At 41.3% G+C, this 72,089-nt stretch overlaps 1 protein-coding gene and 1 pseudogene across 1 annotated transcript; both read left to right on the top strand.

Annotated features, from left to right (window-relative positions):
* The first annotated feature begins 23,003 nt into the window (after positions 1-23,003).
* NPBWR1 (neuropeptides B and W receptor 1) lies at positions 23,004-23,999 on the top strand. The gene has a single exon (XM_072851271.1). The coding sequence runs from the start codon at positions 23,004-23,006 to the stop codon at positions 23,997-23,999; it is 996 nt and encodes a 331-aa protein (XP_072707372.1).
* Positions 24,000-26,311: 2,312 nt separating this feature from the next.
* On the top strand, positions 26,312-43,863 carry LOC140646892 (uncharacterized; annotated as a pseudogene).
* The last annotated feature ends 28,226 nt before the right edge of the window (positions 43,864-72,089 follow it).

The raw sequence follows: 72,089 nt of genomic DNA, 5'->3' as shown, positions 1-72,089 counted from the left end.
AGACCCATAAGGTTTTTTCTGAAAACTCCTTCTAAAGCTCCACCATAAAATCCTCATGGACTGAGGATCAGAAAGGGCAGTAGCTGGGCAAGCAGGAAGAACGCATGAAGCTGTCAGCGTGCCCTAAGCTTGAGAGCACAGCTGCCCATTTGCCCCTTCCTACCTTAGACAAGGTCACCTGCATCTGGTGCTGAGTCAGCACCTCTCCCACCAGCTGCAGTTTCCTCCACAGCATCACTGCTGCTACTGTCCAGCTCCTTACAGGGAGCAAAACCTTTTGTATGGGGCATAGTTCTACCTTAAAGTCAGGGTAAAGTTCACTTAAGGTACATACCCTTGGCTGAAACCAGCAAAACACAATATGGTTTCAAGCGTTTCTTTCTTGACAGGATCTGAGGCTCAGTCCTTTCCTTCTGTGGAGTGAGAGTTGCTGAAAAGAAACAGTCCACTGAAGAGCAGCGGTTCAGAGCAACCAGCAGGTAGTTTTAGGTGAAAGGTGGGTTACCCTGAAGATATCAAGGAGTGGAAAAACAAAATAAAAACCTTAAAAAAGAAAAAAGTCACAGCATACCTGAGTACTCACAATGAGGCAGAAAAGGCTGGATGCTTGGTTCTGTTGCAAGTCAGTACAGTTAATTACATACCCATTTTTCAAAATCTTGGCCAGAAGCCCGACTTTTTGCCTCTTTATACTGCCTGGCAGCATTACAGGTCCCGAGAAAAGATTTAAATCAATTCTTTGCTTGTTAGCAGTGAACTATTCTTTCCAGGAGAATTCCTGGCTGCCTGGTGCTATCCAGATTGAGTTGAAGATGTCATTAATTCCTCAGTTTTTTTCTGAGAAAGAAAAAAAACCCCCTCTTTTGGGAAGCTCCATCTGTGTTAGTGCTACTGTGATTAGAGATGGAAGTGCTTGAACTTCCTCATCCTCTAAAAAGGGCTATCAGCACAAATGACAACATACAGGTTGTCAGACTCCTGTTTCTGTATCACCCAGGTTGACTGATTTTTTCCTGGGGCACTTAGGCATGTTCTCTTGAACAAGCTGCCTATGAGACAGCACTAATGATCCAAATCTACTCTGCTGCCTCTCTAATATTATTTTAGTTTTCACAACTAATTGCAAGCCTCTCCCCTCTACCTTGAGAATTGTTAAGTTTCATTTAAACGTTAAAACAAACAACACAAGAAGAAACACGTGGAAAAATGAAAGGATAGGTTATGTCACAGGACACAGGACATAGAAGTATTCCTAGGCTGAGGTAGTCCAGCCTGCAATTTAAGCATATTAGTCCATTGGCAAGCATATTGCTCTGTGTTTACATATGGTGGGAACAACGGCATGTTGGAATAATGTATACTATGTAAACTGCAGTTTACCTAAAGACAGTGCCATGCACATAAGGCTGCATTGGTCTAGCCTCCAGTAGCTGAGAATGTAAGTGTTCTTGAATATATAGTAAACTGAAGAGGAACAGTCAACTTCTAGCTTTGGCATAGACCTGGAACTGGTCAAAAAGGTGAAAACTAACCTGGACCTAGCTACAGAGTGGCCTGAGGCCGCAAATGTATGAGTCATTTATTATAGCAATCAAACTTACGACTGCCTGGCTGGAACCACAGACAGACAACAGAAGCAACTGGAGTCAGGAAGCAATGAAAAATTTTCAGTCAACAGCGTTCATCACAAAATAGGTAGTAGTATCCCAAAACTTCAGAAACAGTCTTGGAAACATAGGTCATAGACAGCACATGCAGAAACAAAGCATGAAACACCAAGTATTGTGCTTGCTATTTGGGTTGCACAAAGCTGAAAGTTAACATGAAGTGTTTAGAAGAAAGGATTTTTGCTTTCTGTGTAAAGTGCCAGTAACTCTTTGTATTCCAGCTCACATACAGAAATCTTTCAGTAGCCAGCATCTAAGCAGTAAGCTAGGGAGGAAATAAGGACTATATCTCTATATAAGTCCCCCTATATGTGTACAAAAGCAGCATGGTTTTCTTCCTTGTTTATGCTCCCATTTTATGTTTGTGGAAGTTATAGCTGTTCCTTCTTCATTTATTTCACTCTTTAAAAGACTTTTTAGTAGATGTCCCTTACAAGACCTACCTTGTCCCTTTCCCATCCCACAAAAATCAGACTGTGTGTGATAATTTATCTTCATAGTCCTCTTTGCTCCTAGCCTTTTCCATTCCTCTCTGCCTATGCATTGCTTTTTTCACAGAATAAATCCCTGGACTGTTTTCAAGCATCTCTGAGGTTGGGTTTCTTGATAAAAGAAGGAGGGGAGGGGGAAAAGCTTTTTCTCCTCTGTCCATACATAGCCAGTATATTGCCTTAGAAGTACATGAGCATGTTCTTCATGCTTCATGATGATTTGAACAGCATGTGCTTGCTGACAACATTCCTCACTCTAGGGATGCTTTTAGTAGCCTGAACGTGGTGATAAATACATCATGGCTATGGGAGATGAAGGCTAAGCAGCAGCCCCAAGACTAGAGTTGGCTACACCCCAGCACAGATGACTGGCTTTGCCTCTGGAAAAGGAACAAAACAATTCACAAAGTGCCAGATGTTGGTGGTTCACAGACTAAAAAAGCTTGGAAGTATTTTATTTGAACACTTCACTGAAGGGAAAGCAATGGGAAAGCAGTGGGGTGGAAAAGGCATGAAGGCCTCAGCAGGAAAACCTGACTCTCCAAGACTGATAACTTGAGCCCAACAAATACTGTAAAGAAAAAAAAAAACACACCATGTGGTTTCATCATTGTATCCAGTAAGCAATATTTGCTACTCTGCCCAGCTCCCTGATTTTGATTTCAATAAGCTTTTCTGCAGCAGGAAGCTTTTCTTCATCTTCAGCTCCAAACAGTGCCATTGACTTTTTCTGTTTAAATCTCTTTGGTACCTGTATACTTAAAAGTTATTCATAATTTGCACTATTTCTTAAAGAAATATGTCCAAGAATAAAGTTATTTTCCTGCAAAAGTACTTCAGATACGAAGTATTAGCGTCTTCCTACTCCTAAGCCATCTTTAATGCTTGTCAATGGTGAAGAATAAAGGCTCACCAGTAGTTCTGCTTAGGGTGTAGTTGCACACCACAGTTGCCAAAGGCCAAAGTTAGCTGTGTTGCCTTTAAAGAAGATGTAGCTCAGCAGTGGGAACCTGTGGGGCCACACTGTACACTCATTTGAAAACCGAAAGATAACCAACAGCCATGGCTGTAGAACTGGACAGGGACAAAAGAGAGAAGCTGCAAACCTCCCAAGCTGGCTTTCCTCCTGAAGGCAATGTCACCACACTGTGAACCTTGAGATAACACATTACCTCATCAGGTTATATGAGCTTCGATACAATCTTTCCTATATAAAGAGGAACACATTATTTAGGACACTTATGGATAGTTTCTAGTTAGTTTCAATGAAGGGCAGATGGCTTTCCTTATAGCCAGCTGTGTACCTGTGCCACAGGGAACAGAGAGTTAAATGCCCTGCTTAGAACAGGGAATAGTCAAACCCAGAGACAGGGTGTAAGCTAGTACCTACTGGACTACTTGTGGAGTCATCAAGAATAATGTAGGTACAGTGTATGTACAAATTAGGAGACTATAGGAAGCAACAACTAGCAACCAGCAAGTCTTAGCTGGCTCCTGCCAGACCTTTAAACTCATGGTGAAGGAAGTTAAAGACTAGAAAATCTGAGATACAGGCAGAGTAAGGAGATTTTATCCATGCAGGGTGTACCTGACTTTGACCATTCACGTGCAAATGTATTTTGCAGTGTTTTGTTTAGAACAGCAAAGGATAGTCAGGCATGCCCAGAAGCCACATCCTACTGCACTAGGAAATATGGATTTCTTTGAAGTGAGTTTCCTGCACCACTGATAAATGGACGCTATAAGAGCATATGTTTGCTCTATTGAAATAACCTTGGTAAAATCATTTAGGTTGTAAAGTACATTCAACAACACAGGTTCAGTTCTTATGTTTAGGAACTGAGCATTTGCAATAGCTCTCTACTATGACCTCTGAAGTGTGTTTAAATTTTAATTGGATTCAGGATATCTCCATTTGATCCTCCTAGAGAAATAGTGTGGAGATTTCCAATTCTCTTCTATCCTAGATAAAAAGGGGTGGGTGAGCAGTGTGTGTGTGTACTCCTTTCTATCCTTAAGCATGCAGTATATCATGACCTGCAAGTACACGCCAGCTCCACAGACCCTTTGCCTAGTCTATTCTGAATACTTTTTTAAACTTTCTTTAAAAAAGAAGTGCCTGAAGAAGTACCTCAGACTGAGATTTAGTTAGTTTAATTTGAAATTCTCCAGATATCACAGCACTTAGCCATTTAACTTTTAATAGTAGGTAAGTCTACATTTCTTAGGTCTTATCTCCAGTCCTAAGACTGCACAAACTGGGATCATATTACATCATCAATGCTTTAATGTCCTAGGGCAGGGCACGGACCTCAATCTCAATTTTTATTATGAATCTCATAGAGATTATGAGAGCTATAACAGATAAACTATTTCTGTCTGCAAAGGAATTAACTCAGAGTCCTCAAGAATTGATGCACCCTCCTCCCCTTTAGAGGCAGACAGTTCTCTGGCCTATGCAGAATATTTTCATTTTGTCTCCATCCATTTCATTTTGTCTCCATCTTTCCTTCCCCCAAGCATCCAATTTCTAAATTGTGCCAAAGTTGAGGAAAAGCTGTGTAGAGCAAAACAAACTGTTCATGCAAAGACACATTATATATTTCAAGCATATTTGTCCTTCTCTCAAGACAGCTGAGCTCTGTAGAGTGGGCATTACTCAAGTGCTCATATAATTTAATTTTTCAGGCCAGGAATATCAAGTCTGATCTGCTCTTGTCAAGGTTAATCCTTCTGTAAGTAGCATATAGACTTCATGCAATTGAAGTGTCAATTGCTTTCAAGAAACACCCTATAAAAAACGCATTTAAGTGTATTTCAAAGTCAATTCCAAGCACAAACTACACTCCAAAGTCTGTGTGTGGACAACTAAAAACCGAAATGTTTCCTGAAATGCCAAGTATAAGAGAACAACTGCTGATACGGCACAGTGTTCTGGTGAAAAAAGCAGTTTACACTAAAATGAGCTACTGCCAAAAAGTCGGGGGAAGGATGACACAAAGAGGAGAGCATCAGACTGTATACAGCTCCAAGAAAAAGAAATAGGAAAAAAAAAATCTAAAAGTGCATTAAATTCAAAATATCTTCACATTTATTTATTATTAACACAGTGTTTTCCTCCACTACAGGATTGCATTTGAACAAGAAGAGATGAAGATTGTTACAGATACATTTCATTTAAAGTTACAAATTGACTGAGATCTCAAATTTGTGTAAACTGATTAAACTCCATTGGATATTGATCCTTCTACAATAGCTGAGGCTCTGGAACTAGAAATTGGCCTTCCAGAGCTACTTTCTTCAATTCGTTATGATAAATATCCATTATAAAGAAGGGGGGGATGAGCACAGAAGGCAGTACTAAGGCTCAAATGTAGTAGGTGGAGCAACTTTCTGCCTGCACCCAACTACAACAGAAACTCGCAGCCTCCACTGTGCCTCCTTCTTCATTTCAAACAGTAGAGATGATGCCTGGCAGCAAGATGGTTTGTTGCGGTGCAGCAGCAGAACAGCCCAAACAGCCCTTTGAACTGTCACTTAGAGTAAATCTCACCACTTCATCTCTTTGCCTTAGTGTTTCCAGTGTCCCCTTCACTAAATGTAGTTTTGTGTACTTAGAGACATGTCACACAGAAAACAGGCATTAAATGCAGCAAATACAGAAAAGCAGGCTTTACACAGGTGATAAACCTAATATCAGAACTGTTTCCAAAATTCATGGACAAACTTAATAACAGTCAAATCAGTTCTTCTCTCCATAACAGACAGTACTGTAGATTCAAAAAAATAAAAACCAACCCGTAAAACCCCAACAATACTTGAAATTAGGCAACAAAGGGTTTTTTTGGTTTTTTTGTGTTTATAATTATTCATTTATCCCTTGCCTAAATAAGGCCCCAACAGATCATAGAATCATAGAATTGTTTGGGTTGGAAGGGACCTTGAAAGGTCATCTAGTCCAACCCCCCCTGCAATAAGCAGGGACATCTTCAACTAGATCAGGTGGCTCAGAGCCCCATCCAACCTGACCTTGAATGTTTCCAGGGATGGGGCATCTACCACCTCTCTGGGCAACCTGTTCCAGTGTTTCACCACCCTCATTGTAAAAAAATTTCTTCCTTATATCTAGCCTAAATCTACCCTCTTTTTTAGGACATTTTAGGACATTACCCCTTGTCCTATCGCAATAGGCCCTACTATAAGGTTTGTCTCCATCTTTGTTATAAGCTCCCTTTAAGGACTGAAAGGCTGCAATAAAGTCTCCCCGGAGCCTTCTCTTCTCCAGGCTGAACAACCCCAACTCTCTCAGCCTGTCCTCACAAGAGAAGGTGCTCCAGCCCCCTGATCATTTTCATGGCCCTCCTCTGGACCCACTCCAGCAGGCCCATGTCTTTCCAGTGCTGAGGACTCCAGAGCTGGATGCAGTACTGCAGGTGGGGTCTCACCAGAGTGGAGTACAGGGGCAAAATCACCTCCCTCAACCTGCTGGCCACGCTTCTTTTGATGCAGCTCAGGATATGGTTGGCTTCCTGCAAGCCCACATTGCCAGCTCATGTCTAGCTTTTCATCCACCAGTACCCCCAAGTCCTTCTCCACAGGACTGCTCTCAATCCCTTTCATCCCTCAGCCTGTATTGATACCAGGGGTTGCCCTGGCCCAGGTGCAGGCCCTTGCACTTGGCCTTGTTGAACCTCATGAGGTTCACATGGCCCCACTTCTCAAGCTTGTCCAGGTCCCTCTGAATGGCATCCCATCCCTCAGGTGTGTCAACCACACCACTCAGCTTGATGTCAAGTAACTGGTTCTTTCAGTGGCTAAGTAGAAGAGATCAGAGGCTGTTGCGTCTGCACTAAAAATATCACCAGAAAAGGAGGCACTCATTTTCACAATAAAGCTCTCTGAAACACAGCCACATGCTCTATAAAGTGAGGTGTATAAATTGCTCTGCTTCAGAGTATCCAGCGTACAACCCCAGAAACACATCATCTTGCTTCCAGCAAGGTAAAACTGCAACAGTTTACAAGACTGGCAGGGTAGATTTATTCATATTTGTACACTTTTCTTGTAAAGACCAATATTGCTGTCAGCATCAGTTTTATTTTCTCTTCGTTTTCATAGCAAGACAGACATGATACAGGAAGTTGTTTTACAAGGGCTGTACACTTAAGCTTGTGAAACCAGAAACAAGTTGGTTTTACATGCATAGTTTAAGTTCTGCATGGAGAAAAAAAGAGGTGAAGAAACAGGGGAAAAAAAAACAGAAGGAATGCACATTAAGTTAAAAATTAGAAGGGAAATTATCCAAGTTTCCTCAAGTATTTGGGGTCTTTCTAAAATAATCTCCCTTTGCAAATATTCATTTATCTTGTCTTGACCTGGCAAGGTACAGGCTTCAAAACTAGGCAGATGTAGAGCCCTGTTCTTCAACACAATTCCACTGAAACAAAGGGGTTCTACCCTTTTGTAGCTGAAGGGGAGTGCAAGGTGCTGTGTAGCAATGCCTGACCTCTGTGGACTGTCATTGGAAAGGGGACATTAGGACACTTTGATCCACTTCACATGACAAAGTTTGATCCACTGATGATCATGCTGTAATCTGGGCTTTAAAACAAAACTGAAACAAGTTAACAGGACCAAAACTTCAAAACTGATGAAGATGTGCAATTTAGCTATGAAACTGGGAAGTCCCAGCTTTAGTGAAAAATAATCACACATGATATGTGACAGTTGTCACTGTTTCCCTGTTGGCATACTGGCAGGCAAACCCTTCAGCACAGTATTTCAGCATCTTGGCTGCAAGATGGGCAATGGACACTGCAAAAGATAGTATGTCCATACCATCAGGGAGGAAAGTGATGTGGAGCAGCATCATGTAACATCTCCAAGCAGCTAATTAGTGGCCCTCAAGTTACCTCCCCTCTCCAGCAGGTTAGAGGAAAAACTATTTTTAGTTTGTCCTGGCTAGAAGGTTTGATTCAAAACATTTCCCTGAGGAGAAAAAGAAACATTTCTTCAAAGGGAAAAAAAGTCAAGCTGATTTCGATTTGCTGTCAAAAAAAGTTTTACACTGGTATTTTGAGTCCCAGCCATTAAAAATTCTTTAATGACGAGTCAGGTTTAGTTAAGAGACGGGTATTTTATTTTCAAGATTTACTTTTTAGGCACATTACTGAGCATAAACAGGTGCTCCCCTTCACTTTCCCCATTTAAATCACAGTAAAGTTATTTAATTGCTTCTGTCATCAAGTAGATATGAAGCATGAAAGTTTCCAAGTAAAAGCTGAGTACAAGTGTTAAATGGCCAGTGACTAAATTGCATTTGTGAATAAATTTTTCCAAATTAAGAAATATTGCTTATAAGTATGCTAAAATATAAACTCATCTTAGTGGGTTTAATAGTTATGAGCAATGTGCCAATAAACAGCTTTTTATAGTCTGTCTCAGTAGAAAGCTCCATTTGACACTGGCCAAGTAGCTGCTTATTCTCGAGCTTATAACACTGTCTCATCACCATGGCTACCATTTTAATCCTTTTTATTACTGTTTAGTATCCAAAAAAGGCTCTAAGGGAAAAATATTATGAGACTCTTCACTCTCAACTTCCAAATCACAAAGTACATGTGAAGGACCTTCACAACAGTGTCAATGAAGCACTTTGGTACACAGGAGGAGTTAAACACATGTGCTTATTAAGACTCCCTGAGATGTCAGAGCAAATAAGCATTTGTAGGGGGAGAGGCAGGTAACCAGATTTCCAGAAAAACTGTAATCAGAGCACCAAAGAGTTATAAAAGATTACGATTAACTTCTCACTTTCCCCATTGTAAGGGCTGACCTACGCAACTATGGTAGAGATGTGCGTCTATCTCCTCAGACAGAGAATAAGTTCACCTCTAGCAGGCTGCAGACATGAAGCAGAAGAGGCAATGGTGAAGCTGCTCTCCCTGCAGCTGTGGTGCAGCTGCCATCGCAGAGACCCACTGCCCAGCAGCTGCTCCAGGCAAAGATCTTCCAACGTCTCACACCGCTGTCCCCATTGTTGCAGAAGGAAACACCTGGAGCAGAAGTGCTGGATTCATTCAAATCCTGATGGGCTGAGAGTCACAAGGTAAGACTCCAAAATATCAGCTCCTAAATCTCCTAAATTTTCATAAGTGCTTTTGGGGTCACCATATAAAAAAGCCTCAGGCCATCAAGAGGGCTACATGCTGGCACATGCAATAGGCATATAGGTGCAGTTATTTATCATGCCAGTTTAGAAGCCATAAGGACACACAATTCACAAAGTGGGCCATATACTCTCTGTTTAAAAAAAACCCAAACAACCAAGCAAATAAAAGATCCCACTTAATCCGTTCCAGTAAGCATGATCCTAGGCACAGACTGAAAGACAAGCTGATTACCCACTTCTAGCTTCTACAAAGGTCACACAAACTGTTTGTGTTTATCTTCACAGACTTTCCACCTTTTTGATGGGAAGAGTGTTATAAAGGTTATTCGGAAATCCCAGTGCCAGCTCAGAAAATGTTTCCTTCACACAATTGCCTTTTGAGAATATTTATAGGGAACACGCTAGGAATACCAAGGGCAAACAAACTCTGAGCATGACCTTAAATGCTCATATACAGAGTACTTGTCTCGAATAAGAAGGTGTCAGTAACAGCATCTACTGGATGAGCCTATTCTAGTTGACCATCACTGTCTATGCATCCAGCTACCCAAGACTAAGTGTTCCTCCACCCTGAGTTGGCACAGGACGTTGGTAAAGCTCGCAGCTGCCTGGGATGGAAAATTACAGAAAGTGACAAAATAGCTTCATTAAGCTCCTGGTTGTTTTGTCTATATTGCCCTTGGACATAGGGTAGGAAAGCAAGGAGGAATCTAGCCAGCCATAAGCAACTTTTCCACATGGGCAGTGGGGAGAGAAGTGGGTCTTCAGGAAGTCTTTAGTACCAGCTGAGACCAGTACTCACTGTAAAGGTTTCTGAGGTCCTGGATGGCTCATACAAGCTAGAACAGGATCCAGAAATGAGGTACAGCCCTTGCTATGTTAGATCTGGGGTTTCCTGCACAATTCATCCCTGCCTGACAGCCCCCTCTGCCCTCTCTGCAGCTGCTGGATTTCTGAGGTGCTCTCTTCAGGGACAGCCCTTTCCCTCTCCTCCAGCCCTGTCCTCCACCAGTGGGTATAGATACCCTCAAAATTGTTGCTACTGGCCAGAGCAGGGAATGACACAAAACCACACAAAAGGTATGTCCAAGATAGTACTGGATCTCAAGGGCAGATGGGAGAGAAGGGCAGAAAGGTATGATAGCACTGAGGTGGAAGACACACACATCCCCACAGTGCCGCTGGCTGCAGGGGGATGGAGGGGAGAGGCAGTTTACACACTCACCCCAAGGATTTCTCCCATCCCAGCATGATAGGTGTGGCTGCTGTGGTTCCCTGATCCTACATGCAGCTAGTAGCAAGGCATGTCCTCCCAACACTGCTGGTGGCTGGCCATGTCTGTGAAGAGTAGCACAAAAAGGAGAGCAGTGCCTCCACAGTCACTGCATGCACACAAACAGCACTCACATAAATACGAGCAAGAAAAATGGCCTGATTGGTTTTTTGTTCACCAGCTAATCAGGCTAAAAGCTTGCTGACAGTTCTCACATCCACACATACCCACAATGGTCCTGATCTACAGCCTCTCCAGCAGCCAGCTCTCAGATTCCGGGCTGTGCAGTATGGACCTGTGGTGTCTCCAGTAAGCTGGCTCCCAGACCTCTCGCCCTACTCACTTGCTAGTCCAGCTTGAAGTTCATTAGTGTCTCACACTGAGTCACACACAGTCATACACAGAACAGAAAGTATGCTAACACAGAAAATAATTAGGAATAGAGTTTAAAAAGAAAATAGAGTAGACTGTGATGATCAGGTTCAGGCTTTTAGCAGACAAGTGCAGTGACCAGAGGCTTGCTTACATGGGACTAGCCCATTCATCTCCCCTCCTCTCCATTTCCCCAGGCTTGTTCTTCCTTGATCCAGCTTGACTCCTCCTTTTCTCAGCCCTTCTTTCCTCACAGGCTAATTTCTTTTTCCTTTATCAGTCTCACTTTTGCTGTATCTGTAGCCAAATACATTATTTCTGATACTGTCACCTCGGTGTTAATCTCTGCCTTATACAGTATTACTGATAAGGTTATCTGGGCATTGTTTGTCTTGCAAGTTCTTCCTCCAAAAGGTCCCCAGTACTTCCCTTGATTTGCTGTGAAGCCTATCCATCTTTCACTTAACTCCCGCCTTAACCCCAGCCATTCCTCATGGTGTTAGCTGTAACTTCTGCCAGTTTATGACTGCTATTTGTCATGCCCAGCAATTTTTTGTGTCATATTCAACAGCTTCTCATGTTCTTCTCAGTTAGCTATACCTAGTCATCTGCCCCCATACCTTAATATAAACTGCTGAGAAACTTTGAGCATGTGGCATGCACAGAGGCTCTTTCTTGTTGTTATTGGATAAGGAGTTCTTTCATTTTGCTTATTCCATTTTGGACAAGCTCCAATAGAAGTATTTGCATTTGATGAACCAAACCAGACCATTCTACCTCAAATCAGTACATCCATCAGTGTATACATTTCTAAAAGTGCCTGAAGTTTCAGAAATCTACGAGAAAGAATAAAAAAAAATCCACATCTGATCCACCTCTCCAAATAACTGAGCTGGTTAGGCACATCTTAATATCTTTGCAGCTAGATGAAGTTCATTAGCGCTGTCAGCAGTCAGAGGATTGCAGAATCCTCTGAAAAGCATATAGTACTTTTCACACCTGGGTTTTGTGACATGAATTCATGTCATGTGGTGGTACAGAATGGCAGCTTTACACAATGTTAGAAAAATCTGCCTGCTTCTAAGTGCTCACAAGCTTTCAGCTGTAGCAGCAGCTTTAGTTTAAGCAATAGCACAGTGACAGAAGAATATCTACTGCTAACAGGAACTACAAAAAACAATATTTAACACATGCTTTCTAACAGAAACAGTGGCTCCCTGCTAGATCTCACAAGTAACTTTAATGTAAAAAAGATGAGGAGCCTTTTGCAGCTAACAGGAGAAAGGCAGAGAGGTTAAGTGTGTAGGCCTAAGGCTTTCAATGGTTGTTAGTCACTGAGCCTCAGGAAATTTATGGGGAGGAAAAAGAAAAAAACAAAGGTCATGAAACTTTGAAACCTGACTATTCTTAGACATTTGAGATAAATCAAAAGGACTTTCTTTGCAATCTCAAGAAAGAGAGAAGATACTGGCCTTTTCTTATTCTAGACTTAACAATAAGACAGTGAAAATAACATGAACTTCCTTGTGGGAAGGAAGAAAAGTCTGCCTACAGGTTCTCTCCAAGATCAGGAACAAAGTGATAATGTAAAAACTGCAAAACAGGGACTGCAGTTTTTCATACTTCATCCAAGATTCCAGTTATTTTACAGAAATAAGTATATGTTTCTTTCCAAATAATGAATTATATTTCTTGGCTGATGTGAAACTTCATGGCTTCTGTGACAGTGGAGCTTTTACACCAGCAGATGTTTTGTACCACAGAGTAATAGTCATTAATAGAGAAAACTGATAAAATAAAGAATAGTCAGTAATAGAGAAAACTGTTAATTTCATTTTCTGTTTGTTTGATTTTTAAAGTCAGTCAGCATTGTAAGTAATAAAATAAGTATTCTAAAATATTCAAAAACACCCTTTGGAAGATTAACCATCATCATCACATTGAATTCCTCCTTTAGAGGTCCTCCTAGTGTCTGATAAATCTTTCACCAGATCACTGGAATGAGTGCTAAGTATCTAAAATTTCTTTAACTGAAAGCATGTTAGCTAATCCAGCCCAGCAGACAACAAAGAAATACTCAAGTCAACTATTCTTCACCATCTTTACCAGCTCTGTGTACAATTTCTGTTAAAGCTGGTAAGAATTCCCGCTCAACATTTGCATTTGACACACTTGTATCCTTTTGACCTATCAAAATTTTATTTATCCTTTTTAGCAAGCTTCACATATTTCTATGGAATTTTTTTCTATCCTAGTACCAACAACTTTTGTTTCTCATTTGAGAAAATTTGTCATATTTTTATAAAGAAAATTGGCATCTAAATATTGTGAAAGTTACATTGAATACATTCTTCAATGCCTTGTCTTTGAAAGGGTGATTTTGAACATAAGGATTCTCTCGTGTTTTTTTACTCCTTTTTTGTCTTATTACCTTAGAACAATCTTTGTAGTAGTAACGCCCATGTACAGAAGGACACCACATCTTCTGCGTTTGATCATCATCCAAAAGTGAACATCTCCAGATTTTTTTGCCTTTCACCTTAACTTTTACAGCTTGCTTTTAAAAAGATTAATCCAAAACACGCCACACTGATTTAATTAATACAATATACTGGCTTTGTTTGTCCTTGTACCATATTATACACTCAGTTAATATAGACATACTTGGAATAAAAGCCAAAATAAAAATAAGGAAGATGTATGTGAAACCCTAAGCTGAAGACACTAGCTATGAATAACGTCAGACAAATCAGCACAAACAGCATGCTATGGAAATTTAAAAAGTATGTTGAAAAAGAACACCTGGTATGCTATCAATTAATGAAGTGCACTTCAGCAATTGCTGATGAATCTCCTCTTTAAGAAGCTTATAACCTTTTCGGTGTAATATTATCAGATAGCTTCCACATCTCAGTCATAAAATTCCTCTTAGGAGAATTACGAAGTTTAAGCGACAATTACACACTAATTCAGTCCTATAATCACATAACTGACAGCTTTAATAGTGACCTAACCAAACCAGCAGCAAATGAGAAACAGCTTAAGAGTGTGAGCTTGCATGCAATGACAAGTCTGACAGAAGGAAAAAGCAAAATAATTTGACTATGTTTCTGTCAGGTAGGAGGAGGGTTACGTCATGGTAGACAGAGGATATAAGAAGAGAAACCTCAAAGTGCCCAACAATGTTCTCTAAACTTCAGAGACCTTTCCCAGGGAGTCTTCATTGTGTTTTGAAAATACTAAGAGTTAGGACTATAACTTGACTATGAGGTCTCACCATGGCAAAGCTAAAAATTTGAACAAGTTTTTGGAGCTTGCACAGGAGTGCCTGTACTTGAAGGGTTTGTGGTTACTGCATGGAAGGAAGGTGAAATGCCTGCCTACACTGATGGAAGGGTTTCTGTTGCTGCAAAACCAGGCAGGGACAGCTGTCCTTATGGCACCCTTCATAAAAGCAAACTAGTGTAAAATTGCACGGTAAAAATAATGTACCAACATATATATTTAATATATAGAAGCACAAGTTCACTTGTAGGTTTTTCTAGAAAATATAAAGGATTAAGAGGCAGAGTGAGGCTTTCCAGTTCTAGTTAAGATTGAGATATCAAAATTTCTGTATCTATAGACTAGTCTCACGTTGATAATATTCAGAAACTGAACATAAGAAGCATATCCCTCCCTAACCCAGACATGCCAGGTTTGATAGCAAATGACCCACAGACACTATTCACAGAGCAGATGGGGAAAAGACACATACACGACTGATTTAGGCCCTAATTTGCTATAGTTTCCATAAGCCTTCAGCTGAGAAAACAGTGTCAAACTCTGCAAGGCTGGCACTCCAAGTGACATAGGGCAAGGTGAATTGCAGTCAGAAGTTATTGGACATGATGACTGAACTGACTGCAGGTGGTACTATTGTGTGATCTTGCAACAGGATAAGGTAGGAGCAGAGAAGTTTTGACAGTCCACCACCAGCAGCTTTATGCTACGATGAGAGTCATTCTACTATGTGCCATCTGCATTACAGGTCTCTGATATCTCATTCTTTTTTAAACTATTTCATAGGGTTTTGACATAATGGCCAAAACCCAAGTGCTTATTCCTAATACAAATTTCAGAATATAACTGCTACCTTCACCTACCTAAAACAGAGTCAGACTCTTCTGGGAGGTACACAATGAAAGGATATGAGGCAAAAAATTAACAGGAAACAAAATATTTCAATGAGAAATAAGGGAACAACTATGCACAGTGAGAGTGGCCAAGCACTGGAAGAGGTGTACAGTGAGGCTGTGGAATCTCCATCCCTGGAGGTATTAAAAACTCAACAGGACAAGGAGCTGAGATACCTAATCTAAATTTGAAGCTGGCTTTGCTTTGAGCAGGAGGTTGCAGAGATGAGCTCTGAAAGTCTCTTGCAGCCTAAATTCTATGGTTTTATGAAGGCTTATACATGGTAAGGGAGGTAAAAGTTCTATACTGCAATAGGAGGTTTTATTAGTACTGGAAAAGGGAAGGGAGGATTACTGTTCCCCCCAGTGTCCAGTTATCATGTTTTGGAGAAACAAACTAAGATCTCTTCTCACAGGAATGTAGACATTAAATAGATGCCATTTCATGTCACATCTGGTGCCATCAAATCCTTTCACCATAAGGGATGTTTTACAGAACAAGGTGAATTTCACAGTACATCCTCCTTTCCTGGCTTATTCCACATGCAGATTTGGATTAGCATTCAGTCAGGGGAAGTGAGGAGAAATACACAGGCTAATAAGAAGAAAAAAGTTCTAGAATCCCAGCACTGATTGAAATTTTTGTGATTTTTTTTCCCCTTCCTCCTTTCTCCCTTCTGCAGGGAAAGTTTCAAACTTTCAGTGCAGATGTTATAGCCATGGAAGGAAACCCCATAATCATGCAGTCACAGACACATATCTTGAAGTTAAGGATCAAGTTCTGATGTTCTGGTTGGTTACGTGTCAAGGGACCCAAGAGCCATTCTCAAATTCCATACACAAAACAGCCCCAGTCAGGAGCAGTCGTAATCCAGTCTGAGTCAGCAACTGATTCATTATATCCTTCGTAGTTTCCTTCACTAAACCCTGATGTAGTACTTGTTACAGACCAAACCTTCTAGGGAGAAGAAAAAATGTTATTCAGGATGTCTTAACTGTCTTACAATTTTGTTGGGTTTTTATTAATCCATCTTGGAGAAAAATAATTCCATAATTTAGCCACTGTAATAAGGAAAATAACAAAGCAGAGATATTTTTATTTCAGCTTTGGTAGGCTGGGGAGCACTCAAGTCTTTCAGAAGTTTTAATCAAGTTTGGACAGCTGCATTTTGTATTCCAGTTACTGCTGTTCTGTTGCCTATTTTTGGTCATGCAAGTGGATTCCTTTTCCCTAACAAGTTACTTAAATGCTCTTCAAAGTCTCATGTTAGAATAACAAAGCCACTGAGGGATTTATGGAACTAATCTCCTATACAGCAAGAATTACACAGTTTACTTTAAGTCCTTAAATAAGTTTGTAAAAACCTATTGAACTTAATGAATTTAAAAGCATTGCTAAGAGTTTGTCAGACTGATGAAGCAGGACATTCTCGTTCACAAATAGAATATTAAGACCAAGAAATGTGAGGAATACATTGAAGTTCAGTGAGTTTTCCATTACCAAAAAAATTCAAACCCAAACCGCAAAGACAACCAAAACACACACAGAAGATTTGTGGTGGATTTTCTTTTTCTTTTTATTCAGCAACTGCTTTTCCTTCTCTTCCATTACCCTTATTATACTTTTTTTCCTTTTTTTTTTTTTTATTCCTGTTCCTAACTCTAGCATCTATACAGCCCAAATCTTTGTGGATGTTCTGATCTTTATCATAGTTTGATGCCTGGTTCTGACAGAAAGACAAAATACTTATATACAGCCTTAGTTGTAGGGTGAGCCATTTGGTTTTATTGTGTTTTTAAAAAGCTCACTGATACCAATCATGTTTTGAACCAGCTTAGAAGTGATTTCTAAGGCCTGCATGGTTCAGCTGCTGACCGCCTGGATGCCTCTCCAGCACACCGAGATCTAGCACTTATTCACACTATTGCAGTGCCAGAACTCAGCTGCTCCCACAAACTGCAGCTGTGGGAAGCACAGGGCAGAGAGATTAGTTTGCTCTGTGGGACACAGGCTCATCTTACTGGGGTGATGTTGAATTGAAACCAATAAGATGTGATAGACACAGGCTGATTTCTTGTTGAGTAATACAGTGCAAAAGACACTGTGCACATGTCCTCCCATAACAGCTTCCCAACTCTCCAGCCCTACCTCGCAGGGCTCTATATTTCTCCAAATCCTGAGTATGTAGAAGCTTGCCAACCCTGGTCTAAATCACAACCTGAAGGTTTGCCACAGGCCTCATTTACTGATGTGCAACTTTGTTTTGATACTTTGACAAAGATATGGCACATAATAAATACAAAAAAAACTAATAAAAGACACCACACAAAAGCCACAGACTAAATGGAAATAACTGGTCTCCCCTGATCTAGAACAGCTGACCCAGAAGGAAAGACTATAAAAACCATGTTTGTCAGTCTAGAGAACAGACTAAGGGGAAGACACTACAGTGTTCAGACATGAAAGAGCTCATCACAGGGGGCAGGAAAAGTTCTGTTCTCATCTTCCATTTGAGACAGGAAAATAACCAAAGGATTCAAAATCATAGCAAAAAGTCAGGGTTTTAAGAATAGACTGCCTGGAGCAAATTATCTGGAGGGGCTGTGGCTTTGCCATCACTGGATGTTTTTTGAAATAATTTATGCAAATATTTGTGAAGATTGGTATAGGATAGGCTGATCTTGATGTCAGCTGGCATGCAGGCAAGTTTATTCCTTTGCACTTAATAAATAGATCTATCTATTTATTATCTAGATAATAAATAGATAAATAGATCTATCTATTAATCCAACATCTTTCCTCCCTAGAAGGCAGGAGTTACAAAAGGATCCTCTCACTTGAATATTTTTGCACTCCTCCACATCTGTACATTATATTGGCAAGTAAGGCAGTCCCAAAGGTAGAAAATGAGTGTGTTTTCTTAATTCAGAAGCTGCACCCTAGCTCCACTGCTGAGCTATCTTCTGTACTGATTGATGAGGCACTCTTGCAAAGAGAAGTTATGTGGCTTTTTTTCTCCCCACTTGAGATGATTGAAGTTCTTCAAGACTGACTCAGTTAAGCAGTGAGAGGGATCTCTCTCACATGGGTTTGGCCCACAGGAGGAAGGGATACATTCTAAAATAGAGACATGGATTAATTGAATGGAGAAGGTACAAGACTCGTAGGCTCATTATGAAGAAATCTTAGTTCTTAGTGGTAATTCATGAAGTCATTTATTCCTTTGTTACTCATCTAGGTCATCAGATAATGATACTGCAGATTAACAAAGAAGCAATCATGATTTACACTGCTTAAAGAAGAAGATGTCTGACTTTTCTTAACTTGGACAGCATGAACTACTTAACATATTCAGAAGAAAACACAGCCAGAGATATTCTGTATGCACAGATAATGATTACAAATTATTGTCTTCTCAGGGCATGAGCATATGGTGTTAGCATGCCTAACGACTGGCTGGTACAACTGTTTGTCAGCAGGCACAGCTCCACCAGCTGTAATGGGGACATACCTCATTGACCAAGAGCTGAATTTGGCCTACAGGTTTTAATGGCTCCTTGAGGAGCTGCTGTGGTTGTTAGTCCAGACTTCCAAATCCTGAAAGTCTTGCCTTATAGGGGTTATCAGGTTATTCCTAACATTTCTCATTTCGCTTTGCTTTCAGCTGAAAGGAAGATGCTCTGTGCACCTGCTGAAACACTGAGATGTGTGCTGTGACCTGGACGTATCAACACAGGAACCATAGTACAGAATTTCTAAGTTTATAGCAGTCAGCAATAAAGACTCAAAAATATCTATGCAGAAATTAAAGTCTCTGCATTATTTTTTATTTTCTTCACATTCCTGTCTCAGCCTCACATGAAACAGAAATGAAGACCTCTGTATCACAAGTATGAAAAGGAAAGAAACAACACAGGCTTTTTTTAATTTGGTTTTGAGTTTGGGTTTTTCTGGGGTTGGGGGGAGTTGCAAGGACCCTGGCAAACATTGAAATACTTAAAAATCCTATATTCCACATGTTATTTACTGTTCCGGTAACTAGAGTGCTCTCCTGGGGCAAGTCGCTGCATTTCTCTGGGCTTTCCCCCCACCTCCCTCCCCCACCCACCCTTCTTATCTTTGATTGCCTTTCTGAGAAACTGATGTTATAAAAGGGAAAAAAAATTGAGTTTGATGGCTGTCCATGAGACCTGATATCTTTTGATGCCTCCAACAATGAACACCTGATAGTAGAGGCAAGTTGTTTATCGATGTGCTATACAGACAGCTACAATTCCCTGAGTAATGACAGCAGTTCACATAAAAGCATCAGAGATTTATTAGGCTAAAAATCTATTTGTTCAACTGCCAGGAGAGAGGAAACAGGCAGATTCCTCCTGCTGGTCAGATTCCTATTATAATTGTATATTTGTCCCTGCACAGTCAAAAACCAAGACATACACTCCACAGAATAAAGTTATCGCTAGAGTTAGGGGATCTTTTCTGGGGAGAAGAAGGTTCACAATTCAGCCAGGCAATGATACAGTTGAAAGTAAGGGGGTGGGTATAGACACTACGGCACAGGCGTTATGACAAAACTTTTGCACACATTTAGGTGAGGTCACCTCCAGCACTTGCACATAAGCAAGGAAGAGCCTACAAGGCACCATTATGGAGAAATTCCCCGAGCCCTTTCTAGGAACTCAGTGTGCTGGGGTGCCTCTCTCATACTAATGCATGCAGTATAGGGAATAAACACATTGAGTTAGAGAGGTGTGTGCAACTTCAGGGCTACAATCTTGTTGGGATCACAGAGACGTGGTGGGATGGCACCCATGACTGAAGTGTTGCAATGGAGGGATACAGGCTCTTTAGGAAGGACGGGATGGGAAGGCAAGGAGGGTGAGTTGCCCTTTATGTGAAAGAGCAGCTGAAGTGCACGGAGCTTTTAAATAAATCACAACTGAAGACCACCAGTTTTTCCTCTCCATGGTGTAGGTTTGCAATGTATCAACCAAGGAATGAGCCACATTCTGTTTGTACGTCACATTTTGAGAGAGCAGGACTGCATTACCCAGCAACACAGGCACTTTCTCTTTGTGCTTACCTTTAACCATGCAGCACACCACAGAAGAAAATAATTAAGTGGACTGATCCAAGGGGTGTCTGCCACCTCTGAAATCAACTCAACAATCCCGGAGAAAAAACTACCTTATACTATTGTGTTTACACAACATTCCCTTATCTGTGAGCCACGTTAAACAGGAGACCTAGCTTATCTGAACCCATAAGTCCCTGTTCTGAGACTGCAACATGCTTCTTTATTTTAAAATGGAAAATACAAATAAATTACCTAAAACAGATATCAAGACATTTACAATCCCAGTCACTACCAGTTCCCTTCTCATCTGGATCTGAGAGAACTGCTTTAATCTGCTCTTTCTCAATCTTCTCAATCAGTTCTCCAGTACTAATTGGTACAATTAGCCCCTGTTTCCCTAGCCTAATCACTAAACCAGGAGCATAGTGCCTGTGTTCTCTTTTGTTTGAACTATGCCATGGCTGATCTTAAAACAAAGCTGAAATATTATGAAAGGTTTTGGTAGACTTCAGCAGAAATTCCTATTTCAGTAGGATTTCTGAGAGAACAAAACAATTCTAAAACAACAGAGGAAGGTCACAAAGCTTCTCCAGGGAAATATATGTGAAAACAATGAAAAACAGCTTAATCAGTTTTATCATGATTAAATTTGTATTTTCTAACTGGGATTACTTGGGTAGATAAAAAGAGGAAGAGGGGGCTCATGGTAGTCTCTGCACTAAATCACTGGGAAAAAAAGACCAAATGAAAAGATGGTCACCAGCAGTTTTGATTGCATCCAAAATTAAAAATGTAATTCTTAGAGAACGTTTGCAAAGCTGTATTCACTTTCGGGCAACTGTGCCTAAGTCTTTTGGTCAGAAAATCTGACTCAAATGCTAGCTTCTAATAAACTTCATAGTGACGGTGGTATTTTCATTCCTTGGCTTGTGAAAGTATAAAGTGCACAGAAAACAGATCAAAACTCCATGATGAGCCTGCAGCATAGTACTTATGTTATTCTCATGGGAGTACACAGGTATGTAAACACCTTTTCTTCTCAAATGTTTCCACAGAGAAAGTCAAGAACCACAGACCATACAGTATACTCTGTATGGTGAAGTGTTATTTGCTCTATCTTGTAGCTAGTAGTATATAATAAAATAAGACAGAGCACTAGAAAACATAATCACAATGAAGCAAAGCTACTTTGCTTGTGCTTTTTAATATATTTTATTTATTTATTTATTTATTTTCTATTATATCTATTTACTTATTAACTTATTTGCTTGGATTTTCATATTTGTGATATCCTGCTAATCTAGGTAATTACGCATCAGGATATGGGACAATCAGAGCCAAAGAACTGTGTTTATCTCTCACTCCATGGTCTTAGCTCAGAGATATTAAACAGTTTTGCCAAACTATTTGCTAAAAGGATGCATGTACTACGTTATTAGTATCGTAATGTATGTGGTCAGTACCTCTGGTAACATCACAAAGACCTTTTCACTTCTAATTTAAGCGATGCAAAATTTTACCAAATGTACTAAAGCTCATAGAATTCCATCTCATTTAAGAAGCAAAACAAAAAAACCTGAAGTGAAATAGATTTTACACCATGTGCTTTTTGAAAAAAAAACAGGATAATCAGGAACTCTGAATTACCCTCTAAAAAAGATTTCCTCCGCGGGGTTACGTTCAAGTCCATCATTATCACAGCGTGAAGGAGTGAAAGTGTCGGGCGGAGGTATAGGAACTCCTGTGCCTGCGTCCTGCTTCAGCTCGACACCCACACCCCGTGAAAAACGCCTTTTCGTGCAAGATGAAGAGCATTACCTGACAGCCAGGCGCTGCCCACGCCCTGCACGGCGGGCAGCCCCCGGGACGGGGCAGGCGGGGGATGCCGGGCTCTCAGCCCCAGCACGACAAGCAGATGCCGCCTGGAGACGGGATTTCTCTCCCCTGTGCTGCTCCGCGATACCGCGCCGCCGTCGGGAGGAGATGTGACTTCAGGTAATTGCACAAACCTCTTTCCAGTGGTCCAGCTCCCGACTTTTAAACCATCCTCTCTGCGGTTCGTGTTACCTATCTGTTGCTACCCAGATCGAGACGGGCACGCATTTAAGAATCAAGGATCAAGGATCCTCTCAGGATCAAGCCAAGAAGCGGCGCCGGCATCCCCCGCCTGCACGGACCCGGGACCTGCATCCCCCGCCCTGCTCCTGCGTCCCTCCGGGAGCCCCACTACCGCAGCCGGGCTGGCAGAGGTCAGTGCATCCTTCCTCCCCTTCCAAAGGGCTCGGCCCCGTCGGAAAGGGGGGCTGTTTTGCTTTTTGGGGAGCATCCCAAAGCACCGGCTTCCCCCGAGGGCAGGAGCCCCGCGGTCCGCCCCGGCCGCGGCCTCTCCGGGCGCCGGGGGGGGAAGAGGGGGCGGCGGCCGGATCGGACGGCTGGGTTCCCAGGTGAGCGTGTCACCTTGGGGTGGTCACTTTGGGAGAGTCCGAGGCTGGGTGCTGACCCACACGGCGCCCATTGGTGCAGGAGGAGGGAAGGGCCAGCCGATGGGGGACCATCCTCACTTTGGGGGGATGGTGGGACCCTCGGCAGCTGGCTGAGCCCTCGGTGATGTCCCCTTGCTCCCGGCAGAGCGGCGGCAGGCAGCATACGTGAGACCTCAGTGGCTGGATGTGCCAGAGGAGAGAGGCTTGAGAAGAGCAGGGGTCTCGCCTTTTTTCCCCCGCTTCCAAGTCGTCCCCATCACCAGTGGGCCTGGCCACCCTCTTCTGTGGCCATGGAGAACTCCTCCCTCCCTGAGACCAATTCCTCATGTGCAGGTGGGCCCATGGACTGCACCGGAAGAGGGGATGGGGGGCTGAATATGTCTACTCCCCCACTGAGCCCCAGCTTCTACGTCACAGTGCCTGTCATCTACTCAGTCATCTGTGCCGTGGGGCTGACAGGCAACACTGCTGTCATCTATGTAATCCTCAAAGCCCCAAAAATGAAAACAGTCACCAACATCTTCATCCTCAACCTGGCCATTGCTGATGAGCTCTTTACCTTGGTGCTACCCATCAATATTGCTGACTACCTGCTCCTGCAGTGGCCCTTCGGAGAGTTCATGTGCAAGCTCATCATCTCCATAGACCAGTATAACACCTTCTCCAGCATCTACTTCCTCACCGTCATGAGCATTGACCGCTACCTGGTTGTGGTGGCCACCACCAAGTCCAGGAAGATGTCCTACCGCACCTACCGAGCAGCCAAGATTGTGAGCCTGTGCGTCTGGTCCTTTGTCACAGTCATCATCCTGCCCTTCACTGTCTTTGCTAAGATACACAAGGAGCAGGGGCGCTCCCAGTGTGTCTTCGTGTTCCCCCACCCTGAGACCGTGTGGTGGAAAGGCTGCCGGATCTACACCCTTATTTTAGGCTTTGCCATCCCAGTGTCCACCATCTGCATCCTCTACACCACCATGCTGTGCAGACTGAGACGTGTGCACCTCCATAGCAATGCAAAAGCCCTGGACAGAGCCAAAAAAAAAGTTACACTGATGGTTGTTGTCATCTTGGCTGTATGCCTGTTCTGCTGGACACCCTATCACCTTAGCACGGTGGTGGCCCTCACCACGGACATCCCACAAACTCCACTGATCATTGGGATTTCCTACTTCATCACTAGCTTGAGTTATGCCAACAGCTGCTTCAACCCTTTCCTGTATGCCTTTCTGGATGACAGTTTCCGGAAGAGCTTTCGCAAACTGATAGACTGCAGAAACACCTCATAGAGCCAACCCTTTGTCCCCTCCTGTGTCCCTCTCACTGTCATCTGCTCTTCCTGGGTGACTCCAGCCCAGAGAGTGCTTTCTCTCTAGCCTCTTTGTGACGGCCCACAGGGCTTCAGATTGTCTCACTACCCAAGACGCAAACTGGGACAGGTGGAGCTTTCTCAGCTTTCCTGCACTCATTTCCTCAGCACTGCTCTCCATCCCTTGCTTGGATTTTTTTCTTTTTTTCTTTAATCCTTTCTCTCTAATGTGCTTTCTGTCCTAGGTTTGTAGCTCACAGAGCTGCAGCAGGTCCCTTTTCCCTTTTTAAAGATATCGCTTTGTGAACTCAAGCCACATGACTGTCTCTATCACTGGTGATTTGTAAAGCCCAATAAAGGTGTGTTATCGAGTGTCTTGCTTAACGATTCCTCAGCCTCTTTCATACCCACAGGACCTGCTTACCCAAAGTCTTATAAACTTAGCAATATTGAAAAAGGCACAGCTCCAAAGGATAAGGAATAAACTAAGGTATTGAGCTCATTTCATTTCACAGGGGCCTGAGATAAGGTAGTCAAAATCTGTGATAACAGGCGAGAGAGACCTCAGTCTGGCTTTAGGGAAGAAGGAGCAAGCCCTCACTAGTGAATAAAATACACAGACGTGGGTATGGAGCCACTTGCTGTGGAAAACAGCTTAACAGTGTACTTGGCAGCTGTAGTTAGTAAAATTTGCAGCTTTTGTTTGCATCAGAAGTAGTGTTTACTTTTTTATTTGTCATATGTTTATGGGCAATCTTCTTGCACATACAGGTGTTTTATATTTTTTGGTCCTAGAAAACAGAATCAGAAGGTATTTTCAGAACAATTTAGCCTTTAAGAGTTTGAAAAGGACTTGCTGAAATGCAGGGAATATTCTGACTTCTTCTGTATAAATCATAAATAACATATGCACTGCTTAGGTTACTTTAACAGTCTCTCACATACCTGTGCTCTGCTTGCTGGTAAGATTTATTAACACTTCTCTTAAGGAGGACAAAGGAAGTAAAAAAAAAAAAAAAAAGGCAAAAGATTAGCTTAATTTTATCTGGAGGATTGGGGAGAGGGTCAATAAAACTTTCACTAGAATTCATGTCCAAATATTGAATGAGGAGGTTTTTCCTCTTCTCTCCTCTTTTAGCCCTCTGTATGGGCCAAGTAGCAAAGTCTGTCTCCATTTAGGCTGCTGATCTGTGTACACACACCACCTCTCTTGTATCCTTAAGCCATCATGTTGACAGCAACATTACTCATATAAAGACTGCCTACAGTTTTAAAAGTAAACAACATTCTCAGAAAAGACATTTTCAAGATTGCCATGCTCTCATTGGTTGCTGATCCTTCCGTGAAGACTGAAGAATGACGGTGAAATACGGTTCTCTGTCAAACAGTCACCTCAGAGAGTATCACAGATCTGAGCATTGCTCCTGATAGCGACCATCCGATCATTTTGATCAAGCTGCTATGCAGTCACATTTGTCTCATCACCTGTCGGGGCTTCTATTTACCCCAGCAATGTTATTGACACCTAAGTAGCTTTATTGTGCTTTTGCAAAACCTAGCCTGTGCCTATACATCAAATGCATCTCTGAGATGCTTGATTGATATTAACAGCAGGTTATAAGAACACTCTGATTTGTATTTCATTTTTATCTAATTTTGAATACCAAAATTTTAACTGTTCTTGAAGAATATAATCTGGGTCAAGATTTTTTTTAAAAAAAACAACAAACAGACCAACAACTTTCTAATCTAGATCAATGTAAAGAGATTTCTTTAAAATCTTCCTATTTCTTAGGAAATAGGAAAGCATTTTAAAGTATGCCTTTCCTCACACTCAGTATCTCATCCTTTTGTCTTCCCCATTCTCAGTTCCTGTTATCCATAGGGGAAAATATGGGAAGTGCTATCCATTGACAAATTTCACTTCAAAGTATCTTATGCTGCTTGTCTTTTTTGTATCAGAAACATAAAAACTCAAACAGAACATCACCCATAGTAAACACAATCCTTCCCTAAATTCCTTCTCATTCTGAAGCCACATCTTACCTGTTCTTCATCTCATCAGGATGAATATCTGAGAAGAATTCAGTGTTTCCCAAAACACCTGGAGTTTCCCCATGGCTGTTAATCACAGAATAGGCTGAGACTTGAGCAACAGCCCCGGTCTGATGCAGGTGCTCAGCTCAAATTCATGCATTAGGCAGGGCTCCCCTTGCATGGCTGTGCTGTCTTCAGTGTCCATGACATGTCTGGGAGGTGGGACTGGAGCCTGTCCTGCTGCAGGTGTTGCAGATGGGCATCTACGTGGAGGAGGAAGCTGAGCGTGGACAGCCTGGGGAGGGTGTTGAATGGTAAGTAAGGCCCTCTCTGATCTTGCAGAGCTTCAGCATTACAACAGGCAGTACGTATTTTTTCTTCCATTGTATGCCTTTTGTTTGGGAAGCAGAACATTCTGGGGGAGCCCAAATGTGACCAAAACCAGCCCTCAGCAGGAGAGGGAGAGGTTAGATCTTCAACGCTGCTGGTCAGCAAGGACGGCCTGGTGCTCTATAGAAGCTAAACTTTGGCTCCCAGAGCAGCAATAGAGGATAATATCTCAAAAAATTTGCTCTCCTTAAACATTTCTACTTCTGTTCCAGAGGAGGGATTTATGCTCCTGTTCAGCCCATGCTTAACCAGCTATAATGAAATTTAAGTGTCACATCTTGAGACAGTATAGTTGCTGTGAAGAAGTATTTTAAACTGTATGAAATTGAGTAAAATAAAAATAAATCCATTTTCCCCACAGCACGACTGTAGCCTGCATCTGATATTGCAGATGTTAGATATAGACTTCCATGAGGAAAGCAGAGAAAATACAAAAAAACAGATTATATAATTAAATAGAATAGAATTAGAAATTTTTTAAAAGCTGGACTTTTTCATGGTATTGAAGTGAGAGTGAAAGAAGTTGCCATCAGGCCATCGCTATCCTGCCTGATGGAAACTGCTTTGGATGCAGAGTTAATCCTTTTTATAGGCAAAAGCAAAGTAACTGATCCCATTTGGTTAGTAACTTTTACTCTCAAGTGTGCCTGAGTTTCCAGATGGAAGCAAATCCAGGATGACCTGCAGATCCACATGGGTTGTGGCACTCTCAGTGTGGGCATGAGATTCCCAAGAAGAAAATATAGTTTATACTTCTGCAAAGAAAGCTATGCAGCAAGTAACAAGACCAGCCCTGCTACAGCCTACTACTTTACCTAATAGCAACTACTTTATAGGCTCCCTGGTAGGCCAGGAACAAAAGACTTAAACCTTCTCTGGATTGAGACATCCTGACCGCAAGTAACCAACCCCTGTGCTGAGGCTCACAGCCATGCACACAGCTGCGCAAGCCATTTTCCCCGCTGCCCTGTGTACAGGCAAGCATACCTGCAGCTCACAGGTTTAGTTTGCCTTCAGGTGCTGCAGAGCAGATCATCCTGCTCTGGTTCACTTTGCCATGCAGTTGGGGCACAGCTGCAGGTATCCGTGCATAAGTAGAGCCAGTCCCACAGAGGCATCCTCTGGCTACTTGTGCCTCACCCTCTGTTTATATCACCCTGACTGCTGTTAAACCCAGCATTTTAAATTGTTGGCCGCTGCCTAAAAGCACGCAGTGAATTTTTTGCGTGTGTGATTTTTTGAGGGAGCAAGATGGAGGGAGTAGACAGGGCTGTATCCTCAGGACTGTGGTGAGTTAGAGTATCAGGAGGATACACCTATATAACACCACGTGCCTTGCTCTGTGGAGAGCAGGCAAAGTTCTGGGACCCAGAAGGGGCTGAGCTTCTGATGCGGCAGGAGCGCAAAGGACGGCAAACAGGCAGCGATGGGTCTGGCATGCAGAGCTCCACCAACACCTCAAGCACGGAGTCCACGCACTCCGTTAATTGGCATCTACAGACACTTCAATAACTGTTAATAGTTAACTGATCAACGTTGTGTTGATCTTTTGAGTACTTGTTAGTTTAATGAATGATTAAACCAATTTTTTTAAAGGGTACTGCTGTCCATTGCCCATGTGAATATAAGGGAATAAAGAATTAAAGTGATGCAAAAAGGCTTTAGTAAAATATCAGAATCACAAATAAGTTTTGAAATCAAAGCACATGGGACTCCACAAAAGACCAGCTCACAAGCAGTGCATCTACATTAGTACTTCAGTTTGCTTCAGGAGGGCATTTTTAAGCCTGTCTTCCAGTCTTACTTACTTATCATTTGCTGCCTCAGACATAAGAAGATATATGCCAAGAACACACCCAAGCACTGCAAAGGCTAATAGGGACTCAGTTCTCAGGACCACCTAGTGTCAGTCGGAAGCAAAGAAATCACAAAATGTAAGTAAGTAGTGTGTACATAAGAACCTCAGGTGTTTTCTTCTACAGATCTCTTTCTATTATACCCTATGACCTGTAACATAGAGATAGTCGAAATATTATCACTCAACCTGGTAACAGGCAGCCCACGTGGAAATTGAGAAAAGAAGCTAACCAGTACAGGCCATAAAACTAATCAGGTACAACATCTAAAGCTGACCAACAGGAAAACATAACCCACTTTAAACTATGAAAAGTACAAAAAAGTCATAAGATTAATACAGCAGCGCACACAGCAAAGCATAACAAAGAAAGGAAGACGTGCAATCCAAGTGATTGCACGTGTGTGATCAGCACTTGGAAACACATGGCATCCATAAGTTCCTTTGCATCCTTTTTATCCAGGCATGGCAGCATGGGTGGGCAAAGGGAACCCTCAGTGTCCAGGGCCCTGTGAAACGCTGTCATCCAGCCCCGCGGGTCTCAGGCGAGATGCAATAGGTCACTTTGCATCCAGATGGTTTAGTCAGCAGTACGAGCTTGCCTTTCATCTGCGAGGTACATACCTCAGTGTAGTCTTGAGACCCACAGGCTTGATTTTGTATACTCTTTATCCAAAGCTCATGTGACTGCAGAAAGACCTCATAAGCCAAGGCAGGAGGGAGCAGTGTCATCCCTTCAGTATAAGTGGCTCTTTACCTTTCCCCAAAAAACCCCAATGCCTCTGGCTTGTCAACACCAAATCTCCTCAGTACCTTGGCTTCTGACACACGTGCGTTGCTTTTCATGAACATCTCCCTATAGTCTATATACAGCAAGCTATAGAGACCCAGAGAGTAACACTCCCTGAGGTCAGGAGCAGCATCTGCAGGAAGCAGGGAGAAGTACGAGGGAGTACTCAGTGTCAGAGGAGAATCCTATGATGTCAGGCTAAAGTGAACCCTGTGTTTGGGTTCAGGAGGGGAAGATCCTGGGCTCTGTTTATATTAAGTGCAATAAGAACAGATCTGTTCTTATAACTGGTGTTAAGATCCCAGAGTCAATGCTTTGTCTATTTCAGGAGTTTCTACCCTGGACTAAAGGGTGGTAAGGAGCAATGATGAGAAGATTTACTTCTGAACCACTTTCCTGGCTGAACTGAGGTGCTGGCATGCACACATCCTCCACAGCATCACAAAAGTTCACAATCCAGCTCCAAGAAGTTCTCACTCTGAGCAGTACTAGGAAATCCAGGATCTGCCCCCTAAACCCTAGTTCTGAATAGCTGATAACAGGCTGAGTATAAATGTTTAGAGTATGTATATTGATTATAATATGTAATTATATAATACCCAATGGGACATGAAAGGTCACGCAATTCTTTCCTGGCTTGCTGTTCAGGCTGCCTGTCACTGGCATGACAAGCTGAAGTCTTAGAAACACTCTCCATGCGCATGACTGTGACATGGGCATATTTCTGATCCCTGTAGTACATCTGGATGGTTCCTGCAGGTGTCGCTTGTCGGGCACATCTGGCAAGGAAAATTCCACCCTCAGAAAGGAGCATTTTATTTCATGAAATAATGTTTTGTTTAGATTACCTCTGCAAGCTGAAATAAACCTGTTTAAAATATTTTCCTAATTCTTGGAAGTCTCTAAGAATCAATTTCTTTTATTTCTCTCCTAAGAATGTTTCCAGTTTCTGCTCCTTTTAATCAACCAAATGATAATTTTTTTCTAATAAAACTTTGGAGAACAAGATCTACCACTGTTTTCTTGTGCTTAATTAAACTAGGTATTCCCATTTCTAAAGCAGATTAATACCTTATTTTTAGATCAAATATTTTTAGAAAGAATTTTTTCTGTAGAGACTTTCTCTTAAATGACAAATGCATTGAGTTTTGTCTAGTTATATTTGAGTAGATGGAATTTTCCTCAGTGAGTTCAGAAATTCTGGAATTTTCAGAGCCTGGAAATGCAGAAAAATGCCTTTTCCAGAGACCATTCCTATGGGGCCCCAGCAATTTCAACTATATATATAATTCAATGGAATAACATCCCACCTCTTAGAAATAAAACATACTTAAATTAATTGCTAATTTATCAAAGAGCAAAAAGGATCTGATATTCACCCAGTGCAGACAGAAGATAAAGCAGAAGTTTACAGACTTGAATTTAACAGACCAACATTTGGTCTAATATTGACATTGTTGTCTAACCTACATAGCACAACATCCAGTTGGCAAACCCCCTGTATGTTCACATGTGCAATGTAGACAAGTTTTCATTAAAAAATAAGCAGATTGTGATTCTTTTGCTCATTCTGCTAAGCAGCTGCTTACATGAGCAGCCCAGTCATGCCAAGGAATGATTCCTTAATTAACCCTGTCTGAGGGTTAATTGCTCGCTGGTATGAGTAAGGCTCTCGCAGACCAGCCCATTCCAGTTAGAGTGGTCCCCAGCCCCCTTGACTTGTCTGGCCTCTTTCTTTTTCAAAGTAGTTCCATTGCGGACAATAGAGAAAGTTTTATAATTGTGCTGCTTCACCAACGTAAAGCATGATTACAACTGAAGGTAATTCTACGCATTTTGTGTCTCGAGTGAGAGAAACCACCAACTTCTTTTTCAGCATTACAAAATGAAAAAAATTAAACTCTGCATAAGTTTTATATATTTGCCGTTTCCCCCATCTTCTTCCATAGCTATTTTTAGGAAGTGTGAAGAAAAAAATCACAAACTATCAACTCATTGCTAAAACTGTGTAATTTGAGGCTCCATTAATGCATCCAAAACCTTTTTCTACTTACAAAACCTTTATACCACCAGAGGGAGATCAAAGACAACTTATTCAGCAAATGTACTGAGTGGAAAGTTGAGTTTCAGCTGTCATGCCTGACACGGAGCATGCATTTTCAATGTAAGGTGTCTTTTCTTCAAATTTTACTCAAAAGCATGATAAACAGAAGTAGGATATTAAAATAGCTTTAAAATGGAATAAAACATATCCATATATGTATATATATATATATATAAACAGAATTTAGGTCAGAATTTTCTAAAGGTGTGATCCCAAAGCTGTTTGGCGTTTTTCTGTTTCTTTATAAGCATCCTTTTCAAATGTATAGTACTCTCAAATACCAAGAGGCGTGATGTCTGGATGCACCTGAGGACCCATCTCCTCCTGCGCATTCCCACTCCCAGTCAATCAATCAGCCCCGTGGAGGGACTGGTTTGGGGGAGCATTGGGTAGGTGTCACCGATATAGAGCAAAGGCAGTGTCAGCAGGCAGAGGCCACCTTTCCTCCCCACCATTCCCCAAGCCAGGGCAGCCCTGTAGAGCCCAAACTGTCTCTGGGCAAGGATTTGGGTGTCTCTGTAACTGTGCTTCCCACTATTTTCATTAGCTGGATTTTTTCCCCATTATTTCTCTTTTTCTTGTCCCTGATTCCTATTAACCTCACACTTTATTTAGCGTTTTGGACACTTCTCCTCTCAACTTTGAGCCCCTAGATGGCACTGGTTCTTCACTGACAAGCCATTACTCGTTTCCTAAACCGAAGTTAAAGACTAAAAAAATGCTCCCGAGAGCTAATTCGAACACTGTGTTACAGGATATGCCAAAACTAATACAAATTAGCTAGGGGAAACAATAAAATACGGGGATTTTTATTGTAAACTATATATAAAATGGCATGAATCCATACGCATTTAAAAATTTTGGAGAGTAGTACTTTTTAACCGGTATTGTTTGAATTGTTGAATAAAATCTGCTGAAATTGTAGAAGTAGTTTAGTTTAAATCTAGATTAAAACTCCTGTTTGGTCCCAAGTTTAAATTCTCAGTTCAGACACTAGGCAGATCAGTAAGGCAAGAGATTCTGAACCAAAACTCTCAAGTCCTTAAAGAAAAATGGTGGTTTTCTTTGAAGGAAATGTGTCCAAAATTTTTTTTTTTTAAGGCATATATTAAGAAAAAAACCTATATGCTTCTGATAAGGAGCAAGGAGTGTAATCATTTAAATACCTGACAGAATTTTGGGGAGCTGTAAGAGGTACAATGGGCTTGGATACAGTTAGTATAATTTTAATATATTAATAGCCAACAATGTAATCTGTCTTTATAAATTATTACAGGCTCAGATGTTACTACAGTGCCCTTAAATACTGTAATGTATATTTATGATTCTCATTGCATGGAAGTCCTACAACATGCCTGTGTGGCAGCAGATCCCTTTTCTACAGAGAGAAATCTGCGCTACACTACCTGGCACCTGATGAGCAAGCACTCCTCAGCAAGCTCTAGCTGTGAGGTGCATTACATCCTTGCCTACTAAGTCAAATCAGTAGAAAAATGCTAGCATAGTGCAACTGTTGGTTGATTGTTGTTATTTACTGCTGATACTATGGTAGCACTGAGATGCTAACCAGTCTGGATTATTGTGGTAGACATTTACCCACCTACAGAAAATGAAAAGCTGCACGAGAGAATTTGCGATCTAAAAGGGACAAACATGGTCTTGCTTTCCCAGGGACACTAGTCTCCTGAAAGCCTGAGAAGAGTGTGAGTCTGCTCCCTTCCATGCCTCAGAAGAGTTATGTATTTTCCAAGGTCTACATTTCACTCCTGCATTAAATTCACCTTAAAACTGAATCAGAAAAATTGCACGTGGGCTTTTATGCCTCAGTCACTGAGTCTGTGTTATAAAACCGATCTTCAGCTAAAGAAATTACAAGGCTAATTTCTGGTTGGCATAGTGACATAGCAGCAATACACTATATAAAACTTTCATTTGCTTTATATTAGGTACATATAGAAGCTATGTCTTCATATTTGATGGGCCTTACAGTTTGACATTGTTCTCTGTGATGAGCTAAAGCTACCCAAGTATCAGCAAGAGCTAATGTGATAGATAATTTTTGACTTCTGGTGCTGCAACATACTATGGGAACTTTGGACAACTAACTGTGAAAATTTCATATAATGGGAGAAGGCAGCTAGCTGTTGTCTTTTGGGGATACCTTGACCAGTTCGAAAAAAAACCCAACCAAACCTATCTTCTAAGCAGCACTGCAGGATTAAAAGGAAAAGATTCCAAAGAGTACAGTAATTTTTCCCTTCTTCTAAGGCTTTGATACTCATCTGATATACTTGTTCATTCACACAGGCAATGCATGGTAAAGAGAATACCACACAATGTTAGAAGTCTTCTCAAAAACTGCAGTTCTCAAAAAGCTCAGAGCAAACTTCAACCCTGTTGACAAGTTTTTTTAGTGTGATGAAACGTTCTGCTGACTCTTACTTAAACTCCACTAAAATCAAAAAGGTGTCAAGAAATGTTACCCAGAGAAATTAATCCTGGTATGAATAACTTCGAACACAGTTAAATAAACCAGGCCTAGCCAGAATATAAGACAGAAGGATCAATGCAGAAATCACTCTAATAGTGCCTACTGTTGCTAGTGATCACCTTTTGAATTTTTGCTGCATTGATTACTGGACTCTCATTCAAGGCTGGTTAATCTGAGGTAACCAATTTCCATCCCTCTGTGACTAGGTAAGAAATGAAGTGGCACTCAGTGGTTATACTACATAGTTAAATTTTTCATGTTTTGAAGAACTGCTACCATTGAGGCACATTACTGCAGCTAAAAGTATTCAAGAAAAAAAAAATCCATTGTAAAATGCTGGATTTCCAGAACAAATTCACTATTTCAGAATTACCATTCTGGATCAAACCAATGGTCTGTTTTGCCAAGTAGTCTGTTTCCAATGCGTCTTATATTAGACTGCTTGATATGGTGATGTATAACTGTTTCCAAGGACATTATTATACTGTATGTGTAGGTGGGTGGCATACATCAGCACCAGTCAGAATTAAATCTGGCAAGGCAGAAATAGAAACCTTTCATAATTATTTTTATTATTTGTACAATGAGAGCATACAGTGGCCCCAGTAAGGTTCTGCTGCGCTGGCTATTCTGCAAAACACTGCCTAAAAGAGTTTGACCATGAACAAAATTAAATCTAGTCTCTTTAAGACAAAGTAATAAGTGGTCAAAGGAAGACGTTTTAAAGTATCATAAGAGTTGGAAAAGCAAAGCAAACACAGGAATTGCAGTTTGATCGTCTCCAAAATTGTGGATGAACCTAGATTTCTTTCCAAATGATACTCTGAAAATTCAGAACAAAGATTACAGAAGAGAAGAACAGAATAAGCTCTCTAGCAAGCTGGAACAGGTGACCAGATGACCCTACCTGCTGCATGTCAACAGGGCCCCATCCCACTCACCAGTTGGAGCTGCCAGCAGAGGCAATGCTTTCCATCCATTCCTCCCTTCCTACCCATTTCCATGGGTAAGGATATCCCTACAGCAAGGGTGAATACCTATTCTAGCTTACTATAACACCTGAAAAACATGTAGAGCGATATATGATGCCATTAGTCACCGAATATGTGACTTTATTATCAGCACTTACATGCTACCTTAAATTAACTCTACGTCTGCTACAAATAAGCAACGCTACAGTTAAGGTCGATCTCACATACTGCTGTGGGGGAGTCCAGGTTCTGGTTCTGGTTCTCAGGTCCAGACGTTGTTCATTGAGGATGTTTGGTCAGGACTTTCTTTTCCTTGTGTCTTTATCTCTGGCCCATCAGTCATACCCCATCAGTCTCTCTTTACAAGCTCACAGATGCTCTGCAAAACTAATTTCTTCTACCTTGTCATGGTCTTTATCATGTCCACATCAGTCAGACTTCGCTGTGCATTCCCTCCAATGTCCTCTTGTCTTCTGAACAGCCTCATTCAAGTTTATGCTACCACTAAAATGGGATCAAGGAAAGCAACATGTTCTTTATTGTAGAGAGCGCTGTTCAATACAATACTATTGTATTGTACAATACTATACAATACTATTGTATTGTATTGAGAGCTGTTCTTCTGTTCCTCCCTTGTCTACTTTTAGGAGACTCCAACACTATCTGCACAACAATGTTTCCCACTGATTCTGCAAGGGGAATTTGTCATTTATGATGTGCTGCAAAAGCTTTTAGGAAGTGTCATCTACCTACTAAGAAGCACGTGTCAGGGGCCATGAAGAAAAGCAAAGCAAGGCAGCAGAAATGCTAATTCTTCAAGGATGGAAAAAGATAATGTGGCATAAATGAAGAACTTCTGCTTCCTTCGCTGTTAAAATGTGTTTGTACTCAGAAAAACATCTTGCAACAAATTGTTAAAGAGAATCTGACCCAAAGTTCACTGAAGTTAACAGGAATGGGGACAAGAATGGTTCTCAGATGCTCCCATGCTGGGGATGCTGCACACAGTTTAAGGGACCCAAAGCAATTCTTAGCCTTCTTATGAGAATGAGCCTTCTTAACATGCAATGATAAAGCTATCAGATGCTATATTTGCAAATATATGTCACTGAAAATGCATATTATGTTACCTTTAACAACTGCATGAATGATTAAGTGTTGGTAAAAGACATCTGCCTAACAAAATGAGAAGAGTTTCTATATAATTTACTACAAGCATAAATATGTGCTACCTTCCTTGTCCTTAAAAACTCACTACTAAACACTTAAATAAATAAAACCATTTATAACATTAGATGAGGAAATTATGGACTTAACCATATTATTTCTTTTTTTTACAAAATTGAAGAGGAAAAAGAATCCTATGAACAAAAAAATGTGGCTAAGCACTAAACGTTGTAACACTAACCTGTACAAGGAATCAGCCAACTTAAATAATTTAGTAAACTAATGAAAATCATCCAAATCTTATATAAAATTTCCAACCACTTTCCCACTAACTTTATTGCAATGAATGGGTCCAAAAACCATGCTTTTAACCCTGTTCATACTACAGTTAATTAAATTGTTCCAAAGTTAAATTACAGAGTTTGTACTCCATTTTTATTCACTTTCTAACAGAAAGTTTAACCAGAAAATATTTTATTAATACACTGCAGTTACCATTGTTTATAAACAAAAAATCTGATTGTCAGGTTTTGTGTTTGTATTGCATGTTATATACGCAGAACTGTAGCTATAATATGCTAAGTAGAAAACTACAGAAAAGGATGAATCTTTTATATATATAAAACTCTGCTTACAAAAATTAAAAGTAATTGCAGATGCCTGAGAAATTTATACACTGTGTAATTACAAAGTGCTAGAAGTATAATTATAGACTTTTTAATAAGGGGTAAGCTTTTCATTTTCTTCCCTTTTATTTTAAATATTGCTTCGTCTAAGATGATTTATTCCTTTGCTTCATAACAAGTTAGTAGGTTTTCCAAAGTGAGGATTTTTCTAGAGCTTTGCTATTTGTTTTGCAAGGGAATAAATTTTCAGGAACTGTTTATATGCACTTTTTATATTCAGCAATAAGTATATGGTGTGATTTAAAACAAAAAAACTCCATGATTCAGAAAATCACTTGAGTCATCAGTAAAGATCTACACAGCTCATAAAAACTTTCAGTTGAGAAAAGAATAGCCAAGAAATCACAAAACTTCTTATGTAATAATAATATTTTAAACAAAGTAAGTTTATGAAAACTTCCTAGAACACCTTGGTCCTATAAAAATTAAATCAGCCCTGTTCAGAATATTCCATCCTTAAAAATAAATGTAGTTTGGAATAAAAAAACCAAGACCTTGAAATTATAAGTGCAAACCTTGGCAACATTTATCTGGAAGCAGCTACTTCACCACAGCCAGAGTAAGGATGATTGCTCTTTCCAGCACTGAGCTTAAGATCAGGAGAAAAAAATCAAGTCTTCAGAGGAATGGTGACCAACAGGCCAGAATTTGCTTAGGAAGGGTGATGAGCAGAGGCAAAAAGCAAGGAGGAAACCCAAAATAGGGGTACTTGGTTTTATCCTTTCATGTTTGCTTTGTACCTTTGGGTGAATAAATAATGCTTTGTTTAAAAAGTCCAAGTGCAGGGAAACAGATGTGCAGTTAGGGTACTCCTTCCAGTCCCATTCAGTTATCTGTCCAAAGGCTGCCTAATCCAAACTCTGTTCCAGTTTAAAGCAGAGACGGGCTGCAGTAGGGATGTGCTTACAAAAAGCCTGCTTGAGTGTCCTCTCCACCAAGGACGGTGTTCATCTACCACAAAACTAACTATTTCCTGGGGTACGAATGGATCTTTCCCAATCTAACTAGAGTTTAATGTGGACCCAAGAGCTCCCTTGCTTTCACTGCAGCTGGCATGTCTGAGTGAAGAAACCCATTCTTAACAAATCTGCACTTATTAGGAAATTACTTTCACAAAGTATTTCCAACTGCCTCTGCCTAGGACTTTTTAAAAGCAATTTTATTTTTTCTTACTATTTGCCTACATGGTAACAGAGATAAAAGAGCCACATAGCATGTCACACCTTATGGATTTGATTGTTTGCCAATACATACTAACATAAGCATGACAGGCGGCAACAGGTCTGAGCAACGAGGCTGAAGCACTAACAGGTACAACAAAGAAACGTTGCAGGGACAGATTAATTTCTCTGTGGGAAAATATGTGCAAGAGTGAGCACCGTATTTGCTCCACTTTGCAGGTGTCTCACGGACGTAGTAACAGAAGGCAGGTCTTTTCAGAACTCAGGTTATAATCAAGGGCAACATACGCTTCGGAAAAGAGTTACCTCATTAAACTCCCTGCAGCACTGTTGCTTGTCAGCTTATGCTGAGTATCACACAAATATTTTTTGGTCCTCTGCAAGAACATGGTTTTGTCTTACAATACAATTGTATGGTTTACTCTTTTCACAACAACAGTATATATACATAGCAACCTACTGAGGCAGCTGTGTCCAAAATAAACTAGTTACAATACATACCAATTACCATTAAAGTGGGGCAAGTATTGGTATTGTGTATTTATGTATTTTATTGCTTTTGTCTCCAAAGCAATGTCAGCTCAAAAGCTCTTCCAGGACACACTACTGTGGTAATACTAGGAAGACCATAATATCTTTCTGCAAAGAGCAGCTGAACTCCCTAAAGAGAAAAAACATTGCCATCTGAAAGCTAACCTTACACACCTTTCTATTTCCCAGGGAATTCCTAGTCAAACGCTGTATTGATTTTTTTCCTCCTACACAGATCAGGCACTTTTAAAATATGCTAAACTGGAGAAATAACACAAAAAAAGAATACTTCTGAGAATGTGATCTAACAGATGATTTTTATTACCCCCATTATGAGAGATACCTACTCAAAAATCAATGAGGTGAGAATGGTGATATGCATGCCAAAAATCTAATGTAGCATATGTTGTAAAATTATAACTACTGTGAAGTATATTTTAAAGGAAAACTGTTGTTCAGGGTTGGCAAAGTGAGAATAAATAAATAAAAAGGACTGCTAACTTGCTTTGATCGAGGTACGTCCAAACCTTGAGCTTGCTTTTGCTGTCCTATGTCAACTAGCTCCTCAGGAGGGAATTCTGCCTGACCAAAAACACAGTGATCTGACTGGATTCTGGCAACCTACTTTAGCTGAGATGAAGATGAAAAGGTCTTTGAGTGTACTTTCCTGAAGTAAAAGCCAAGGAGTCATCTAGTGTTCAAAAACCTTAAGTAGGAAAAACAGTGTTTGCACTGTCGGAAAGGCATTTCAGGTCACATTATGGCTGTTACAAGTAGATTACTCACCATTTGTGTCAGGATGTTGACCTTCAGAAGGAACTATTTTCTCATTGAAGTTTCCAAGAGACAGCATTTTATCCAAGCAGCTGGGTGCTGGAAACAGTTTTTCTTCAGGGAAAAGCTAATGATGCCTTGTTCAAACTAAATAACATCGACATTTTAATAGTTCTTAATGTTTTGTAGAATACAGGCTTTATGTATATTTAGTTTCATCCAGGTATATCATCCCACAGTTATGCAGGCCTATAGATTAGGCCAGTAGTCCAATCAATAGTCCCATAATAACACACTATCTCAATGAAAGAGAAGAGATTATCCAAACACACTAAATGGACCTGCAAAATAAAGCCCTTATTTTAAATGGAAATGGCATTGACTTCTGTGGGTTTGCCGGTAGTTCAAAAATAATTTTTATATCTACTACATTGATCTATAACTTTTTAGCAACCAAATTTCACATACAGTAGTCTATGAGTTCTCATCAAGCTATATTTTTCCAACAAGGAAGTGCAAGAATGGGCAAAACAGGAAGAAATTCAGTGGGTATTCCATACCCCCTACCACCTTCAATCAAATGGGATGGTAGAAAGAGCTAATGGCTTATTGAAAAGGAGCCTTAAGCCACATGAGGCCCAGTGGGATACTTAACTTTCCAAAATACTTTATCAATTGAGTAAGCAGTATGGGCCCACTGGGAACCCTGTGAGCCGTGCATTCTTTACAAAAACTAAACCTGATGGTCCACCTACTGATGAAAGAAAATATCTGATAGCATTACAGCCAGGACAATCTGCCATGGTAAATTTACCACAAATTGGAACCATACCTATGACTCTAGCTAAACCTCGTGGCCCATTTGCCTGGGAAGCTACTGACAGCAGTGGTGCAAAACACAGAATTAGTGCACGATGGATTTTTCCTTCTTTCTAATGGGGTAGCCTGTCCAGAAAACCCCACCAAGACCACTTTGTTTTACATTTTTATCTTGCAGTCTCCTCCAAGATGAAAATAAGATACACCATCCTACTGCTGTTGAAGATTTCGATAATACTTGCTTCCCCACAAATGCCCACCTGTCTCAACTTAATTGTCAATCAAGAAATCAGCCACAATTGTGTCAACACAGATAAGCCACCTGTCTTGTTACTAACAGACAGCAATATAAATGTGACTTGTAAAACACAAACACCTGTTAATGAGGGATATATATATGTTATGATTATTCACAATAAGTCTTACACGCCATATAGAAAATCACAGAATCACAGAATCACAGAATCGTGTAGGTTGGAAAAGACCTTTAAGATCATCGAGTCCAACCGTAAACCTAACACTACCAAGACCACCACTACACCATGTCCATAAGCACCTCATCCAATTGTCTTTTAAATACTTCCAGGGATGGTGACTCAACCGCTTCCCTGGGCAGCCTGTTCCAATGCTTGACAACCCTTTATGTGAAATAAAATTTCCTAATATCCAGTCTAAACCTCCCCTGGTGCAACTTGAGGCCATTTCCTCTCGTTCTATCGCTTGTTACCTGGGAGAAGAGACCGACCCCCACCTCACCACAACCTCCTTTCAGGTAGCTGTAGAGAGCAATAAGGTCTCCCCTGAGCCTCCTTTTCTCCAGGCTAAACAATCCCAGTTCCCTCAGCTGCTCCTCATAAGACTCATGCTCTAGACCCTTCACCAGCTTCGTTGCCCTTCTCTGGACACGCTCCAGCACCTCAATGTCTCTCTTGTAGTGAGGGGCCCAAAACTGAACACAGTATTCGAGGTGCGGCCTCACTAGTGCCAAGTACAGGGGCACAATCACTTCCCTACTCCTGCTGGCCACACTATTTCTGATACAAGCCAGGATGCCATTGGCTTTCTTGGCCACCTAGGCACACTGCTGGCTCATATTCAGCCCACTATTGACCAACTCTCCCGGGTCCTTTTCTGCCAGGCAGCTTTCCAGCCCCTCTTCCCCAAGCCTGTAGCATTGCATGGGGTTGCTGTGGCCCAAGTGCAGGACCTGGCACTTAGCCTTGTTGAACCTCATACAATTGGCCCCAGCCCATTGATCCAGCCTGTCCAGATCCCTCTGTAGAGCCTTCCTACCTTCAAGCAGATCAACACTCCCACACAACTTGGTGTTGTCTGCAAACTTACTGAGGGTGCACTCGATCCCCTCGTCCAGATCATAAAATAGATATTAAATATCTATTTATGATATCTAGATATCATAAAAGATATTAAACAGGTGTGGCCCCAACGCAGAGCCCTGGGGAACACCACTTGTGACCAGCCGCCAACTGGATTTAACTCCATTCACCACCACTCTTTGGGCCCAGCCATCCAGCCAGTTCTTTACCCAGCAAAGAGTACACCTGTCCAAGCCGTGAGCTGTCAGTTTCTCTATCAGGAGAATGCTGTGGGAAATGGTGTCAAGGGCTTCACTGAAGTCTAGATAGACAACATCCACAGCCTTTCTCTCATCCACTGAGCGGGTCACCTTGTCGTAGAAGGAGATCAGGTTGGTCAAGCAGGACCTACCTTTCCTAAACCCATGCTGGCTGGGCTTGATCCCTTGGTTATCCTCTACATGCCATGTGATGGCACTCAGTGATGCTGTAACATAAGTCATTGCTCAATACATGACACAGTGAAGGAACATTATGATGTTAAAATATCATGCAGATGGAATGCTCTGCAGGGACGCAATGTAATACTAGGAACACTATCTCAGAATCACTAAACCTATCACAATGATGTCAATGCCTACTCTGAATACTCCCCTAGTTTTACTAAGGAGCCCTACTGAGAGAACCCTAGAGTGGCCATGGTCTCAAGCTTATGTTAAGTATACTGGCACTATGGGAACACTCCCTAGTAACGGAGATTTGAATCTTTCCACTGTGGTCATGTGTGGAACTGAAGTATACTTAGAAAATGAATGGAGCTGCGATAGAAATGAGACTGATGTTAATAGAATTCCCCGACTTTAAGGAGCAGTAGGGACAGAAATTAAAAGAGGATGCCAGATGTTCAATGAGTCTACCCATGAAAAGGCAACTGAGATTTCTGTGTACAACATTACATCAAACCCAATAACAAAAGATACAAAATTTTATGCCTCTGAAAGACTGGACTGTTGATACAATTTTACCTTAATACAACCTGTTTCCACAATCTGCATCTGGGTTCACAGGAACATAGGACTATAATTTAAATTCAAAATAGATGTTACTGAGCCTAGCACAACAACCACCACTCCTCACTTAACATCTACCCCGACTGGAAAGGATAAGAAAATTCTATCCCTACAAATTTCTAAAATTGGACCCTATGCCATCAAACATACGGGCCAGCAACAAGTGCTATTTAATCTATCATGGTCGCTCAAACGAGTGGAACTATCAACGCAGATCAGTATCTCTGCAATTAAACCTACTTGCTCACCATTCTCAAGTGTGTCATATGCAGAATGGTTAGCATGGTTGCATGGATGAGCCCTCACCTCTCCAAAAAGATCAAGAAGAGATGTGACTGGTATTTTAGGAACAGGATTAGGAGTATTAAACAGCATGGACACTGAAGTTTTAGCAAACAAAATAAGCTCAGCAACAAGTAATTTACACAAATTAGAACATCCATTGCAATCTTCTCTAGCGGCACTGGGAACTAACCAATGGCTCTTATCTGATATATTACCTCAATGGGAAAGAATTAATGAAAAAGACCACCAGTTAATTGTGAACACACTAGGTGCAGCCCAGATTAATGTCTCTCTTGCTCTTAGTTGTATTCAAGCTCAGTTGTGGGTACAATCTACTGTGGCAGCAATTGTAAGAGAAGGTGAAGAGGGCACCTTAACCCCTGAAATTTGAAAAGTAATCTGGGATAACACAACTGAATTTGAAACAAAATTCCAATCCTGGTGGCGTCTAGTTAATTTTACCTATGACCTCACTGACAGTAAAGCCACAGCTTTTGTTTTAGCAATACGCAATACTTCGGTATACACCATGTACCCAGTCATTGCACTGGGACTAAATCACAATGGAACTGTCCTCTATCTGTTAGAACATAAAGTATGGGCCCAACAAAATGGGAACAAGTGGCAAACTATTGATGTTGATGCATGTGTTGTATGGGAACAACAGGGATTTATTTGTGAAAGTAATACCATTAAGGCCCAAGACATGTGTCTTGACACAGAACAACATGTTTGCATTTTGAAATACATCTTAATGAAACCCCTGAAACTGTACTTGTATACTTTGGAAACGGATGTGTTTGTATGAGAACCCTTTGTGATTCTATATTTATAGACAATATCACTGTAGATAAATACAATCACTCAAATATCTGTATTTGTAATTTTACCAGAATTATGGGATGCGACTTTAACTATTCAGCTCCTGCCACAACCTACCAACTGCTACAGTCTAACTATACATTGTATCAAGTTTTATTACCTACCACTATTGGAATGAATCTCACATTGGTGAGAAAACTGTTGCAACAGGATGACCTGAATCAGTTACTAAAACAAATTCGAAGCAACAGACAAAGAACCCTGATTACCGTCCATCATGATGCAGAGGAGATACACCATGTCCTAGAAAGAGTGAAGAAAGATGGAGAACATCACTGGTAGGAAACTCTTTTTGGATGGTCCCCAACAGCAATTGGAATTTTGAATTTGATGCTGCATCCAATTGTAGTTTTGTTAGTTTTAACCTTATTATGTTTATTGTTTATAATCATTCTGTATATCAAACTTTGGCAAAAAATGAAACAGATTACATCAATCCAGCATGTAAAATGCATACAATCAATTGATTCTGTGTGTAAAACAGTGTATAACTAACATTAATTAGGACACTTAAACTAAACAGCATATTATAATTGGACTCTTACCACTGATCTGCGATATGCCACATATTTATGACACAGAGGCAAGAGGTAACCGTACTACCACTCTATCAGTCAATAAAGTGGATTGACTGTAGTCATGGGGTGGAGTGTGACGGATGCACTCGACCCCTTAACCAAACTAGCAGTAGTTTGGTGCAGGCTCCAAAGGAGGTAAAGGCCTGAGCCATGGCTGGGCCAAGAACTCCCCTGGTTCCGATCTGTTCTCTGAGAACCCACAAAGAAGCCAAGTACCACAGTGAGCATCGATGCATATGAGCTTGGAACACCAATCATGCGATTGACACATGAATAGTGGGTAGCTTTTCCAAGACTTATTTATCAAGGAACAAAGACAGTTGTGGGTACAAGGAGCCTCATGCATATCTTTCCTATGACATGTAATTTGACTCCAAGCCAACCACTTTATCTATAAATATGACAGCCTAAGTGAGCCTTCTTTGAGTTCTCCCTGCTAGGCAGCATGGCAACATGGTGGTGATCTCCCCTTGAGCTGGGACACCTCTCAAGGTTGCTCCTCGAGGCAGAGAGACCTTTTACCAACAGCAGATCTTTGGTAAGTGACCAATATCACACATAACCTTGTAGTATGTAACTTTGATTTTGTCTTGGTAACTTTGATTGCATGTTGAATTGATAAATTTTGCATATGTAAACCCTTAGACATAAACTGTTGTCCAAGTTTGAGAGTAAGATTGGACCTAACCACACCTAAGCTCCATCAGGAGTTTAGAAAGCAATGGGGTCTATTCAGAACCTCATGACTCAACGGGAGGGTCTTCCATACCCTTTGTATCCTCGGTCTCTCTGTGAATCATTTTAACTTGAGTGTAACCCAATTTTCTTTTGTATGTTTCTTCCATGCAGTAATTAATAGAGTGAACCTTGCCATCAAACTTTGTTAAGTTGCACTTTTATAAATCATATTAAAACCACTTTTGCTAATACCTTTGATGGTGATTTTTTAAACTATCTAAATCACTCATTCGCGACACTTCTATTTCATGTTCTCCGTTGTTCCACACTTCAGATTTTTCTGGTGTCTCTTTTCCTTCCACAGACCTGATCATCCTTCAGAGCCCTGCTTATTGTCACTGCTACAAGCTAGAGGGCTTTTTCTGCCTATAAAATAGACATATTTATTTCTGATTATGCTTTTTCATGCAGGATCAAAACATCCTGCATGAAAAGAGAAAGATCAGTTTCCATAAGGATTAATTAATACAAAAGACGATACTTAGTTCTGTTGTTGGATTTAGTTCTAATAAAAAGCTATAATGATGCAGAAATAACAGCATGAGCACAGCAAATTTTTGTGCATACACATATAGTGTGCTACTTCATCTGTCTAATGTTCAGTACTAATGGGAATCAAAATCGTGTGAAGTGCAATCTCAGATAGTCTCACCCCATTAATTACAGAAGAATTACCAAGACGATAAATGAAGCAGCCTACAGTGCAGCATTGTAATGAATGCCTGTAACCCACAGAGAACCCCATTCTTTACCAGTGTGCCAGGGCCAGGAGAAGCAGAATTCCTCACGCAGCAGAGGAGGATGCTCTGCTCCGGCTCAGGGATGGTGCAGCAGAAGCGCAGCAAGCAAGCAAGCTTGCTAGAGCCAATGGAGGTGGTCAAGAGACTGCTGGAGTCTTGGTGCCCGGAAGGAACAAATGTGAATGTCATTTGGGGGTTTTTCTAAAATACAGTGACACTTCTGGTTTTCCCACTTCCACACACAAATGCCCTCAGATATTTAGAACCCAGGCATATGTTTGTCTGTACTTTCGTAAGGGGAACACTCCATTTTGAAAGAGTTTCTAACCCAGAAGTTGAAAAAATTTCCTTGAAAACAAATTAGCAGCCTGTTCTTTGTCAGGCAACAAATGTTAGCAAACAAAAACAAAGGCACCAAAGGGAGCTTTTAGTCTAATGGCAATAATTACCAGGGGTGGTGTCTGAAAGCACAGTTCTATTTGTGGAATCAGGTAAGAGAGTGGACTTTGCGCTTCACAGCAAACACAAATGCATACTGAGAAGTTTTACCCAAGTCGTGGTAGCAAGATGCTGCTGTCCTCTTCAGTCACACTTGGGAACGTATCCTGTGAGACTCTCTCTGCCAGCTTCAGCACTTCATCTGTTTCCCAAAAGTTTCTGTCGAGCCGTAAGAATTACTGTCTCACCAACAGCCTAATTTTTTCACTGGTTTTTCCACTTCTGTACACATGAAGACCTCCATATCAATAACAGTGGTGAGGAGAATGCAGAAAAAAGAAGTCTTATGTTGTCACTTGCTATGCAGAATATGTGAAGTATCACTGGGGTAAAAATTTAAAAAATAAGTCAATGTCTCTGCCAATTACTGGGAGTTTCATCACCATCTTCAATGGGCAGAGTTTTACCTCTCCCACTAATTTCTAGTCACAAGAACTCATTCCAAAACAACAGGCACAGACTCCCCAAAAAGTAGATGAAGAAAAGTGATTTCCCTCAAAAGAAGCAAAACCAGAAGTGATAGTCTGAAGGGTTCCTCTAGTTCGGCACAGCATTTTGTCTGAAACTCTTCTTCCTCATGCAGTAACACAGAACCACTTTTGGCCATGGACCGCAGGCAGCAGTCGGGTGAGATCACAGCTCCAAGAAAAATATGAGGGAGAGAGAGAAATTCATTCTTCCTTTTCAAATCTTGTCAATGAAAAAAATACCAACAGCATCAATCCCAAACTAGATTACTGGAAGCCTAACCACTGCAGCAAACTGACAAGACAGCAAACAGAAACCCCACCAGGTCCAGATTGATTCAACTGCTTTGTTTTAATAACACTGTGATGTTTAAATTAATGTCAATTTGTGTAAGCTATATTGTCTGATACTTCATTGTAATTAAGAACCCATCACATTGTCGGGTGCAGCCAAAAGGCAAAAAGCTATCTTAAGTTTCAGTCACTAAGTGAAGATGAAGACTTGGTCCTATACTAAATCAGGCACAGAAAGAGTTGATCAGAGGCTTGTCGGGCTGACCTCCAGGTGAACCATACCTTCACTGTACAGATCCTTGCCCTTCAGAGAGAAGGGGAGCTGAGCTGAGCTAATACACTACCCAGAATACTAGATTTTCTTGCAACAGCATTTGTGAGAACCCCTACCAGCTGGTCCAAAGTTTATAAAGTTGTAATATTTTTGACTGGTTGTTACAGGGGTAGAAAGGGAACAGGTATCAATAGAATTAAGATATGGAAATAAGATTTTTAATGTGGCATGGACATTGACAATTCAGTGGAGGCTTTGGCTGTCTTGATTGCATTAATGAAGAAACGTCCTCTCTGGCAAAAGGTTTGTGTGTCTCATTCCAGTGAAAGTGAACAAGTTTCATTATGGAAAAAAAACAGCTCAATAAAGCAATGTTTCTTTAAGTGTGAGGCTAAAAGAATTAATTACACCTCTGAAAATTTTCTCACAGGGACAGTCATTTGGGGTCAGTCATCAAGATGTATTGTCTCAAGACATATCTCCTCTAGACCACCAGTGCTGTTCTGGATCACATGAAGACTTCTAACCCACTGAACTGTGATTTTTCTGCTGTGAATCAAAATTACACTGTTTAAAGCTCACAAGGCCAAAACCTAAAAAGGAAAAAAAAAGATTATTTGCTTTGAAAGACAACTGATATTTAGCTTGATCTGAAATACTCATGAACTGACTTCAGCAATTGAATTCAAAAGCTGTCTCACCATGAATGCAGATGAGTAACCAGAAGATCAGGAAATGGGAACAATGTTAGTTGAAATATCTTCAAGAGTGTTTCTACAGCATCTATTTGTAAGAGTCTAGGTTTCAGATAAATTTCTATTACTTTTTTAAATCTTGGTAAAACAGATCTCCATATTGACTCTATTAATCTGAATTAGACAGATTTATAAGTAATTCCTTATCTGAAGTACTGGTAGGTAATTGTACTCCTTCCATTTTGGTTTTTATAAGATTTTACTTCCCTGGAAGCAAAGCATCCCTACTATCTCCACATTTGTTTGCCTTCTCACTTCAAAGTCTGACCTTTGGAATTCAGGGCGGATTTTCACAATCCAGTTTTAGTATCAAAATAGGACTAAAAGAAAAAAAATTTCTTCATGATCTTCACTTCATGATCCTACCTGAGTCTTTTGCAACGTCTCAAATAGCATAAATGTAACATAATCCCTCCACGCAGGTATATCAGCTTCAGGTTCTGAGAATGAATTTGTTAAACAGACAATTTAAATACTGAAGAGTTAATGAGGATGGCATTTGCTCAGTTCCTTAATAGTGTAAGTTCATGGCAGGTTTTTTCATGGACAGTAGTATTTTTAAAGGATCTTGGCATATCACATTCAAACCACACCCTTAGCTATGAGCACATATCCTACAATTCCTTTTATTGCACTGTGGAGACCATAGCTGATATTAAGCTTTCCCTTGTAGCACAGCCAGCACCAGTGATGAGCTTTGAGACTGAGATACAATAATTACTCTCTGTCCTGGTTTTGGCTGGGATAGACTTAATTTTCTTCCTAGTAGCTGGTAGAGTGCTGTGTTTTGGATTTAGTATGAGAATAATGTTGATAACACTGATGTTTTAGTTGTTGCTAAGTTGTGTTTACACTGGTCAAGGACTTCTCAGCTTCCCATGCTCTGCCAGGCACACGAGAAGCTGGGAGGGGGCACAGCTGGGACAGCTGACCCAAACTGGCCAAAGGGCTATTCCATACCATATGCCATCATGCTCAGTATATAAACTGGGGGGAGTTGGCCAGGGAGTAGCTATCGCTGCTCGGGGACCAGCTGGGCATCGGTCAGCGGGTGGTGAGCGGTTGCATCACCTGTTTTTTTTCCCCTCGGTTTTGTTCCTCTCTCTCTCGTTATTTTCCTTTTCCTTACAATTTATTGATCCTCCCCTGTTATTAAACTGTTCTTATGTCAACCCACAAGTTTTCTTACTTTTGCTCTTCCGATTCTCTCCCCCATCCCACTGGTGGGGGAGGGTGAGTGAGCTGCTGTGTGGTGCTTAGTTGCCAACTGAAGCTAAACCATGACAGTTCTTTTTGGCACCCAACATGGGACACGAAGTGTTTGAGATAATAGCAGATTAACCAGAGCATATTAAGGAATTTAGGTCTGTTATTGATATTGATTCACCTGTTCTCGATATTGGTTTATCTGATCTGCACCATGCTCATTTTTTTGCTGTTAAAGATCAGTGTTAGTTTTTGCAGTTTGCTGTGCTCTGCGGTGATTAGTGATGTTTTGCCTGGGAGCTGTGTTATTAAAACACTGGCCTTGAGCTTAATTTGGTATCTGAGTTTTATACTGAAGCCATTACTGTACTTCAGGTACCACATCATGGAGACAATTACAAATTATACTTCTTCCTCTGAGAGGTTTTTTGTGGAGGAGATACAGAATGGCACCTTCGCTACTGTCTTCTATGTTTCCTCCTTCATTACAGTAACTTTTCAGTATTTTGAACATCCTTGGGTAGTTAAGATCCTTCTATTGGTATTGCTTGGGAATATTGTTTTGGTTTTGTCTAAGGTTAATAAGAAATTTAAGAATATCATCCAGAGATCTGCCCCAAGGCCAGATAGTTATGAGTGGCAGGGTGTGTGGGATAGCATGGGCAAATGCCTAGGACAGTGGGCACCTCCAGTGTTCTGGAACTTCACCCCTGAACAAGTGCAGTATCCTGAAAAACTAGTAAAATATTTGAAAGAAGTATGCTGGCATTCCAGTACGGCAATTCCGGAGAGACACAAATCACTGCAACGTGCTGGGGCCTGGCCCATACCTACGAGCCCTGTTCAACACTATTCAGTATCCTCAAGGGGAAGAGAAGGTCTTTGGATCTGACGACAAAGCAACAGGTACTGTGGCTACTCCAACCCCCCCAGCAACAGGCACCACAGTTAATCCAGCCCCAGCAACAGGCTCTGTGGCTACTCCAACCCTGGTGACACACACTGCAGTTACTCCAACCCCCCCAACAGACACTGCGGCTGAACCAGGGAACCAAGCTGTGCTGGTATCAGTCACCCTTATACACAAGAAGAAATCTTGGAAGCAAAAGTCAGCTCGTTTAGAAAGGGAGGATGAAAGAGCAGGGCCATCACAAGGAGAGGAGGAGGAAGAGAGGAAGAACTCATAAACAAGATGGAAACCACCCAATCCCTGAGTGAGCTGCGAGTTATGCAAAAATATTTCAGCTGTCGTCCAGGCAAGCTGGCTGCTCTGATGCTGGGATAATGGGCCCAGAAGCCTAGAATTAGAGGGTAGGCAAGCCAAACAGCTGGGATCCCTTTCTAGGGAAGGGGGCATTGACAAAGCAATTGTAAAAGGGGCACAAGCCCTCAGTCTCTGGAGGCAACTCCTGTCAGGCATGAAGGAAAGGTATCCCTTCAGGGAAGATGTTATATATCGCCCCGGGAAATGGACCACCATGGAGAGAGGTATCCAGTACCTGAGGGAATTATCCATGCTGGAGGTGATTTATGGTGACCTGGACAATGACCAGTTATCCACAGATCCAGATGAAGTTAAGTGCTCATAACGCATGTGGTGGAAGTTGGTACGGAGTGCAACAGCATCATATGCCAACTCATTGGCAATACTGACTTGGAAAGACAGAGTGGAACCAATTGTGGATGAAGCGGCTAGCCAACTCCGGGAATACGAAGAAAATATCTCTTCCTCCCTTGTCTCAGCTGTGGGGAAACTGGTCCAACAACTCAAAGAGGATAGATCCTACTCCCCACCTGTATGGACCAGCATCTCAGCTATTAGGAGTCAGCGTTCCTCAGCTTAAGAGAGAGGATATAGAGGTAAAACCACGGGGCACCCTGTGGTTTTACCTGCATGACCATGGAGAGGACATGAGGAAGTGGGATGGAAAAATCTACCTCGACCCTAGAGGCATGGGTACGTGAGTTGCAAGAAAATACAATCACCAAAAGGGGTTCTTCCAGGAAAATTGCTGCTCCAGTTTCCAGTGGACAGTTCCCCAGACAGAGTAGAAGGGCTGATCTTACTCCTGATTTTAATGAAGAAACTCCTAACTCATATTTACAAGAAGTGGGTAATGAATACTATGACCAGGACTAGAGGGGCCCTGCCTCCAGCCAGGCGGAGGAAAGGGACAACCAGCTTTACTGGACTGTGTGGATTCGATGGCCTGGCACATCAGACCCACAGGAGTACAAGGAGTAGACACGGGTGCACAGTGTACCCTAATGCCATCAAGTTATAAAGGGGTAGAGCCCATCTGTATTTCTGGAGTGACAGGGGGATCCCAACAGCTAACTGTATTGGAGGCCAAAGTGAGCCTAACTGGGAATGAGTGGCAAAAGCACCCCCTTGTGACTGGCCCAGAGGCTCCATGCATCCTTGGCATAGACCACCTCTGGAGAGGGTATTTCAAGGACCCAAAAGGGTACCGGTGGGCTTTTGGTATAGCTGCCCTGGAGATGGAGGAATTAAAGACTGGTCTACTTTGCCCAGTCTTTCGGAGGACCCTTCTGTTGTGGGGTTGCTGAGGGTCGAAGAACAACAGGTGCCAATTGCTACCACAACGGTGCACTGACGGCAATATTGCACCAGCCGAGACTCCCTGATTGCCATCCATAAACTGATTCATCGACTGGAGAGCCAAGGAGTGATCAGCAAGACTCACTCACCCTTTAAGAGTCCCATATGGCCAGTGTGAAAGTCTAATGGAGAGTGGAGACTAACAGTAGACTGTCATGGCCTGAATGAAGCCATGCCGCTGCTGAGTGCTGCCAGATATGCTAGAACTTCAATACAAACCGGAGTCAAAAGCTGCCAAGTGGTATGCTACAACTGATATCGCTAATGCGTTTTGTTCAATCTCTTTGGCAGCACAGTGCAGGCTATAATTTGCTTTCACTTGGAGGAGTGTTCAGTACACCTGGAATCGATTGCCCCATGGGTGGAAACACAGCCCTACCATTTGCCTTGGACTCATCCAGATGGCATTGGAACAGGGTGAAGCTCCAGAACATCTGCAATATATTGACGACATAGTCGTGTGGGGCAACACATCAGAAGTTGTTTTTGAGAAAGGGAAGAAAATAGTCCAAATCATCCTGAAAGCCATTTTTGCCATAAAACAGTGTGCTGGTTTTGGCTGGGATAGAGTTAATTTTCTTTATAGTAGCTAGTATGGGGCTGTGCTTTGGATTTGTGCTGAAAACAGTGTTGATAACAAAGAGATGTTTTAGCTGTTGCTAAGTAATGCTTATACTAAATCAAGGACTTTTCAGCTTCCCATGCTCTGCCAGGTGCAGAAGAAGTTGGGAGGGGACACAGCTGGGACAGCTGACCCCAACTGACCAAAGGGATATTCCAAACCATATGATGTCATGCTCAGCATATAAAGCTGGGGAAGAAGAAGGAAGGGGGGAACATTAGGAGTGATGGCGTTTGTCTTCCCAAGTAACTGTTACGTGTGATGGAGCCCTGCTTTCCTGGAGATGGCTGAACACCTGCCTGCCCATGGGAAGGAGTGAATGAATTCCTTGCTTTGCTTTGCTTGTGTGCATGGCTTTTGCTTTCCCTATTAAACTGTCTTTATCTCAACGCATGAGTTTTCTCACTTTTACTCTTCTGATTCTCTCCCCCATCCCACGGGAGGGGAGTGAGCAAGTGGCTGTGTGGGGCTTAGTTGCCAGCTGGAGTTAAACCACAACACAAAGTAAGGTCAAGGGACCTGCACAGGAGGTCCAGTTTTTAGGAATAAAATGGCAAGATGGGCGTCATCAGATCCCAATGGATGTGATCAACAAAATAACAGCCATGTCTCCACCAACTATCAAAAAGGAAACACAAGCTTTCTTAGGCGTTGTGGGTTTTTGGAGAATGCATATTCCAAATTACAGTCTGATCATAAGCCCTCTCTGTCAAGTGACCCAGAAGAACAATTTCAAATGGGGCCCTGAGCAACGACAAGCCTTTGAACAAATTAAACTGGAGATAATTCATGCAGTAGCCCTTGGGCCAGTCTGGGCAGGGCAAGATGTAAAGAATGTGCTCTACACCGCAGCCAGGGAGAATAGCTCTACCTGGAGCCTCTGGCAGAAAGCACCAGGAGAGACTCGAGGTCGATTCTTAGGGTTTTGGAGTTGGGGATACAGAGGATCCAAGGCCCGCTATACTCCAACTGAAAAAGAGATATTGGCAGCATATGAAGGGGTTTGAGCTGCTTCGGAAGTGGTTGGTAGTGAAGCACAGCTCCTCCTGGCACCCTGACTGCTTGTGCTGCGCTGGATGTTCAAAGGGAGTGTCCCCTCTACACACCATGCAACTGATGCTATGTGGAGTAAGTGGGTCACACTGATTACAAAATGTGCTCGCATAGGAAACCCCAATCGCCCAGGAATCTTGGAATTGATCACGGACTGGCCAGAAGGTAAAGATTTCAGAATATCACTAGAGGAGGAGGTGATGCGTGCTGAGGAGATCCCACTGTACAATAAACTATCAGAAAATGAGAAGCAATACACCCTGTTCACTGATGGGTCTTGTCATATTCCACGATCTGTATTTCCACCACCTGTAGGAGGTGGAAAGCTGCTGCAAGGAGTCCTATACAACAAATTGTAGAAACTGCTGGAGGAGAAGTTGAATTGACTCAGTTTGCAGAAGTAAAGGCCATCCAGCTGGCTTTAGACATTGCTGACTGAGGAAGGTGTCCAGTGCTCTGTCTTTATACTGATTCATGGAGAGTGGCAAATGCCCTGTGGAGCTGGTTACAGCAGTGCAAGCAGAACAACTGGCAGTGCAGAGCCAAACCCATCTTGCATTGTGGCAAGATATTGCTGCTTGGGTAGAGAACATGGTTGTAAAAGTACGTCACGTAGATGCTCACGTACCCAAGAGTCAGGCCACTGAGGAACATCAAAACAACCAGCAGGTGGATCAGCCTGCTAAGATTGAAGCGGTTCAGGTGCATCTGGACTGGCAACATAAGGGTGAATTATTTATAGCTCAGTGGGCCCATGACACCTCAGGCCACCAAGGAGGAGATGCAACATATAGATGGGCTCATGATCAAGGGGTGGACTTGCCCATGGACACTATTGCACAAGTTATCCAAGAATGTGAAACATGCACTGCAATCAAGCAAGCCAAGCAGTTAAAGCCTCTGTGGTATGGAGGACGATGGCTGAAATATAAATATGGGGAGGCCTGGCAGATCAATTATATCACACTCCCTCAAACCCACCAAGGCAAGTACCATATGCTCACCATGGTGGAAGCAACCACCGGATGGCTGGAAACATATCCCATGCCCCATGCTACCGCCCAGGACACTATGCTGGGCCTTGAAAAGCAAGTCCTGTGGCGACATGGCACCCCAGAAAGAACTGAGTCAGACAAAGGGACTCATTTCCAAAACAACCTCATAGACACCTGGGCCAAAGAACATGGCACGGAGTGGGTGTATCACATCCCCTATCATGCACCAGCCTCTGGGAAAATCGAATGATACAATGGACTGTTAAAGACTACACTGAGAGCAATGGGTGGTGGGACATTCAAACATTGGGATACACATTTAGCAAAGGCCACCTGGTTAGTCAACACTAGAGGATCTACCAATGGAGTGGGCCCTGCCCAATCAGAACTTTTACGTACTGTGGAGGGGGATGAGGTCCCTGTAGTGCACATAAAAAATATTCTGGGGAAGACAGCCTGGGTTACTCCTGACTCAGGCAAAGGAAAACCCATCCCTGGGATTGCTTTTGCTTAAGGATCTGGGTGCACTTGGTGGGTGATGTGAAAGAATGGGGAAGTTCAATGTGTACCTCAAGGGGATTTGATTTTGGGTGAAAATAGGCAATGAACTAAATGGTATGATGTTAATTGCTATGTAATACTGTATGTCATCACTTCTATGGTTGCTATATGTCATATCAACAGTATTACAGTAAGAATCACCCAGATTAATGAAGAATGAACTTAGATGAAACTGAACCAAGTGCAGTGGTGATGGAACCAGAACTGGCTTCAGCATGCAACAGCCCAACACCACACACCATCTTTCCTGCCCTGAAAGACTGTTATGACAGATGAAGCCCAAAGTCATGGACTAAATGAACTCAACAGACATTTTAGAGGGATGGCCCATAGACCAAGGGAATGATATCTGGGTGTATATATCGAAAGACAGGAAAGTGGTGGTGATTAATTGGAATGTATTGGAAAGGGTAGGAGCTGGGCATGACGTAGATGGTATAGAATAAGGGGTGGATACTGTCCTGGTTTTGGCCGGGATAGAGTTAATTTTCTTCCTAGTAGCTGGTATAGTGCTGTGTTTTGGATTTTAGTATGAGAATAATATTGATAACACACTGATGTTTTAGTTATTGCTAAGTAGTGCTTATACTAGTCAAGGACTTTTCAGCTTCCCATGCTCTGCCAGATGCACAAGAAGCTGGAAGGGGGCACAGCTGGGACAGCTGACCCAAACTGGCCAAAGGGCTATTCCATACCATATGACATCATGCTCAGTATAGAAACTGAGGGGGGTGGGCCGAGGGGCAGTGATTGCTGCTCAGGAACTGGGCATTGGTCAGCACGTGGTGAGCGGTTGCATCACTTGGTTTTTTTCCCTGGGTTTTGTTCCTCTCTCGCTCTTGTTGTTTTCCTTTTCATTACCGTTTATTGGTTTGGGTTTGTTTTTTTTTTAATTATTAAACTGTTTTTATCTCAACCCACAAGTTTTCTTACTTTTGCTCTTCTGATTCTCTCCCCTATCCCACCGGTGGGGGGGAGGGTGAGCAAGCGTCTGTGTGGTGCTTAGTTGCCAACTGAAGCTAAACTACAACAGTCTCTAACTACATCTTCTTACCTGACCAAGGGTACAGGCTACATTATATTATTCAGTGAACTCTTCGTGGATAATAATGGCATCATTCATAGCCCAGGAACAACATTGCTCATTGTTTGAGACAAATCATTTGCCCTCCCAAAACTTATTAAACTTGTTATTGTGAAAGCCATGAACTCAATTTCATTTCAATTTCCATTCAATCATTTTTTAATAACTAGACCTACAGATTTGTCTCAAGGTTTTTTTGCCCACCCTGAAATATCAGTCTTGCAAACAAGGCAAATGAAGAAAGCCACAGTCACTCTCTCCACTCAAGAGTACTTTCAACTTGTTCATTGCATTGTGCAGATCCTGTTCTGCACGGTACAAATCTAACATTCCAAAGCTCTTCATTTCTCTATTTTTTTAAAAGTACTAGATCATTTGTAACCTCATGATGATCAGCAATTGCTTCTTAATGACAAAAAGAAACTTGGCATTTATCAAGGTTACCTCCAGGGAGGATATTCTGTTTTCTTTTTTCTAGTTTGGTTTTCCCAGTTAGAAAATCCACCCTTTTTGAAAGCTTCAGTAGTGCATTTGGATGATAGTTTCCACCTAAAATCTAGAAACAAAATCCATCAGGTCTAAGTTCAAAATGGACAGCATTGAAACCCAACTAGTATGAGCAGGAGTTAAAAAAAAAAGCCCTCATAACCAAAACTTATACAGAGAGGAAAGGCTTGTGTATCAGAAATGCCAGGCAATCACTGTTTGGAATTGGTTCTTTTTCCTAAACAAAGGTGGAGACTATAGTGGAGGAGTAAGTTACCTAGTTACTCCTAGCAGTGTTGACTCCTCTTCTTTAAGGAGCTATGTTTTTATTCCTGCCTTTAAAATATACTTTTTCCTTCAGTGACTAATCAGTATGGATAAAGTTGGACAGCAGAATTAAAATCATACTGTTCTCTGGCAAACGTTTTCTGCCATTTCGGTTGTGTACACTCACAGTACTTCTCAAACCTTGCCCTCTGCGCTTGCACTCCAGAGCACCTTGTGCATCCCCTCTGCTGTTCATCCACTCCTCACTTTACCTGATTTTTTTGACAAAGGAGACAACGACCATTAAGTACAGCCAAACCTCCAAATACTGGTGCACTGGCGTCAGCAGTTGCTTAAATCATTTGGACAACCCTTTGGCTGGAGAGCCACCTCTCAAGAGCCCTCAGAGCTTGTTCAGGAAGAGGAGAGGAAGGAGCACCGGAACACCCTGGGACCTGGTGCCAGTGGAGTGGCAGGTCCCTGAACCTGAGTGACAATGAAAGCGGGTGAGAAGTCTTCATGCACTGCAGACTAGAGGGAAAAGCCTAAGAAGAGTAAGTAGTGTTTCATGCACCGTGTTTCAGAACAACAGAGATGACTATGACAGTAAAAAAATAAAAAGAAAATAGGTATATAATTTTTAAAAAAGACGTGCTGAGATTCCTGCTAGCATTGCAGCCATGTTCATGCTAACAAGCCCCATCACCTTTCTGCCTTCTCCCTCTTGCAGGCTGTGTGCCTCCTTCCAAACTCTAGGCAAGTTGCTATGGAAACCATCGGCATGGCTACAGAAATGGGGGGAATTATAGATTTAATCCACATATACATAATTCACTTTCACAAAAAAAAAAAAAAGAAATGACACAAAATGACAGGCCCTATTACTGAGATGCTTTCACCCTGGGGGAAAAAGGACCCCCTGCAGAAAGGATCTCAGCTGATCATCAGCCTTTTGAGCCAAGGTCACCCTGAAGAAAAGTCCATCAGCAAACTCTGTCTCTCTTCAGCTGAGAACAGTTAGTGCAAGATACTCATCAAGGACTTTCATTTGTTTCTGTTTTGTTGAACTCATGTAATCTGCCAATAGAAAAGTCACATTGTTCCTTTACTCTGGTTTTGCATCTTGTTTTCACACATTGAAATAACATTTGGAATTTATTCCTGTTTGCAAGCAAAGATGTTTGGGGATCATTTCAGCCCTGGTAGCTCTCTACACTGGGCATAGATGTCTCTGACTCAGAACTTATCCATCTAAAAAGAAAGTGTAGATGCAGAAAAAGGAAACACTACTAATTTTTCTTGGGTTTTATTTTACTTGTTTAAAATTAAAATACACTTAACACATGCTGAGTAAACACTTTTTCAGAAATCCTCTTGCGACTCAAAGTTTTCTAGTGGCTGTGTATAGAAAGATGGAGTAAAGATTCAAACCATGTTACTCTGTAATTCTTCAAGTTGCGTTAAATGAATCCTATATAGGGAAGTTGGAAGAACCTCACCAGAACCTTTTTCTTTTTTTTTTTCTTTTTTTTTCTTCGTTTTTTCTTTGTTTTTTCTTTTTTTTTTTCCTTCAAAGTGACAAAGATACCTCTTAACCAGCTGAACTGTATTTTTCATGACTAATTCAGCTTCTTCTTAATCCTCTGTACCACATTGTTGTTTTTACCACTTTCTCTGTCCTGCTCCATTGAAAAAAATAAAGGAATTATAAGGTAAATTACATTTCATGACACAACTTTCAGAACTATAAAAACTAGGCAAGCATTGCAAGTTTAGGACGGGAAAAAAAAAAGAAGCCTTCCCTTTCTAGGCCCCAATCCACTAAACACTTATCCAGTCATAAGCACATGAGTAATTTAAGTGAGCTCTTGGATTCAAGCCAATAGATAAATGTTAAATATGTGCCTGGCCCAGCCAATGCGCACAATCTGTTGTTGAATGTGACATTTACATATATATATATCTCTTGCATTTTGGGAGATTAGAAAAGCTGTTTATAAACCAGAACATAAGGCTAAAATCATGATTAAAATTGTCCTGAAAGTTTCTCTAGTGATATCGCAAAGCATTGTATAATTTTGTTTGCAAAGGGCTTGGAAAAAACAAAGATTGATGCAGTTTACATTTAGCTCATTTTCAACTAAATATGGCATGTAGACAAGCTATGAAGAGTAAAATAAACAGGTTCTATGCACAATTCAAAATTTCAGGACAACCTAACTCCATGGAGTGTTTTCAATATTACCTATTTCAGGGGCATTGAAAGACAGCTGTGAGTTAAAATTACAGTTTAATTGGCATTAATGTATTTTCCCAAAAATCACAGAAGGAGAATGGCATTTTGTCTTTTTTTTTTTTAAACTGAAAGTCAAGGCGGGACAGGGAGGGGGAAGGATGTTTGACTCTCCAAGGAAAACAATTGTTTCAATTTGACAGGAAAATTGAACTAACTGCATTGAAGGATGAGTGAGTTTAATGTTTCCAGACTCAAGTTTTTGCATGCTTAACTGTCAGATAATAAAATAAAGTTCAACTTTTTGTGGCTTAGATAGATAACATATTCATATTTTCATAGAATCATAGAATCATAGAATGGTTTGGGTTGGAAAGGATCTTAAAGATCATCTAGTTCCAACGCCCCTGCCATAGACAGGGACACCTTCCACTAGACCAAGTTGCTCACAGCCCCATGCAGCCTGGCCTTGAACACTTCCAGGGATGGGGCATCCACAACTTCTCTGGGCAACCTGTTCCAGTGCCTCACCACCCTCACAGTGAAGAATTTATTCCTTATATCTAATCTAAATCTACCCTTTTTCAGTTTAAAGCCATTACGCCTTGCCCTATCACTACATGCCCTTGTAAAAAGTCCCCCTCCAGCTTTCTTGTAGGCCCCCTTCAGGTACTGGAAGGCTGCTATAAGGGCTCCCTGCAGCCTTCTCTTCTCCAGGCTGAACAACCCCAACTCTCTCAGCCTGTCTTCATGGGAGAGGTGCTCCAGCCCTCTGATCATCTTCATGGCCCTCCTCTGGTCTCGCTCCAACAGGTCCATGTCCTTCTTATGTTGGGGGCCCCAGAGCTGAATGCAGTACTCTAGATGGGGTCTCACCAGAGCAGAAGATCACCTGCCTTGACCTGCTGGTCACGCTTCTTTTGATGCAGCCCAGGATACGGTTGGCTTTCTGGGCTGCGAGCACACATTGCTGGGTCATGTTGAGCTTCTCATCAACCAACACCCTCCAAGTCCTTCTCCTCGGGGCTGCTCTCAATCCATTCTCTGCCCAGCCTGTATTTGTGCTTGGGATTGTCCCGACCCATGTGCAGGACCTTGCACTTGGCCTTGTTGAACTTCATGAGGTTTGCATGGGCCCACCTCTCGAGCCTGTCAAGGTCCCTCTGGACGGCATCCCTTCCCTCCAGCGTGTCAACCGCACCACACAGCTTGGTGTCTCAGTTTTTTCATAAGTATGGTTTATGAAACCAGGCAAAACTAGACCTAAGTAAATAGACATACCTCAACACTACTACAACCCAGACATTTAAAGAGAAGGAACCAACCCTGTGTCCTTCTCACATACCAATAACCTGATCCTGTGATAAATTCACCTCAGTGGGACTATTCACTTAATCCACCACACTCCCATGAATTTGAAGAGGCACCCCTAAAGCTTTTGAAATCTTATTGATGTCAATAGTCTTTGCATTAAACTTGAGCAGGTCTTAAGTTATGTCTTGAAGGGACTTTATGCTCACTATTGCTACAGTTGGCGTTTACGCATCTCATCCTACAGGAAATCCACTTACACACTGGGGCTCCCTATGTGTTCATAGTCAGATCAGGCAATGCAGAGCAGATGGGAGGGAGACACTAGCATAAGCCTTTGAGGAGAAGGGAATGCTTACTCTGGTCCACTGGTAGGGAGTTCCCACACTTTACAATTCATAACTCAGTAATCTCTGTTAACGTTAGCTACACAATTAATATTTTTCAAAACCAGCATGGGGCCAGACAGTTTTTTCCAAAGAAGACTGTAGCACTCTTGATCCAGCAGCCTTATGGTTAGAGTATCCCCCTCTTCCCATCAGTAGGAGATGCAGCTTCCAATTTTCCATGTTGCTTGTAAAATTTCAAATGTGACTTTCCTCCTGTCCAATGTTTTTCACTGCTTGGGAACCTAACCTCCCTTGTGTCAAAGGGAATAACTATTGGTTTAGGGTAACTTTAGTCCCTTACAGCTTCTTGATACAGACCCTCATACTCTTGAACAGCCAGAGACTGGAGGCAGGAAGGTCCTAAACGTGTCACTGGAAGAGAGACAGGTACATCCATTCCCCCTTGTAGGTGAAACCTCTGATAACGAGCCTCTGAAATCATGTCCCTCCTCTTGCTGAGGCTTTAAGTATTCTAGGAAAACAAAACTACCTCACTGGTAGGGACTGATACTAATCTGATCTCACAGAATAATGTATAGCCCAAGTAATATATAGCCCATTGGTTATAGCACTTACCCTGACGTTGTACATTTGCATCTCCTGAGACAGAGAAGGTCTTAAAGTCAGGTCTTGCGTATTGTATTGAGGTTTTACGCTGTGATGTAGCTTCTTACTGGAGAAAGGTGACAATATTGCTTGCTCTTTCAAAATAAGATCATTACTTTCTGGAGAACCAAACAAATGATTTAGACATGCCTATTAGATCAAGACCTTAAGGAAGTGCACAGGCTGAAGCACTTTGTTAATAGATCCCATCAATTCATGGGGACAAAACAGACATTAAGGAGTCAAACCTTTTACTGATTAGGTGGTCCTCAGAAGCTGAAATTGAAACCTGTGAGTCTAAGGAACATAAACATCTGTGAGAAATAGGAACTCCTATGGTCAGGCAACATCTCAAAATCTTTTTTTAAAATCATGACAGCTTTGCTCATAGATGTGTGAATGGAAAATTCAAGAGGACTTGGATACTTAAGTAATTCCTGTGATATTAATCTTTGTATTACAGTTATTAATAGAATGAGACTTTCATTAATTCAATGAATATCTTCCTCAGTATGGACATACAAGACCTTATTTTCATAGTATCAAGGCTGCTTATCTCATGACATTCTGAACAAAATAATCAACTCATTTCAGAAGCTCAGAAAAAAAGTCTAACTTTCCACACCTCCAATGTTGCCCTTGACTGTCATTCCTGATATTAGAAGGCAGAAGATATGAATTAGAAGGTAGAAGAAATTAATCGCCTTGATCTCCGTCTACCCCCACAAAAATTACCCAAATTCTTGCAGTTCATTTAGCTAAGAATATTCAGGCCAATTTCTAAATCAAAATTTATAATTTCATAACAACATCTGAGAGAAATTTGTTGTAATTTGTCTGTTGCTGAGAGCTACCCAATATCACTATTGTCCAATGGACCAAGACGTTAAAGAAGCCCACACAGTGAAGCTAATTACCATTAGCATCTGGAAACAGTGGTGATAAGAACATCAGAAATATTAGGACACATATTAGATAGTTAGAAAATTATAATGGTTTGTATCTAAGTTCGTATCGCATAATTTCTGGCAACTTCATCTGGGAAAAAAAGAAAAAGAGATTGAACTGCTCAGTAGTCTTCTAAGGCAAAGAAAGCGTGCATGCCTTAAGTAAGGAAATACAGAGAAGTTGCACTGATGTAATTCATGCCATGGCTTGTTTATATTCACCCATTATCCAGAGATAAACTAACCCTCCTCATGAATATTCAGTGTACAGGTTTGTCCCTCTTCCCCCATGCCTGAAACTGATGCTCAGCTTATTGATTGCCAGGAACACCTACTTTCAAGCACTGTTCTGAAAGAAAATCCACAGAAGGAACAAGCCAATATCAGAAGACTTGAAAGACAACAAAGGAGAGAGGTAAGTGGAGAGGGTCAAAAGGTTGAAAACTTCCTCTCCTGGCCCTGTGGGTAGCCAGTGGGAAGTTGGCAAATAGGTACTGTGACTTGGTCATGCCTCAGATGTGGAGGACTATAAATAAGAGACAAGGGGGAAAGACCTCAACAAGAGGTCTTTAAGGTGGAAGTGGAGGAAGTGCAACCAGGCTTGTTCAATATTCACATGCTCTAGGATCCTCCTTTCATCACAAAAGTATTGCAAGTCTGAGGATCCCATGAAACACACTACAAATGCACTTGTGCTCAATGCTCCATGAAGGATTTTCCAGTTTATGTCCTCAGCATACAATGGGATTAGCTCAAGGTGCGAGCTGGGCCACCATGTCTCTTCATCCTCTTGTGACATTAAGATATCCGGCCAAGACACAAAAAAAAGGTAATGGAGCTAGCAGAGCATGGAGGTGCCATTTGGGGATCGTCCAAAAGATTGTCACACAGCCTACAAAAATGGTGTGCAGGAGTGGAGCTGAGGACAGAGAGGCTCACAGATCAAAGACTCAGGCAGAAGGTCTGCCAAGCTGGCATGTGGGTTGGGTGGGGGCTACCCTTTGTGGGTAGGGAGTATTGTGGGGTTCAAGGAGGACTTCATTTGTGGAGCAAGATGGAATAAGGTGGCTGGGCTATCCCATGCACTGGGTAAGGAGTGTGGGGTCTACCTTGTCTGCCAGCTGTAGCCTAGGAGTCTGCAATTTTGGCAGTGCACACCAGGATCACTCCTACTTCACCAGTGGTTCTCCAGCTACCTGTGGTAAGAGAGGGAAGTTGTGCAACAGGGTCTCTGCTAGGACACCCACTCACTTTGGGGCCAGAAGAGTCATGGTTTCTCCTAAGAACATTGAGGTCTTGGCAAAAGATTGGAAACTAAGAGGTGCCTCTGGGGAAATCCCTCAAATCAAAGGATGTGCATGATGCTCCTTCTGCATGAGAGGGGGAGAACTAGTTCAAACGGCAGCAGAGTCCAGGGCCCACACATCTCAGAAGTCATAGTAAAACCCCATAGTCAGCTTGCCAATGCCCAAGGACTTTTTAGTAGGCATTTGGCAGCAAGCTTCAAAGGAGAATGGGAACTCCATTGTCCCATTTCTTCATACTGACTATTGCAAACCTATGCCATAGGACCTATCAAACACTATGATGAATGGAATATAAAAAGATGGAGTGCACATCCTCTCCAGATCTCCAAAAGAACCTCTGTCTTTTCCTAGAGACAGGGGATGTATTTCTTGGCACCTCTGTTCTTCTGCAAGGCACTGGCATATGTGTCGAGGTCCATAGATACATATCCCAAAGAACATGGACACACAGCTGGACAAAGGCACCCCAAGCCTGATGGGCTTCCAGCATCTGGAGCTTATGCTACTTCTGACATTTGCTGCATGAGTTGTCAGGGAAGATCAGAGAGGTACCTCTGAGAGAGATGCCCTATCATCACACCTCACTACTGCCTGGCTCCTGTACAAAGTCATGCCAAAAGAGTCTGCTGTTCGTGTTCCCCACATCCCACTACCTTTATTTTAAGGTAAAAGCATACCTCAGCTCCACACAGGGGAAACAGGACTACCGGAGCATCACTACAAAGCCCAAACCCTTGACATCTACCCCACTGAAAAACCAGTAGGTCAGCCTCACTGCAGAAAAGGGACAACCACTTGTCATAGACAGGAGGTCAGAGAATTTTCAATTGTTTGTTCTCACCTCTCCCCCTCATGAAAGATGGTTTTAGAATTGTTAGATATTGCCTGGGCACCCCCCTTTTATGACTTGCAGATATATATAAATTCATGTTTATACATGAATACATGTGTCATTCAAAGACAAGTTTCCCCTCAAACACCCATTTGCACAACGTTTTTCTGAAGGAGCAAGGAAAAGATACACATACTGTCAAATTGAGATGGTTTCTAGCAAAATGTTTGTCCCTATGGTTCTTCACACATTTCCAAAGACAGTAAGCCCTCCAGCCTCCAGGAAGGCTGCATTTGCTCTCAGGTTTGTTCCAGGAACTCCACACACATCTAAACTGCACTGCTGTGGAGGTAGATAGCATCAAAAAAAAACGTATCCAAAAAAAACTAGATCCAAAAAAAAGCCTAGTGTTTGCTCAGCATAAGTTCTTGCTTAGCACAATCTACCCACGGGAGTCTTTATGCAACTTTTTAGACCACTTGTGGCCTTCACTGAGTTCCCTACTCTCCTGGCTATGCTACATACAGGTTGGCAAATTTCACCACAGCTCATACAAGCTCCAAGTTCTCCAGCTGTGAGAAAAGTGAGCAAAGGAGAAAACATTTACAATGATCAGTGATGCCCAAACTATTCAGCTGGACAGGAAACATAGTCCACCTTTAGTGGTGTAGATGGCCTCTCCTGAGCTTCACATCCACAATCGAAGTGCATGCATGTAGCAAAGTCCAGCTGCAAGTGTGTATTAAATTTACCCCTCTCTGAAAGTGTCAGACTCACAGTGCCTCATCTTTAGTGTGTATGTCCTGTCAGTTTAATTCCCCACCTGCTTACCACCAAGGAAATCCATGAAATTCACCTCAGGCTGTCTGCTGTGGCAAGCAGCAAAGATTTATGCACATAACATGTAATGCACGTGCTATGAACCTGATGTGAGAGTGACTAGGAAATGCCTTTTGCTGTCACACCAATTCATCAGTCCTATAGCAAGATGAGGCACCTTCAAGAGTGATCCAGGTGAGAGTCTTCCTGGTAGACTACAGCTCCAACCAAGCATCCCGATGTGAAATGTCAGAAAGATTTAATGTTTTAAAGCCCCACATTTGAAATTTTTCTCTGCTAGTGCTTCAAAGTCAATTTTTCTCTAACCCCAAAGGAAATCTCATTTACTGTGTTGAAACCACTAAATATTATCACAGAACCAATTTGTCAGAGTTTACAGACAGCTGGCATTTCTACTCACTGATCTGTTTCCAAGTATGAACTACCAATAGACACTGGGAGGGAAAAAAAAAAAAAAAAAGAAAAAAAAAAAGAAAAAACCCAGCAAATTTAGCAGGGAAAAATGTGTAATTCTTAAGCCTTCTTCACACAGGCAATGTTTGCCAGTAACATGAGACACCAGAAGTGATAGCTTATTATGTGGTGAACCTGCTGTATTCCTTTGGAAAAATCATGCCTGACATAACAAAAAAAACCCTGTATATACTGAAAGTTCGAAATATATGTACTTAAGTGTTTCTGTGGGTCACCTGTAGGGAAAATTCAGACTCAAAAGCCTCCCTGATGACTTAAAAGTTTTGCTCAGCTAGCCAGCTTTAAAGAAACTTTTTCACATCTTCATCAGTTTTTGCAAGTTCATGGCAATGAACAACAGCTTTTCTGGGACTAAAATAGCAAAGCTATCCCTTACTGTATATTCAGTTTATGGCATATCATAAAAACTTGACAGGTTTCAACACAGATCACAATATTCAACAAATGAGTCTTTTGCCTGCAAATTCTGAGCAAATCCTGCATTTCAGCTGGGGGCTTGTGCAAAGAACTGCAGAATTTGGCCTATGAAGGAACATTTGGCCTATGAAAGGTTTTGTCTCTGCTCACAGGTTTAATTAATCAGTAATAAATAATTTTTTTCCTCTCTTATTTTTGTTCCATAAGCGTACTATTTCTAACCTCTTAAAGAGAACAACAACAAGCTGAGGCCTCAAAATTTCATTTTACCTCAGTATATTTAACATGCTGTGGAGCTATGTGTTCACAGAGATTAAGGACAAGCATTTCTCTCTCTTAAAGAGATCTTTTCTTTGCACAGTTAGTGGTCAGAGACATCAAAAGCCCAGTGCCTTTGAGATACTTTCTCATGTCATAAGGTGGAGCTCAGTGACTACAGCTAAACACCTGCATTCATGCAGGTTACATGAGAAGTTTGCACCTGAAACAGCGATCCGCTGGAGCAAGCCTCTCAATCTGGGGATCAAAAGTTGCTCCTGACAAAGCTTTTGGTTTGTTTTGATTTAAAGCAATGGGACTTACCCATACGCTTCAGAAATGCTTCAAAATAGTTTAAATTTTTATCCTAATTACTTCAAGTGGTTCTTTTTCGACCAGGACAACATTTGTCTGCCAACTCTTTGCAAGAGAAAGAAGAATTACTCCTTTTGCACAAAGTGTGAACAAGTTGAAGTATAAGTAGGATCTGGTCTCATGTTATTTTTACTTGCATCTTTCTACTTTGTATCATAGTAATAGACAAGTACACCCCAAATGAATCAGATGCCATGCAAAAGTCTATTTCACCGTGAATGGCTGGGAAGACAGTTTGGTAGTGAAACCAACATCTACCAGCTGGTGCAGTCTAAGAAAAGGGGTTTCATCAATTTATGTCTAATGCTCAAAACTCAAAACAAAGTGAAAAATATCCTGAGGTAAATCATTCTTTAATTGGTCAATAACGAACAATGCAATGATTAGCTAGAGGGAGGAGTAAAATAAAATTTGCTAAGAAGAAAAAAGACTTTTCAAGGTTGTGCTGTAGGAAAGGAAGATGGGGAGAGGAAGAAGGGATAAAGTTTGTTGCCCCACCACCTGCATATTTCTGCCTGATTAGTCCATATGGCTTTGAACATGCAAACTGAACCTAGACCAAAAGGAAATAGTTTATGAAAAGAAAATGTGTTTCCTAACAAGCAAGGCCACAGCATCAGCTATCATGCAAACCCGGGTATTCCATTGTGGGCCTAGGCATCATGTCCCACAAGCGTACTTCTTGCAACAGAAGGGCCCTTAAGTTCTTCCAAAAGCAACAGGAGCCAAAAATAAAGTATTTAGTGTACATCTATTTAAAGTTTAGTTCAAATCAGGGTTTCAGTTTTGAAGCTAATCTCCCATTTGTACCCACTTACCATTCCTAGTTTCAATTTGCAATCTCAGCGTGTGTGAGCTTGCATTCCCTTCAGATGAAACTAAACTGGAAGGTGAGCTCAGGAGCACACCTAGAAGTGGTAATGGGTGTTCAGCCCAGTTTATCAGTCTAGAGCTAGGCTGTGTACAGTGCATACAGAGTAGGCAGTGGCTCCTCAGTGCCATTTCACTCTACGAATTGCTCACTGGTTGCCAGTGCAGATATTGTATTACCAACATTGCGTATAAATCTCACTTCAAGCACTGCTGCTCAGAATCGCAGCCCTAAAAATCTTCACAGGATTCAACAGCAGGTAACTTCAGGAACGTGGTGGTCAAAATCTAATGTCTCTGTCTATGCCCAGAAATGCCTCTGTGCTCCGGATATTGCCCTTGGCAGGAAGAAGGTGCTCTTCATCAGCTACAACAACCTTTTAGCCCAAGTCACAACAGGCTGGACAAAGCAGAAGATACTTCTGGTTTGATGCTTTTGAAAGTAATAAGTTGTTTACAACAAATTCATCACCTTCACAAAACAAACAGACAAAGCTTTCATTTGATTTTCTGTAAGCATCTGGATAGAACTGGAGCTAACTTTATGCCTGCCAGCATGCTAGCAGGATATTTGATAAATTATTAAGAAAAGCATATTAAAAAAACATATTAACAACCTCTAAGATTAGACACAAGACCAGGAGCAAAAGTCCTTTCTCCCATTTGCTCTGTCTTAACTTAAGGTAGATTCTTGAAATGTATAATCTCGTGTAATCTAATGTAATCTAATCTTTTAATTTGAAACAATATAGTTACGTTGACACGAGCACCAACTTTAATGCTTATTTCCTATTAAGAGTAGTAATATTCAGATTAATTTAATGTCAATAAATGTTGACCTAATTTAAATCAAAGTGGACTGCAATTTTACCCATATTTCAATTACTTTATTGCTTTACAGCATCATCATAAAAAATAGCTCTGCTAGCGTAGAGGATAATATACCTTTCACCTGCTCTGGAGATTAAATGCCATTGAAATCAGTCTAACTCCTTGCAGAATAAAAATCTCATTAATTTACATAAAGATACCAAAATCTATCCATTCAAAATTCAGCTATACTTTATCTCCTAGACAGATATTTGACAGTCATTAAAGTAAGCACTCATAGTTTATAATGAGTAGTCCTGAACACACAGTATTTACTGGGTCAATGCTGATAGACTGGTAGATTCCCATCTATATAACAGCCCATCAGTGCTCGTCTAATTTTATTTATTTTCTCACTTAACTTTTTGAATCCCACTTCAGTTCAAAAATGTCTCAGAAACACATCTTTCTATACAATCTTTCACATATTCTGGCCTGTTGCTAAAGCATCTGTTGAAAGTGTTGGCCAATGGTAAGACATGCATGTTTTTCTTTCATCTCTGCCATAGCTGTATTCCAACACTGTTTGTATTTTGGCAGAAAAGACACTATTCCCATTTCTTGGGCAAGAACGTCTCTTCTTTCCCCATGCCTAGAAACTCCTAGTTCCTGTGAAATCGCTGCTTCAAAGCAATAGCTGGCTATGTCATGCGACAGCAGGGACTCAGGGAAGCAGCGCTGCTGACTGAAGGAAGGTGTAATGACAATTTTATCCTTCTGCGCTCTCTTCCCTCCACTCCATGCTGTTTCCCTCGAACCTTCTCAGTACTCCCACACACTTTCCTGCTGAGCTTTTCAAGGTGTTCCTCATCTTTTCCATGCTGTGGAGGCATAGCTTGCAGTTTTAGGCCAGGATACACCACACTCCGCTGTATTTACGTTGAGAATCTGGAATGCACTGAGCTAAATTCATATCTCAGGTTAACTCCATTGATTTCTTTGTTTGGCTCAGTCTATCAGGCACACACACAGAGAGCTGTTTTTAGGGCCTTCCACCCTCCTTCCCCAGCTGAAAGGATCTCTTTCAAACTAGCTTTGCAGCATTACCAGGGATATTCAACCCCTCTGGTAACAGAGAGTTTCAATTTTCTCTTAACATTCCATATAATGGGTCTTTAACTGATATAAAAATATAGCTGGGAAAAAATAAATTCACCAGTAATGTATATTCACAATGACTAGAAATTATAGCAAATGCACACTGCCTTAATCAAATCATTTCAGCTGATTAAAAAAAGAGCAAAAACATCTAAAACCCAAATAGTATCAACATGAAAAGTTTACTTTTTTCCTTTAATATGACTAAAATATTTATAATTTGTTTTTAAATGGCAGCGTCTATCCAACCAGAAATTTATCACAGTGTTTAGTTTCAGTTAGGACAGTACATTTAACCCACTCATTTTTCTCCTTTTCAGCGATGAAACACCACAAAATTTCATATTTTTGTATAGTTCCAATCAGAAAATACTTGGTGAGGGAAATAAAAAAGTAAAAATCACTGGGATCATCAGATAAATCAGATCATTAACAATTAAAATACATTCCCCTTTACTGTCTGTTTTCTAAATAAAGTAATTATTAAAGTTTATTAGAAACTATAACTCAACTGAAATTATTACACTTAGAATTCACAGTTCATTGCAGACTGAATTCAGTTTTTGACGATATTAATCTTGTACAACACAGCTGGCTTTTCCCCGGTTTAATCAAATAGTCACCTTTTGTGATGTTGTCTTTTCCACTTCATTTTTACTTTGTAGCTGATTCATTTTCCCAAACTGATGGCTTTAGAGGACAAAAGCTTAACAATTATTTTAACGTATTAAGCTGAGAGTAGCTCTCTCCTTTAACAAAATCCCATCTCCCTTCTCAGAGGAAGACGCTGCTTTTACCTGACTGCAAAAGAAAGGGCACTTGGGGCTAGTGGCAAGGCATGGCCAGTCCTGTTAACTGGCAGAGGAGACTAAAGGCCCTAATTTCAGCTGTCCCCCTCTCCCCAGGTAAGTCCATACTTGCCTTCTATTTGTCTTTTGAGTCTGGAAACTACTGGAGTCTATTAGTAAAACTGCTGGAGTCATCTCTTGTTATTATTGAATAAGGCACCACTGCAAAATTGAGCCCTTGGGTCGCTTTTCTCTTTTAAACTGCATGACAGAGCCAGGAAGCCCTGTTCTGGAGTGGGACTTTCTGTTCGCTGACTTCTGCCTTCATTATTATTCCCCTGCATAAATACAGCCTGAATGTGTTGCTGCCCTGTCTTCTCACTGCAGCATTTCCACTTATCTGTTACTTGCTCATAGGGAGAGTAAGGGAGAAACAAGGGAAAGGCTTGGGTCTTTCGGAAAGGTTTATGCATTCAGTAAAAAATATCAATTTCTAATTGGAAGCAACTGACTCAGCCATCCCTGCTGATGTTTCCAAGTCCCTCATCGTAAATAGATGCACATAACAGTAATATAAAGTGCATTAAAATTCCTTATTCTTTCCACCTTGGTGACACAAGCTGCAAACATCCCTTACAGTGTAGTTCTGTTACCTGGGTAATGTTGTTGGGGGGAAAAGCAAGACCAGCACATGAGGTACCTTGCTGGCAGGCAGGATGGTAAGGGTCCTGACCCACAGCCACCAGAGTAGTCACTATGTGGACTGGAGACCCTCCACAAGCACAGAAACCCAGGGCAGGTGCTTGGTAATAGACTTCAGCTCAGTTACTGCATCAGCCAAATGTGCTGATCCCAGTAATACACATAAATTGTGAGTATCATTATGTTAGCTATTTATTTTGGGGTACTAGTTTGAGATTGGCTTAACAGATATGTTTGTAAAGCCTAGAGACTGGGCGTTTCCTTGTGTCAGTATTCCTTTTTTGCCCTCAGAAAAGACTATTTTACATAAACTGTGGACGTTGCTCGTCTTAATATTAATCGTAACAAAAATCTCATTCTCACTTAGAGAACACCATTTCTCTTAATGCCTACCTGACATGATTCAATTTCATGTCCTGTCCGTTCTGTAAGCTCTATTTCTCTCCAATTTAAAAACATTTCCTCAACAGAGCTTAAAGAGGAAAAGAGAGCACAGTCTTTAGTAATCCCAGTCATTTAGGATTGCTGTTTTGCACAGTGATAGTAATTACTTGAAGTTAATAGAAGCAGTATTTCCACAGCTGGGATAATTTCTCATAGCTCCTAGAAGTCCTTATTTACAATCTCCTTCTAAATGCTTATTTTAATAATAGCTGGTTCTTTTCTTGAGCACCAGGTTGTTTTCACAAGATGAAAAAAAAAATTCTACCATTTTGTTACCAAGACTGAAAAAATGTCTTTTAAAAAAGAGAACATGAACGTTACATACCCATCTCCAACTGAATTTCAATGAGAATTAGGTCCATAATACCTCCCATAGATCCAGGCATAAGTTACTATAATTCTGTATTACTGATCCTAACCAATACCACCTATACAAACTTCCAGCAAACTGCAGCTGCTCTTCTATGACATGTTTAATCTGGACTATTCATTGCTACCTTCTGTTCACTGAATTTTTTATTTTCCCTTCATCTTATGACCAAAAAAATACCATAATGATTTTTGTATTTGCTACTTAAACCCTTCTTTTTTCCTTTTTCTTTTTAACAGTGTGTCTTTTTTACACAAATAGGACAGACTAAGCTTATTTTTACACTATCACACCCTGGTCATTCTTTTGTCTTAAAATAAATATCATGAGCAGAAAAGCTTATTTGTTT

Source organism: Ciconia boyciana, chromosome 2 (genome assembly GCF_034638445.1).
Source record: "Ciconia boyciana chromosome 2, ASM3463844v1, whole genome shotgun sequence".
Classification (NCBI taxonomy): domain Eukaryota; kingdom Metazoa; phylum Chordata; class Aves; order Ciconiiformes; family Ciconiidae; genus Ciconia; species Ciconia boyciana.
Note: the sequence above shows the minus strand (reverse complement) of the source record. Positions and strands in the feature narration are given on the sequence as shown.

Coding starts and splice junctions, on each gene's coding strand:
- NPBWR1 (XM_072851271.1), top strand. CDS start 23,004: ATGGAGAACTCCTCCCTCCCTGAGACCAATTCCTCATGTGCAGGTGGG.